General features: G+C 38.9%; 12 protein-coding genes across 17 annotated transcripts; 5 read left to right on the top strand and 7 right to left on the bottom strand.

The window, feature by feature from the left end:
• Window positions 1–2,090: 2,090 nt before the first annotated feature.
• On the top strand, window positions 2,091–2,753 carry LOC121769522. The gene has a single exon (XM_042166360.1). The coding sequence runs from the start codon at window positions 2,210–2,212 to the stop codon at window positions 2,567–2,569; it is 360 nt and encodes a 119-aa protein (XP_042022294.1). The 5' UTR covers window positions 2,091–2,209; the 3' UTR covers window positions 2,570–2,753.
• Window positions 2,754–3,573: 820 nt separating this feature from the next.
• On the bottom strand, window positions 3,574–6,632 carry LOC121782930 (chaperone protein dnaJ 49-like). Of its 2 annotated transcripts, none has more exons than XM_042180949.1 (3): window positions 6,515–6,632; window positions 5,068–6,157; window positions 3,574–3,885 (listed from the first exon to the last, which is right to left on the bottom strand). In XM_042180949.1, the coding sequence occupies exon 2, from the start codon at window positions 6,126–6,128 to the stop codon at window positions 5,070–5,072; it is 1,059 nt and encodes a 352-aa protein (XP_042036883.1). In that variant the 5' UTR covers window positions 6,129–6,157; window positions 6,515–6,632; the 3' UTR covers window positions 3,574–3,885; window positions 5,068–5,069. The 2 variants fall into 2 exon arrangements, with proteins under 2 accessions (XP_042036883.1, XP_042036874.1); XM_042180940.1 differs by having other exon boundaries at window positions 5,068–6,308; window positions 6,515–6,616.
• Window positions 6,633–6,981: 349 nt separating this feature from the next.
• Window positions 6,982–12,507, bottom strand: LOC121782921 (condensin-2 complex subunit D3-like). The gene is made up of 9 exons (XM_042180928.1): window positions 10,989–12,507; window positions 10,049–10,756; window positions 9,057–9,551; window positions 8,852–8,943; window positions 8,684–8,771; window positions 8,489–8,603; window positions 8,286–8,412; window positions 8,039–8,213; window positions 6,982–7,809 (listed from the first exon to the last, which is right to left on the bottom strand). Exons 1-9 carry the CDS (start codon window positions 12,435–12,437, stop codon window positions 7,099–7,101), a joined length of 3,960 nt encoding a protein of 1,319 aa, XP_042036862.1. The 5' UTR covers window positions 12,438–12,507; the 3' UTR covers window positions 6,982–7,098.
• Window positions 12,508–16,185: 3,678 nt separating this feature from the next.
• Window positions 16,186–17,909, top strand: LOC121761320 (translationally-controlled tumor protein homolog). Its single transcript, XM_042156975.1, has 5 exons — window positions 16,186–16,306; window positions 17,009–17,082; window positions 17,161–17,289; window positions 17,361–17,518; window positions 17,671–17,909. The coding sequence occupies exons 1-5, from the start codon at window positions 16,279–16,281 to the stop codon at window positions 17,786–17,788; spliced, it is 507 nt and encodes a 168-aa protein (XP_042012909.1). The 5' UTR covers window positions 16,186–16,278; the 3' UTR covers window positions 17,789–17,909.
• A 5,644-nt stretch (window positions 17,910–23,553) lies between these two features.
• Window positions 23,554–29,676, top strand: LOC121782897 (kinesin-like protein KIN-13A). The gene is made up of 14 exons (XM_042180892.1): window positions 23,554–23,731; window positions 23,831–23,951; window positions 24,072–24,322; window positions 24,634–24,861; window positions 24,960–25,148; window positions 25,261–25,365; window positions 25,529–25,606; window positions 25,698–25,779; window positions 27,051–27,213; window positions 27,481–27,819; window positions 28,115–28,333; window positions 28,433–29,036; window positions 29,107–29,172; window positions 29,260–29,676. The coding sequence occupies exons 3-14, from the start codon at window positions 24,116–24,118 to the stop codon at window positions 29,440–29,442; spliced, it is 2,463 nt and encodes an 820-aa protein (XP_042036826.1). The 5' UTR covers window positions 23,554–23,731; window positions 23,831–23,951; window positions 24,072–24,115; the 3' UTR covers window positions 29,443–29,676.
• A 152-nt stretch (window positions 29,677–29,828) lies between these two features.
• On the bottom strand, window positions 29,829–33,678 carry LOC121782904 (putative ubiquitin-like-specific protease 1B). 3 transcript variants are annotated; one of them, XM_042180912.1, is made up of 9 exons: window positions 32,601–33,677; window positions 32,440–32,519; window positions 32,266–32,359; window positions 32,064–32,162; window positions 31,796–31,888; window positions 31,568–31,687; window positions 31,314–31,417; window positions 30,816–30,892; window positions 29,829–30,375 (listed from the first exon to the last, which is right to left on the bottom strand). In XM_042180912.1, the coding sequence occupies exons 1-8, from the start codon at window positions 33,405–33,407 to the stop codon at window positions 30,862–30,864; spliced, it is 1,428 nt and encodes a 475-aa protein (XP_042036846.1). In that variant the 5' UTR covers window positions 33,408–33,677; the 3' UTR covers window positions 29,829–30,375; window positions 30,816–30,861. The 3 variants fall into 3 exon arrangements, with proteins under 3 accessions (XP_042036846.1, XP_042036837.1, XP_042036854.1); XM_042180903.1 differs by having other exon boundaries at window positions 30,816–30,888; XM_042180920.1 differs by lacking the exons at window positions 29,829–30,375; window positions 30,816–30,892 and having other exon boundaries at window positions 31,317–31,458; window positions 32,601–33,678.
• A 3,765-nt stretch (window positions 33,679–37,443) lies between these two features.
• LOC121782876 lies at window positions 37,444–44,712 on the bottom strand. 3 transcript variants are annotated; one of them, XM_042180864.1, is made up of 13 exons: window positions 44,177–44,711; window positions 43,863–44,046; window positions 43,177–43,245; window positions 42,997–43,095; window positions 42,785–42,864; window positions 41,912–42,686; window positions 40,861–41,558; window positions 40,432–40,516; window positions 40,266–40,317; window positions 40,121–40,170; window positions 39,587–39,634; window positions 39,310–39,497; window positions 37,444–38,244 (listed from the first exon to the last, which is right to left on the bottom strand). In XM_042180864.1, exons 1-12 carry the CDS (start codon window positions 44,509–44,511, stop codon window positions 39,321–39,323), a joined length of 2,652 nt encoding a protein of 883 aa, XP_042036798.1. In that variant the 5' UTR covers window positions 44,512–44,711; the 3' UTR covers window positions 37,444–38,244; window positions 39,310–39,320. The 3 variants fall into 3 exon arrangements, with proteins under 3 accessions (XP_042036798.1, XP_042036814.1, XP_042036806.1); XM_042180880.1 differs by having other exon boundaries at window positions 43,863–44,066; window positions 44,177–44,308; XM_042180872.1 differs by lacking the exon at window positions 37,444–38,244 and adding an exon at window positions 38,269–39,136 and having other exon boundaries at window positions 44,177–44,712.
• Window positions 44,713–45,912: 1,200 nt separating this feature from the next.
• Window positions 45,913–47,407, top strand: LOC121782870 (TOG array regulator of axonemal microtubules protein 1). Its single transcript, XM_042180853.1, has 5 exons — window positions 45,913–46,262; window positions 46,339–46,445; window positions 46,518–46,662; window positions 46,750–46,944; window positions 47,035–47,407. The coding sequence occupies exons 1-5, from the start codon at window positions 46,038–46,040 to the stop codon at window positions 47,263–47,265; spliced, it is 903 nt and encodes a 300-aa protein (XP_042036787.1). The 5' UTR covers window positions 45,913–46,037; the 3' UTR covers window positions 47,266–47,407.
• A 76-nt stretch (window positions 47,408–47,483) lies between these two features.
• Window positions 47,484–49,947, bottom strand: LOC121782862. Its single transcript, XM_042180841.1, has 4 exons — window positions 48,704–49,947; window positions 48,210–48,376; window positions 47,927–48,121; window positions 47,484–47,846 (listed from the first exon to the last, which is right to left on the bottom strand). Exons 1-4 carry the CDS (start codon window positions 49,926–49,928, stop codon window positions 47,715–47,717), a joined length of 1,719 nt encoding a protein of 572 aa, XP_042036775.1. The 5' UTR covers window positions 49,929–49,947; the 3' UTR covers window positions 47,484–47,714.
• A 941-nt stretch (window positions 49,948–50,888) lies between these two features.
• Window positions 50,889–54,823, top strand: LOC121782854 (translocase of chloroplast 159, chloroplastic-like). Its single transcript, XM_042180832.1, has one exon. The coding sequence runs from the start codon at window positions 51,128–51,130 to the stop codon at window positions 54,659–54,661; it is 3,534 nt and encodes a 1,177-aa protein (XP_042036766.1). The 5' UTR covers window positions 50,889–51,127; the 3' UTR covers window positions 54,662–54,823.
• Window positions 54,824–55,131: 308 nt separating this feature from the next.
• On the bottom strand, window positions 55,132–60,738 carry LOC121782844 (probable histone-arginine methyltransferase 1.3). Its single transcript, XM_042180819.1, has 15 exons — window positions 60,198–60,738; window positions 59,573–59,635; window positions 59,126–59,228; window positions 58,666–58,809; window positions 58,373–58,476; window positions 58,195–58,293; window positions 58,036–58,105; window positions 57,778–57,874; window positions 57,299–57,353; window positions 57,017–57,100; window positions 56,449–56,526; window positions 56,157–56,260; window positions 55,900–56,072; window positions 55,660–55,811; window positions 55,132–55,385 (listed from the first exon to the last, which is right to left on the bottom strand). The coding sequence occupies exons 1-15, from the start codon at window positions 60,369–60,371 to the stop codon at window positions 55,326–55,328; spliced, it is 1,560 nt and encodes a 519-aa protein (XP_042036753.1). The 5' UTR covers window positions 60,372–60,738; the 3' UTR covers window positions 55,132–55,325.
• Window positions 60,739–64,742: 4,004 nt separating this feature from the next.
• Window positions 64,743–66,650, bottom strand: LOC121782837 (xyloglucan 6-xylosyltransferase 2-like). The gene has a single exon (XM_042180811.1). The coding sequence runs from the start codon at window positions 66,369–66,371 to the stop codon at window positions 64,995–64,997; it is 1,377 nt and encodes a 458-aa protein (XP_042036745.1). The 5' UTR covers window positions 66,372–66,650; the 3' UTR covers window positions 64,743–64,994.
• Between the last annotated feature and the right edge of the window lie 290 nt (window positions 66,651–66,940).

Here is a 66,940-nt window from a genome sequence, read left to right as displayed (position 1 = left end):
GCGTTGCATACAAAGACAAAGATGATTATGTATGCCACTTCTCACGCCTTATTTTATATCACTACATTACCAATATTTTTTACTTAGAAAATATAAGCATTTTTATATAGTATTTCCTCCATTGACGAAGAATAATTTTTTTTTAAATTCGCATATCTCTGTCTATGGCATCTTTTTTTTTTTTTTTTTTTTTTTTTTTTTACAAATCTATATGCACACAACTTATACTTATATGGCCGGATATCTTTTAGTAATACTCCCTATTCATCCATTAAAAACACAATTCACCAAACTATTTACTTAGTACAATGTATGCCCACCACAGTTATATATTTTTTGTTGCGTTAGATTACTTTTTATTATGGGAATGTATACTAGGAGCCAAAACACATTAAAGTTGGGATATAGCCAATTTTCAGAACAAGAATATATGATTGGTAAGAGCATCTCTAATGGCGGCGAGTGGGCCAGCTAGCCGATTTCCGGTGCTCGCCGGTTCGCTTGTCGAACCATTGTAACCGGCCAGCGCCATTTTGGCGAAAAAATCGGCGAGCGCATGCCGATCCGCGAGCGCCGGTCCGCTCGCCGCCATTGCAGGCTCCGGACCGGCGAGCGGAAATTTTAATTTTTTTTATTTAATGTTTTTTTTATGAAACTCATTCTTGGTTTTTTCTCTTTTATAGAGACATCCTTGAATGTTTTATGTTCCACTTTCGATGTGGGACAAACTCATTCTTGGTTGTTTCTATTTTATAGAGACATCCTTGAATGTTTTATGTTTCACTTTCGATGTGGGACAAACTCATTCTTGATTGTTTCTCTTTTATAGAGACATCCTTGAATGTTTTATGTACCACTTTTGATGTAGACAAACTCATTCTTGGTTGTTTCTATTTTATAGAGACATCCTTGAATGTTTTATGTTCCACTTTCGATGTGGGACAAACTCATTCTTGAGGATGTTGTAATGTTATTTTAATTTTAATGAAGTGTGTTTTTTAATTAATGTACTTTTTAAATTTTTAATATTATTATTGAATTTTCCCGTATCTGTGTCGTAAATTTAATTCTATATTTTGTGTGATTGTCAATTATTATTTGTTTTATATAATTAGGAGTGATGTGGCTAGGCTATTGCTGGGCTATTTGTTTGTCCTGGTGATGTGACCGGAGGATTTTTAGTGCTGATGATGTGGCAGGAGGAGTTTGTGGCTTAGCTATTGCTGGGCGAAAGCAACTAGAGATGCCCTAAGGGTATCCACTATGGGGAGCCCGCGGCTATAGCCGCGGGTTGGGGCGGAGGGCGGGTGGGCTATAGTGGAGAAGTTGTCCGCCCGCGGGGCAGACACCGAAATGGGGGCGGACGGGCTTCAGCCGACTCCGGGGCGAGGACGCGGCGAAATGGGGGCGGACGCAGCTATAGGCGCGGCGCCTATAGTAGCGGCACCGACCGCCGCGGCCATAGCCGATTTTTTTTTTACATTTCAATTCACCTATAAATACACCCCACTCCATTCATTATTTTCACACCATTCCAACTCTACATCTATAAAAATTTCTCTCACTACAATTTGGGGTCGGAAATGAACAATTTGTGGAGAGACAGCTGGAATGCTCTGATTCAACAGGTGCAACACCAGGCCGCCCAGGAGGAAGCGACCCGATAATTTTGTTCATAATTCTAATTCTAATTCTAATTCTAATTCTACTTCTAATTCTACTTCTACTTCTACTTCTACTTCGTAATGTCGTGTTCTTCTAATTACGTATAGCCCGATAAATTTGTTCATAATTACTTGAAACATTATAAAATGAAAGTTGATTATAAAATTTGGGGGCTATTGGAGGTGTCCATTATAGTGGCGGACACAAAATTTTTAGGCTATGGACAACAAAACTGAGGCTATGGATAAAAACTGGGGCGGGGCTATTGGGTGTGTCCGCCTTATAGTGGACACTCTAACAGGGGGTGGATCCTGTGCGGTGCACAGCAGTGCACACAGCAGGGATCCAAATCCCACTCTAACATTACTAGTATTAAAATGAAAAATAAATAAATGTACATCGATTTGGTCGCTTATAAAAGCAGAGCGCAGTATAGAGTCCTTTCAAAAAGCAGCGCGTTTCGAAACTCTTCATTTTGACACTCTTTTCAAAAAGAGAAACACACACACACACACACTACCAGCAGAAGCTAATAAAATCCGATATGATAGAAGAGCGGCGCGCCGGCCCTCCGCACGCAGCTATACTGGCGGTGGTGGTGGTGCTGGTGATGGTGGTGCCGACATTGCTCGGCGACCAAGGCGAGGCGGTGACCGAGTTCATCGCGGAGATGCTGAGCCCCGTGGGGCTTCTCCTCCTCCCAATCGTCCTCCTCCTCACCATCCAATTCCTCTCCTCCGACACCGGATCCTTCGTCTCCGCCATTTTCTCCACCGGAGAGCCTAATTCCATCCACCGCGCCAGCGGATCGCCGCTCGGAGTAGCGTTCGTACTCATCCTCGTCCTCTTCCTGCTCTACAACAGAGTCTCGATCTTCGGCGGCGACGACGATGGCGGCGATTAAGCTCTCCGATCTGTAAACCGATATTTCCGTTGGTTTTGGGATCTACATTTTGTTCTTTTTTTTAATTGTTTTTTTTCTTTTCTCTTTTTTTTTGCTGAGTTTATTTTTCTGTATAATACAGTTGAGCTAGCTCGTGTATGAACATGTGCAGTGTGTGAAATGACGAGATTAGCCCTTTTATTGACCTCTTGATACTTGATTGATAGCCATTGATATAGTTTCATATTTACCTCTTAAATTATAGCGTGCTTAATAAATAACAATATTTTACTTATAATTTATTGGTATGAACAAAATGACGCGTCTTATAAAAGTGCATACAAAAGCACACATGAGTGCGAGCGAAGAGTGGAAAAAGAAAAGGAAAACAAACCTTAGATAATGAATTATACAAATGTGATGCACACGCATGTATATAAAACTCTCGTACACACATACTATTACAACTTTAGGTATAATTAGTTATGAAATTGTTATCTACAAATATTGTTATACAAGGGTATTACCGTCCTTTCAGATATGCATTTAGCAAGTCTGTCGGTTGTTGAAGCCTCACTTTCAGATATTACTACAAAGTTATTCAGGCTCTTTACAATTTCTATTTTTGTCTTTCCCCTTGCATTCTTCATTTTCTATTTTCCATGAATATACACGGACAAAATGTCATAAATAAAAAACTAAATTATATGAGTACTAAATTATGGTCTATCTCACAACTTTAAAGCAATTATCGCAAGATTGTTGATATTTTTTAACTAAATAATGTCGTTTAAGTCATCGGTCGTGACGCCCACATATAACTTCCCAACTGTCATATTCGATACAATTTCACCAAAAAACTCCATGGTTTTTCGAGTATTTTCAAAAATTGTTGAATGTATCAAATGAAGCTATTTTTCAGCACTGGTTACACACATTCATGCCAACGAATACTTTTCAATACTACCAAAGATGATGAAATAAAATACGAGATTGAATCGGGAGGAGGGCCAACTTGAAAAGCATAACAAAAAGCTCAGAAGCCTCACCTTATTATTACTTTGGCTAAAACCGGAGTTGTCATTAGATAGCTGCAATACAATGTACATAAAATGAAAGGATAACTTTCGCATGGTTCCTTTGCAAAAAAAGACCTCCCTCAGACATGAGACCATCGTTCAAGTCCCCAATGGCAACGAGCTTGTGGCTACGAGGTCGAATTAGAAACGAGAGGAAGAAAGCCTCTGTCCAGTTTTACTGCCAGCAAGGGGTTCCCATGGTGAATACGCATGTGAGGGACATGAATCTCCAACTGGGAGATCATCAACTTGGAGGATCTGCTCAAGGAAAGAGAGACGTGAGCAGAAATCACCAAAATCGCACAATGAACGTGAAAGTATATCATTAATTTGAAAACAGACTTCAGACTTCAACATAAAAGCAAGCATAGATGCAAAAACTCACTTGATGTGGCTTTCTTAGAAGAATCTGGACATCATTTAGATTTAAAGAGAAAGCTCCGATCAACTAAAAGCATGCTATATCACCTTTACAATGTTATTCTTTGCCTAAAACTAAGTTCAGGAGGAGGTGTATGCATAGTTTCATATACGAAAAGAAGAAACTTGAATGATGGTAGCAATGAAAATAATGGCGGTCCAAGACCTTACTAAAGCATTTGAAGAAAGCAAGACCTCTAAAAACATTAATAAACAGATACAGTATGAAGCATAAGACCAGAGCTGAATGCCCTTGCAGATCCCTGATACTAAATTCAATAAAAGAACAGCCTCAATTGATCTCTATGCTGGTTCAAACAAATTCTTATTTGTTAGCCAAGGGAAAAGCAAAGCTCAACGAGAAAATACTCAATTTTTTAGGCCAACTATGCATACACAGATAAAAGCCTGGAGCTTAAGGATTTTATGCAAAGCAGTAACTACATAAAAAAACGTGCTGACAGCCTACTGTTGATCCCCAACTTCTCTCTATGTTGATCAATCCACTTCATTGTAGCAGTGATTAACTATAAACAAGTTAAATCCACTAGCTATTTAGTTCATTGTGGTGCACAAGTCTTGATGTGTACAGACCCTTGTGCTACTCCCTCTTACAGCCAAGATTAATGGCTTAACTTGCATAATCTGTGCATGTTCAGACAGATCCACAATTTTGGTCGGGCACAACCTCTTCCCACGGCTCACTTTGTCATTTAAAAAGGAAAAACGAAAAGGCCTACTCAGGTATTTCTGTTTTTCCTGCTCAATTATTTTTCAGGAATGCTCAATCTACAAACAAACATCAAAATGCTCAATTTTCAAAGCGCACTTATTTTACAGAAACAACCTATAAAAAAATTAATCAGGTAATACACACTTTTCATACGATTGGTGCAGCATAAGTGAAGTTCCCATAACACTAAATTTGAATCAAACCAGTTCTCACATAGACCATTCGATTTTAAACAATCATAAAAGAAAGTGAAGTAACAGCCACATCATGCAAAAACATGAACTCACCTTCATGCGGCAAAACTTTGAAGCTTATCACAATGAGGAGTAGGGAAGTGCCTATTCCAGTGACGCCTCTGCATTTCCATGTGACAGTAGCGTCCAAGCATATGCTTGTAATCCTTTATCACATTATTCTCAATTTCATTCCGACCAGGAGTTCCAGCAGGATAGGTCCTATCAAATTCAGGTGACTTTACAAAGAACTCTACTCCATGTTTCTCTGTCATTTTTTTAAACTGGTAAGAGTAGTTCTTCTGCAACGAGTACTCAGGCTCCGAAAATGGAAGATAAGCAAGCAGAATGATTATCAAAAATGGCAGCAACTGAAGCAGCAGCATAAGACTAGGGCCCGTGTTACCCATGTCTTCCCTCTGATGTGCAGCAGCAGTGTGCGTTCTAGTCCTGTAAACCTGAGCATTCCTGAACGCATCACGTTGACCGAAAAATGCTCGGAATATCTCATCAGGATCAAATTCATCATCAAAGAAGTCGTTCCCTGTTCTCCTCCGTCTCCCCCTGGTCTGATACTGCTGGTTATGCTCAAACTCATCCACCAAACCAGTCTGATCATACTGCCTCCTCGACTCATCGTCACTCAAGCACTTGAACGCCTTGCTAACTTTCTTAAAAGCCTCCTCAGAACCCGGTGCCTTGTTCTTATCAGGATGAACTTTCAGAGACAGCTTCCTATACGCCTTCCTAATCTCCTCTACCGAACAGCTCTTCTCCACCCCAAGAATCGCGTAATAATCTGTCTTTTTCTTGATCTGTCTCACCAGAAGCATGTGCTCATCCGTGTAATTCCTCTCCCCGTTTGAAACCCCATCAGAATTACCAGCACCCTGATCTCTCTTCACCGTGGAATCCTTCTTCACGTTGCTAGATGGGCCCGCAGAAGATGAGGAATCAAGATTCTCACAAGCAGCCAATAGATCATCAACGGATAAACTCTGATTAAGACGGCGAGCAATTCCAATAAATTTCATGGCCCTTTGCTTATTACCAGCTGCAATTGCCTCTTTCGCAATGTTTATGCATCTCAACGCCTCATCTTTGTTGCTATCCATCACGATTTTCAGTTACACCCAAAAAAACCCTACTCAAACATACAAACAGCCCAGCTCAGAAAAAAAATCCCAAAATTCAACTTTGGGGGCCAAGAACTAGAAAATCCACAAAATCATAAATTCATCCACACCCCACTGCATCAAGTTCACCTTTGATCTCCCAGAATACCACAATTTCCGCTAATCGAAACACAAACACAAAAAAGCCCAAATCAGGATCTTAATCAAATTAATCAATGAAGCACCCTAACAAGTGTAAACCAACATGAACAAAGCAGGGTTTCGTCAGAATGAAAAAACCAGTCAACACACCGAAATTTACTAAGAATTTAACATCAGCCAGACAAAATGTCATGAAAAGAATTCGAAGAAAGCCATATATTTACCTATAATTATTAGATCCGTAATCCAATGACCAAATCGTAGATAGAAAGAGAGGCATAGAGAGGAAGAGTGAGATTATTTGTACAAGTGCATATATATATAGTGCCCTAATTATCAGCCAATTGAATTGCGCCATGTCAATTTGCACCCAATTTATTTTCTATTTGTCTTACTTTTCTGCAGATATTTTCATATCACCAAACTATAAAATGACCCAAGGAATAATCAACTTCAGATTCATCAATTCTATGGTAAGATTCTTCATATTTTCTCCAAGATACCATAGTTATCTAAAACGGTTGCTCTTTCTCCACATATCCAGATATCCTATAATTAAATGCAATGTTTTTCCATTCAAAACTATCGCCAAATAGTAAAGATTTAATCTTTGGTTCACTTTTAGATAACTACCTTTTTGTGATCATTTTAAATTAAGATCTGGCATTTTCAGGATATTGACAAATAAAAATATTGTAACAATGCAGATGTTAAAATTAGATTAATGATACAATCATTCATACAAAGGTTGAACTAATAACTTCACTACTACAATGGTTAACTCAATCATTCTTTACAAAATGGAGTACTACTTCTCATCATCAGAGTCAAAGCATTGTCTTCTCCTCAGAGACTCAATCACCTCAGCCGGCTTCTCTCCTCCATGACTAGCCACCCCCAACCGTGACTTCAGCTTGGGCACGTTGATCGAGCCGAGAGGCGTGGAGGCGCCCGTGTTCACCTCCCTGAGCACGGACCGCGCTGTGGCAGCAGCTGCAGCATCAGCCACGGCCGAAGCAACCTTGGAGTTGCTCTGCAGGTTTCGTGGCAGCTTGCTTCGTATCGTGTTGGGATTCCTCTCCATTGCCACCCCCTTGGGAGAGTGGTATGCCTCGGACCTCCTCAACGTGGCAAATGCATCAGCCGCTGTGCTCTTGGCCTTCATGGATTCGTACCTCTGCATGTCGTAGATGAGCTCCTTCTGCAGCTGCCGGTCAGCAACCAACATGTCATCGATCTCGTTCTTGTAGTCCTTGAGCAGGATCCGGAGGCAGTCCATGAGGTGGCCGATGAGGGGGCTGTTCTTGCTCTCAAGGAGGCGTTTGAGCTCGATAAAGATGGGGATTGCGTTCTGGATTAGGCCTTTCCTCACTGCTTGAGTGATGGCTCTTCCCTTTAAGGCGGATGTGGATGCTCCTCCTCCGTCTCCACCTTCTTCTTCCATCTCTGCTGCCTCCGATGATGCCCCGTGGCTTGCCTGGATTCGGATCTCCTTGCCCGAGAGGACTAGGAACGCATCCTACAGCCGTGCCAATTTGTTAGTATCAAGAAAATCCATCACAACACCAGTCAGTTAAGTTCTTGCTGTCAGTAGGGTGACCATTCGATCAATAATAATGCATTCTCAATTTAAAATCAAAACTTATTATCCAAAAATAGCTAAAAAAGTCATTATAGAATAAATCAAATTTAACATAAATCAAAAAAATATTTTGGATATATCAGAATTTAGGAATAGTGAATGCTACCTGTATAACAGATTGCCCTGTTGTATCCTCTAGAGAAAGCATGCCATCAGATGCAGCAGCAAGAATCTCAGCACACACTTTAGCAAAGGTGGCCAAGAGGTGCTCCGGTGCCATCTGCTTCAGCAGAGTCGCGTAGATGTGCATCCGTTGAGACCTTGAATGCTCGGCGTTTCCCCTGTGATAGAAGCAGTGGTATCGTATTAGCACCTGAAACCATCGATGCCAGCACAAGTTCAGCCAGAACTACCGTATAGTAAAGATATGGTTCTCATTGCGCGAACTGTTGGAGTTGCTACGCCCCGTGTGAGCGTTGCAGTCATTCAACACGAAGATGGATTCCACAAAGCTGTTGTAGGCTAAAAGAGGGGCCTTTGCTGTAAAACAAAGGAAAGATCAGCACACAAAGGTAACGAAACAAGATGCAGTGTGCGATAGTAGTAAACCAGTAACCTTTCAAGATGTTCCCAAAGAGGAAATCGGCTAGTTGTCGGATTTTATCTGAATCATCAACTAAACATAACAGAAATCTAAGGAAGAGAAGCCCCCTCCACTTTACATAGTCGCGCTGTATAGAAGAGAGAACGTCTTAAGAGACAATACTCGAAAACTGATCCTCTTAAACTTGTTCTAACAATCAACATGTACCTGTAATAGTCTTCCTAGTAGGATAAATGTCTGCCTTCTTACTACCTCACAGGGATCGCGTAGGCACTTTGTGATCTTTGACATATAACTGTAAGGTTTCGACTCAGATATAAAGACTCTCGAATAAGTTGAAGTTTCACCAAGTTTTGAAGGTAGAGTGGAACTCACCAGTCCACCATAGCAGTGTATCGCACGCAGAAATCTGCCATCATCACCACTATGTTGTTGCGAACAGTAGCGGAATCGCTCTTTTCAAGCTCCTGATGCATACAGAAGATCATGCATACATTTTACTTCATAAATCAACAGACAATCCAATCTATAAGCTGATTTTGGTATTGCTTTTTTAAGGAGCCCAAGCATGAGAATGTACCTGCACGAAAAGAGGAATATAGCGCTTTGCAAGTTTCCCATCGGCTAGACAGATCTTGCCCATAGCCAGCCATGCATGCACGTATAAGGAGGGGGCGAGCTGCTTAACAGAAACTGCAGGAGTGGGAAGTTTGCTAGATTTTGGATCAGAACTCCCCGAAGTTATGATGGTGTGTATGGTTGGAACTAGATCTTTCAAACTGGCTGAGGGACAAACGATAACTAGTGATCCAATTGTGTAAATAGCAACTATGGCTTGTGCTAATGACTTCGACTCAGCTGTTTTTGTTCCTTTTCGTCTTACAGAGGTCGGTGGAGGAGTAAGAAAACTACTTTCTTTATTTGGAATGGAGATTTGCGACATGTACGATTCTAGGACTAGGGAGGCTTTGTGTTTGAGTTGGTCCACCCATCTCATTACGAGGGTATCAGCCTCTTCCTGATTTAAGGCCTTCCTTCTGCACAAGGTTCTGAGTGCTTTTATATGAGCATCAACCTGTTAAAAGACATTTGAAAAAAAATCAAAATTCAAGAACCATAAAAGCACATAAATAGAACAGAATGATATAAGATTCTCATTCTAAAAGATGCAATGCAAGGAACAGCCTCTATTTTGTACTCCCTATGTCCCAAGGAAGATGACCCCTTCCTTGGACAGCACCGGAATTAATACATTTTTGTTTTGTGTGTGAAGATGAGAGAGTAAAGTAAGAGAGAGAAAGAGTAAAGTAGACAGAAAAGTGTTTCAATTGTTAGTAATGGGTCATCTTGGTTTGGACAAACTAAAAAGGAAAGTGGGTCATCTTCAATGGGATAGAGGGAGTAGAAAGTTTATCTCTTATAGTTTACTCATTAAGTATGAAAAGAAAACCCTCATCTTTCTGTCTCAATTATGTACATGTACCATATATAGCAAGATACGTTGAACATTATTGTTAAGAAAACCGATTTTTAGTTGGAATGACACGAAAACCAGCATCTAGCTCTATATACCTCAGTTGGATGCATGTTGAACCCTTCGAGTCTTTTGAGAAAGTTCTGTGCTAGGTCCGCAGCAGGTTCGGGAGGTAGGTCCATGGAGACATTAGAAATTGTCTGCAAAAGAAATACTCGATCTCCCATCCAAGTAATCGAATGAGATTCCATATCTACCATTTCTTCATCCATAAATCCACTACGAATAGGGCTTTGGAATTCATTAGCTGCCTTATTATTGTCGAGAAGCTGCCAATGATGATGAAGGAACTCCCAGTCGACTGCTTTTGGAACGAATGCAGATACCTCGGACAACAAAAACCAGGCACCCTGGGGTGCTATCCAATTCCCCATCGGCATGGAATTGTGCACCCACTGGGCTTCAGAAGCCCTAATGATATTTTGAAGTGATATAGCTGTTTGCCGTTGAAGCTTCTTCTTTTTCCCTAGGCTCGAGCAGATCTTTTTCACCCAAGGCAAAACCTCTCCATCACAAAGCTCCTTTAGCAGGCCAAGCGCTCCTTCTGTATACAATGACTCAGCTTCGACATTGAAGCTAACGTTCTTTCCTTTTTTGTCACAAGCCCTTGATACACGATCAAGAACCAGTTCCGAGAAAAGGCTCTCACATTCCTCCTGGATGCTGGTTTCATTATCACCAATCAAACGTGTGACAGAATGCATCCACTCTTTGGTCACAAGACGAGTTGAGTATTTCCTGAAGGCCTAAAATCAAGAAAGCATAGTAATATAAGAACGAGATTGCGAGAGAACTACTCACAAAAAACACAAACAAGAAAAGGAAATGGACAATAACCAGCAGCAAAAACTAAACAATGTTAGTGAGTTTCAATAGAATTGAAGGGACTAAGCAAAGCAAGGACAAAGATCAACCACAATTATCATTCAAAATAGTGAAGAACATATAAAAAATCGACACATAAACAATGAAATTCACCTCAGATAGAGCAGAGATTGCCACTTTTCTAATGCTAACAAGTGGATCAGAGCAAGCTATGCCTACTGTCTTCAGCAGCTCCTCATCAAGTTCATCTCCTAACAACGACAGTGATTTTGATATCAACAAAAGTGCTGCTTTTCGAACAGCAGCCTTCTCATCCACAGAACGTAGTTTCAGAATCTTGCTCATCCCCTCACCCCCGTGTCGTATAACCTCCTTCAGCATTGCCCTACTTCCATCATTTCCAGACAAGGACACCACAACTTGAGCCAGATTTGTCAAAGCTCTAGCTCTAACCACAGCTGCAGAATCAGAGCAGCGCTGAATCAACGCTTTCAACAGCTTCAAACCCCAAGAATCCTCAACCACATCAAATTCTGAAGCACCCTTCAAAGACACCAACAAAACAGGTATGATATCCACTGCCAAAACACGAAACTGTGTCTTCCCTCGGCTCATCTTCAACACATAATCCGCAAACTCAACTTGATGACCACTATCCAAAGCCTTCACGATCTCCATTATGGACTCAACTGCTGACGCCCTTGGCTCAGCCTTCTCCGGTGCCCTCTGCAGCAAAAACTTAGGCATGTTCGCAACCGCCTTCTTGATCTCATCCGAATGCTCACCCATCTCCACCATCCTATTAACCACAAACCCCAAGCCAAAGCTCCTCACCTGCGACTTTGACAGCAAAATCAACGGCCTCAACGCCTTCAACACCTCAGCCGCAGTGTCCCCCGAATCCCCATGCTCCGCCTTCAGTGCTTCACTCAAAATCCTCGAACACTGCTCCGACAGCCTCCTAAAACTCCCGGAGTCCCACGAATCAACAGCCGTCATCGGAATTTCACACATTGTCTGAACCAAAGCCTTCAAACAATCAGGAAATCGGTCTAAATGAACCAAACCCATTACCATTTCCAGTTTCTCCATCAGCAGAAACAAGTCTTTCACATCATAACCCGTCTCTTCCCCACCATTCTCCGCAAAATCCCTATTTTCAACCCTAGCCTGATTCCCCCCATTTTTCCTCTTCCCCCTTTTCTTCCCACCCAAGCTTCGAGACGCAGAGCCTTCATTCCGGGCGGAAGATGGTTTCTTGACGGCAAATCGTATAACGCGGAGAAGAGAGAGAAAAGCCATGGGAGTAAACAGAGTGAAAACCGGGGAATTTGGGGATAGCAGCAGCGAGAGATATACCTTTGATGCAAGAACTGAAGTGCTGGAGCTAATACCGGAATCCATGGCTGTGGAAATGGCATTTGTGAGTGAAGTGAGGGAGCGGTTTCTTGAAGAAAGTTCATTGTAGAAATTGTCGATGTCAATTGTGTCGTTGGTCTTGAGAGTGAAATCCAATAGGGTGTCTAAATCTCTGAGAAAGGACTGTGAAATTGGTGAATGAGCTTCGAGATATGCAACAATTCGAGATATCACTTCATCCATGGCAAAATGTTGAACGGATCTTCAGCGCCGTGGGGCGTAAATACAGGTGCCTTTGAATTTTCGCATTCCCGCTTTCGAATTGAACGATTAGTTGAAGGTGACTTCTTTCTAAAAAAAATTGAATTTTTAGGACCCGTTAGAGCACGGACATCGGTGACGGGCGACCGGACGTCCGCCATTGTGGCAAAAGGGGTCGGATACGCCCATCAAGGTAGGACGTCTCGGATATCCGAGGGACGTCCGAGTGGACGGGCGCCATTGTGGGGTGGGGGTAGGACGTCCGGTCGGTCGTCCGGTATTTTTGATTTTTGAATTTTTTTTTAACTCTATATATACGGCTTGTTGAACTTCATTTCATTCGCACCACTTGTGTTAACAAGTTTCTCTCTCTACATCTCTATTTTCAAGTATATCTAGAATGGCTAGTGACAGTGATAGCGATGATGAAATCGAGGTCGCTGTGGAAGGTGCGATAGATAGGCTGCTACAGCAGAGGGAGCAGCGGGGACAGCAGGCGGCGGTACCTCGTCCGATCTATCGTCGAACTACAGTACCCCCGTGACCGCATTGCTGCACATATTGCCCTGCAGCCGCGTTTTGGGGATGCCTTATTCCGGCGGCGTTTTAAGATGCATCGTCCGCTGTTTGTGCATATCGTGGGTGCTTTAGAGAGAAGATACTTGTATTTTAGGATCAGGGAGGATGCAGCGGACAAACCCGGACTCACGCCCTTACAGAAGTGCACTGTCGCAATCAGACAACTGGCGTACGGAGGCGCGGCCGACATGTTCGACGAGTACCTCCACATTGGCGAGTCGACAGCCATCGAGTGTCTGTATAATTTTTGCGCGGCCGTGAGAGCGATATTCGGGGAGCGGTATCTTCGTAGTCCGAGCCCTGAAGATTGCCAGAGCCTGATAGATATGCATGGGTCGGTGCACGGGTTCCCTGGGATGTTGGGCAGCATAGATTGTATGCATTGGGAGTGGAAGAACTGCCCCGCCGCCTGGAAGGGGATATACACTACCGGCTTCAAAGCCAAGCATCCCACGATGATCCTTGAAGCTGTAGCTGACTACCGGCTGTGGACATGGCATGCTTATTTCGGAGTCACCGGGTCGAACAACGACATCAACGTCCTCTAGTCGTCGCCCCTGTTCAACGATCAGTGCAATGACGTTGGTCCCGCCATCAGTTTCGTCGCCAACGGCAACCAGCACAATATGGGATACTATTTGGCGGATGGGATATACCCAAACTGGCCCGTCGTTGTGAAGTCAATCAAGCATCCGTTCGGAGAAAAGAAGACATACTTTGCGAGCCGTCAGGAAGCAGCGCGCAAGGATGTGGAGCGGGCATTTGGTGTGCTCCAGAGTCGATGGGCGGTAGTGAAGGGTCCTGCACGACAGTGGTATATTCCCAATATCGGCGATGTCATGTACGCATGTATCTTCGTAGTCCGAGCCCCGAAGATTGCCAGAGCCTGATAGATATGCATGGGTCGGTGTACGGGTTCCCTGGGATGTTGGGCAGCATAGATTGTATGCATTGGGAGTGGAAGAACTGCCCCGCCGCCTGGAAGGGGATATACACTACCGGCTTCAAAGCCAAGCATCCCACGATGATCCTTGAAGCTGTAGCTGACTACCGGCTGTGGACATGGCATGCTTATTTCGGAGTCGCCGGGTCGAACAACGACATCAACGTCCTCCAGTCGTCGCCCCTGTTCAACGATTAGTGCAATGACGTTGGTCCCGCCATCAGTTTCGTCATGTACGCATGTATCATAATGCACAACATGATTGTCGAAAACGAAGCTGAGGAACTGACTCAGTGGACCAATGAAGATAATACGGGTACAGGTCCAAGTCACGGCGTGGCCACCGCGAATGTGAATATGGGGGTACCTCATGGAGAGGTTCAGCGGTTGCGTGCATTTGCCGACATGCGGCAAATAGATGCCCATGTTCGACTTCAGCACGATATTATCGAAGAGGTTTGGGCGCGGAGGGGTTGACGTTGATGTATGTTTTCTTTAAATCATGTATGTTTTTTTAATGAAGTTGTTAAAGTGTTTTTTTAATGAAGTTGTTAAATTTTCCCATTCGTATTCGTGTTGAAATTTTTATTTCCGTAAACGTAAATTGCATAATAATTTGTGAATTTGTGATTTATTTTATTGCGGGAAGTTCTAGTGGGAAGGGCGATGGGAAGGGCGAATAGTGCAGGGGAAGTCCTACTGACGTGGCAGTGGGATGGGAAGTCCTAGTGACGTGGCAGGAGGTATTTTTGGGAAGTTCTAGTGGATGTCCGAGTGGGACGGGCAACCACTGGAGATGCTCTTAGGTAAGTATTTACAATACAAATTTTGGGGTAAATACATAACTTACCGTATATATATCGAATAATAAATTAGACACCCTATTAGAAATACGATATATATCGATATTGGTTTATATACACTATCAAAAATTTGTATTTACATATTAGTTTAAAATTTTGAAATTGACATAAATCATATAAAAAGTTTCATTCGTGTTTCAATTTAGTACATTCCGTTATATGTATTTAAACGGTGTTAAACATTTTACTTATATGACGTACAAACCATAAAACAATGATAAAAAAAATTGTACCAATATGAAACAATCATAGAACTTTTTTGTGTCAACATGAAATAATGATGAAACATCTTGTACTTCGCATAAACAAAGAGTTTTAACACCGTTTAAACACATATAACGGAATGTACTAAACTGAAACACAAATAAAACTTTTTGTATGATTTATGTCAACTTCAAACTTTTTGTACTAATATGAAACAAAGGTGATACATTTTGTATGAGTTATGTATTTACCCCACAAATTTTCGATAGTGTATATAAACCAATATCGAATAATAAATTATATACCAACTAATGCTTTAGATCACGATATAACAATATTCTTGTATTTAAATAAATACAATGCATATTGTTATTTTTCTATAACAAATAAACTTTCATTTATGGTGTAACGAAAGTTGATAATATATAGTATAGTATAGTAGTAGTACTAGATATCAGACTATCGGTATGGTACACCGAAAAGCCGGCATGGTAATAATTTAGGAAATGCTTCATATTTAAAATTTGTTATACTGTGATTCGGTATTAAAAATTTTAATACGATAATGATATGATGTTTTTTATGCCTACATTTTCATTATGTTATATGGCATGACACTTTCAATATTGTATATACACTGTAACTTTCTGTCCATACATTCAATTGTATTGAAATTAAATTGTAATTTGGTGAAAACATCCACACAAAAACATGAGGATAACTCAAGGAAATTGAAGTAATTTGATATTTGTTATTTAGGTAGGAATTTTTATGCAAAACATAGGAAACTATTCTTACAACTCTGCCCTCCGGAACTAAGTACGCCGTGTCTGAGAGCTAAACCATGGATATATATGTAGGGGTTGAGGATATAGCAAGATTTATCAGTACATTCTAACGAAATATTACTAAATTTAATAGCATTAGACCATTGAATATTTTTAACCAAAATAACTTTTCGTACTTTGTTTACTAATTTATATTTTCGGACCTCGAGATTATTGAGATCCACTGATGCCCATTGATAGAGAGGCCCAGCCCAATATTATATTTAGAAAACGGGTAAATTTGTAAATAAAGGAGAATTCATGTCTTCGATTGTAATTTTAGATTGCCATAAACCCTCGCTCTCTATTATCTATAAATATTAACTCCCCCTCCTCTTGTAACTCTCTCTCTCTCTCTCTCTCTCTCTCGCAGACGTGATTGATTGAGAGCTCAAAATCTTGAAATCATGTTGGTCTATCAAGATTTGCTCACAGGTAATTTTGTTATATTGTTTTTATTTTGAACTTGAATTTGCTAATAGTGTTACGGTTTTCCGTGGTCATGTCTAGATCTGTTTTTCAGCTGTTATTTCTTTTAATAATGAGTTTATTGTTGGGCGATGGATGTGTTTCTAATTAATCGAATATCGCCGCTCGATGTCCTCTTTTTCGCTGGTTTTTGGGTATGGGATTAAGGTTTAAACTAAATATTAGACCTTTCTGTTACGGTAGGTTTGAGCTTGATTGTGCTTTGTAAATCAATTATTTCGGCTAATGCTATAATTCAGATTTAGGATTCGATGATTCAAGAGTTTTAAAGATTGAGTTTTGCTATTGTTACTGATTTTTAAGATTTATTTTACTAACATAAGGCTAACTTGTTTGGGTGTTTGAAGAATTTGCCTTCCATATCTTGGTCTATTTATTAGTTTTGGTGATATTGATTGTGCTTTGTAACTGAAATATTTGGGTTAATGCTACAATTCAGATTTAGGAATAGATAATTCAAGAGTTTCGGTGATTGAGGTTTGCTATTGTTACGGCTATCATTCTGTTTTTAAGTTTTATTTTACTTAACCATGTATTTTACTTAGGCTAATTGCTAAACTTATGCTTGTTTGAGTGTTAAATGAATTTGCCTTGCATATCTTGTTGCTTTAGGGTATTTGGTTGTTAAATGAGCTATGTTATTTGTAGGTGACGAACTCCTCTCTGACTCGTTTACATACAAGGAAATTGAGAATGGTTGTCTGTGGGAAGTCGAGGGAAAGGTTTGACTTATTGCATGCTCTTCTTGTTTGATCTATACGTTTAAATTTTCATTCTGATGTGTATTTTCTTATACACAGTGGGTAGTTACTGGAGCAGTTGACGTCGACATCGGCGCCAACCCTTCTGCTGAAGGTGCCGGTGAGGACGAAGGAGTTGATGACCAAGCTGTCAAAGTTGTTGACATTGTTGATACCTTCAGGCTGCAGGTGTGTTTTGTTCTCCGTACTCATTATGTTGACCTATCGGATTTCGTGGTCTGACCCTATTTTTTGTACAGGAGCAACCTCCATTTGACAAGAAGCAATTTATTGGGTATATCAAGAAGTACATCAAGACATTGACCCCTAAGCTCGATGCAGAGAAGCAAGAGGAGTTCAAAAAGTCGATCGAGGGTGCAACCAAGTATCTGGTCTCTAAACTCAAAGACCTTCAATTGTATGAATTCTCTCTCATTTCCTTAAATAATTGCAATTGTTGGAACATACCTACACACTCATCATATGTCTACATTTATGCTTAAGGTTACAATGTTTTTGCATATTTTTTCTTGCTAGAATGATGTATATACTATTTTTCTGTGGTCTTAGCTTCGTCGGAGAGAGCATGCATGACGATAGCTCTTTGGTGTTTGCATACTACAAGGAAGGTGCTACCGATCCAACATTTTTGTACTTCGCCCATGGTTTGAAGGAAATCAAGTGTTGAGTGTTTCTTATTACCACATATTTATATGTTGTCCATTATTATTTGTTGAGACATCTGAACTCGTGTGATTTTCAACTTAAAAACAATAGTAAGGTATTGCAGTTTTGGTCTTGAGACAACATGACATACGTGTTTATTTTGGGCTTATTGTTAATTTCTTATCAGCTGCAATTTGTCTATATATATTTTATATCCATTAGATTTGAATTATTTTGTTCTAGAGTGAATGGAAACTAATAACAGGGTTAACCAAGTTCATGAATGCTAGCTAGGTATAACTGTATTATTTAATTTTCAAATACTTATATTTAATGGTTAAATTAGATAATTTGGTCAAACCAAGTATTCTTTATTTAAGAAATAAGTGTACTGCAACGTCTGCAAGGCTTGACTTGTTAGGCTGCATCTGACGTGGGCATAACAACTAATTACTCCATCTCTCCCATTAGAAATGAAACATTTTCCTTTTTGGTCTGTCTCATAAAAATGAAACGTTTCTAAAAACGGAAACAATACTCTCTTTACTTTTTCTTCTCTCTTACTTTACTCTCTCTTCGTTAACTCACAAAACAACATTACATAAAATCTCGTGCCGAAAAGCGAATGTTGCATATTTAATGGGACGGAGGGAGTATTTGTCAATAATTCAAAATCTACAAATTACTTAGGCCACTTGCAACGCGTCACACGGTGGCATGTATTCTGTCACTAAGGGACGAGACGGCGGCATGACGCGTTGCAACGCCCTGTCTCCCCCCCAGCCCGCTCCGCGTTCCGTCTCGCCGTGACGAATGGCGAGACGTCTAGCCACGCGCCGAGGCGATGTGGCGCTCTCCGGCGCCATGCGTGACGCCCACTCGCCGGCACACGAGTGGGCATCGTCACGCCGACGTAATAAATCATTTTTTTTAAATCGAATTTTGAAAAAACGAACCTTTTTTATTATTTTTTTACTCTATAAATACTCATAATTCAGCCTCATTTCACACACAAATACACATCTATTCTTCCCAAATCATCTTCATTTCCTCTCCAATTTTCATCTAACCTCTCATCACAAAATGTCCAGCGACGGAAACTCTGGCGGTGGCGGCTTCGGCGGGTTCGACATCAACGCTTTCGGCGACTTGGGGGCATGTACAATGTCCTTGGTGGTGGATCCGGTTCGTCGACGCCGGGCACCCAGGGATCGTCGACGCCAGGGGTACCAACCACCCCATTTTGATCGTCGACGCCAGGGGTACCAACCACCCCATTTTGATCGTCGACGCCAGGGGTATTCGTAGGGATTATTCCAGATTCGGGAGGATTATTCCGTTGAACCCACTCCGAAAGAAGGTCGAGGCGGAGGAGGAAGTCGAGACGGTGGAGGAGGCCGAGGCAGAGGAGGAGTCCCAGGCGGTGGAAGCTCCAGGGCGGAGGAGGAGGATCTAGGCCGGCATCCGTACAGCCCCAAAGAAACGCTGGCGGTGTACAATGCCTGGATCAGCGTCTCGCACGATCTCATCGTCGGGAATCAACAACCTCGGAAGTGCTTCTAGGAAAAGGTCACCGAGGCCTACCACGAGATTAAGCCGAAGGGGTCCTGCCGCCACACATATAGGATGCTCCGCGCTCACTTTGACCGAGTCGACAGAGAGGTCAAAAAATTTTGCGCCATCTACAAGAGTGAAGCGTCTCATTACCAAAGCGGAGCCACATGAGTCGACATTCTGAGGTCGGCTTTGCAAGTCTACTACGACAACACCGCCAAACAATTCAAATATGTCGATGCTTGGGAGGTCGTCAAAGATGAGGAAACCGGCGGTGTCCGGTCCAGCTCGGGCTCGACCTCGAAGCGCACGAAGCACACGACGGGTGGTCAATACTCGTCTAGTGAGGGCGGTTCGGGCAGCGCCGCACAAGAGTTTGCCTCGCAGGAGGTTGAGGGCACGACAGACGATGCCGGGGGGTCTTCCTGTGGGCGCCGTCGGCCGCAAGGGAAAAATGCGGCGAAGGTGGCTAGAGGGAGGAGGGGCCGAGCCTAATCAAGCCAGGCGGGTTAGGGCTCGGGGGCACCCTTGAACTCCCTAATGTCCATGTACATGACCGCCACAATGGCAGACACTTCCCGTATGACGTCTCCCCAATACCAAGCCTACCTTGCCGGAATTGAGTTTATGGCAAGACAACTTGATATTCTGCCTCCAGGTGGCTTCAGTGCACCTCCACCGCCTTCGGGGGATGATTCGCCGGCAGAGTAGTTTTTTTATTTTCTATAAAATTGTATTTTAAATTATGTAATTTTTATTTTTTTATTTTTTTGAATTCTAAGTTGTATTTTTATTTTATGTTGTAATTTTATTTTATTTTTAATGAAGTGTGTTTTTATTAATTGAATTTGTTGGAAATAAAAATAAAAAATGAAATTAAATGAATAGTAATTTAAGGGACAGATAAGGGACGAAGGGTTGCAGGTTCTGGCCTTCAAATAAGAAATAGAGTAATAAAGTACAATAGGGCCCGTAAATAGTAATTTAAGGGACGTATAAGTAACAACGTTGTGGATGGTTCTGAAGATAAATGATGCAAAATGCAACTCATATATATATATATATAGTTGAAGAAATCAGAGAAATAATTTAGTTGGGTGTAAAAAGTCGTACAAAATATTGATGATTGAAAAAACAAATAAATCACATCACAATCAGCAGCAGGATCCAATGTGAAAATTTGTTGGGGGTAATTATCCCATGCAACTTGGAAAAGCGAGTGTTGTCTCCAAATTCTTGGACTCTGTGCTGGAATTATCGTTGAATACAGGGACCCAACATCAAATATGTACGTAATTAATTCGAATAGGGGTAAATTTGTAATATTCACTCCGATGGAATTAAATATTTGTCCTTTTATTTATCCCATATAATTACCTTAGTTGCCGCCTAGCACTATGCAGAAGAGGCATCTTCAATAATTTATTTACATGTGTCTACATATTTTATTACGGAGTATATTTGTAATTTTATGAGTAAAATAACAAACAACAACGGGGAGGCTTATCGCGTGCGCGTACACACACAAAATAGAAACTTTGTATATGTGATATGTTTTAATGCGAAATTGATAAAATAGAAGAGATGGAAATAAATTTGGATTGGAGTATTGTTAGTAAAGAATGAAGTCGACCTCATCAGATAGAAATTTGCTAAATATAAAAGTGGACTAATTTTATGGGACAGATCAAATGGTAAAAATGAGAGAATTGTTAGGGGATGGGGAGAATATTTTGAAGAGAGTAATGGATTATATTTTATTGGCGCATACTTAGGGCCCGTTTGATTTCCATGTTAGGCATAGATACACCTCTCTATCTACCCTATTTTTTGTGTTTGGTTTCCATGTTAGCTATCTTCACAACCCGGTTGTTGCATCTCATTACCCGATTCAGGAGGAGTTATGTAGTTCGAAAATGGCGATAACTCCATCCCTCGTTCACCATGCGATAGGGAGCTGCAATTACAGGTGAAGAATTCAAATTTCACCCAATTGTCTTGATTACCCCTCTATTTTGAAATAGAGGGGGACCTTCAGTACAGTAAGGCCATATACGGCTAACCCGACGAATAATACCTGGTATCCTTCTGCGGATGGAACTCTAGGCGAGCGAAGAAGCTTCAAGACGCCGGTCACCACCACGAGTGTTGATTTGCTCTGAAATTGGGGATCGGGCATTAAGGTTAGAGATGAAATCGGTTTTCAGCGCCAAAACTTTGACTAAGGGCAATATTGGAATTTTGAAATTTGTCTGAGGATAAATCCGAGAATGAACATTTGTATCTCTATTTCCGAATAGGTTACCAAACGGCCATATCAAAGGGGTGAGGATACGTATCTGTACAACCAAACACCTGCCCGAGATTATTAACACAATCTCCAATCCAGCTATTGGAGGTTACAATCTCCTAACATATGTTGGCCCAACATGGAAACCAAACGGGCCCTTAATATAGAACTAACACCGTTAAACATCCACAAAGCAACTACGTACAAGTTATTTTTCAACTTTGTATTTTAATTGGTAAGAACGAGATAACTTGTTTTAAAGATGTCATTATGAATATTTTTGAAATAGTTTATTATCCTTGTGTCTGAAGTGATTTGTTTTGTCTAAATTGAATTTCTGAATTTTATATATCAATTGTTCAATTTTGAAAACACAAGATAACTTGTTTAGAGATGCAATTAATGGGTCTTTCTAAAATAGTTTATAATTTAAATTTCTGAACTTTATAAATATAACCAAATTTATTCAGGTGCAGACCCTTTAATAATGGTTTTCAAACTACTATTTACTTGAGGTAAAATAAGAAGATAAAAAAAAATGGCCTCGTCAAACGATTTACAAAGGGAAAGTGAAGTTTGGTGGTAACAATTATGAAAAAAATGTTAATGCAGAGTTGCTATTCATTATGATTAGTAGGGATGTATCCATTGTAAACTGCATCTTTACTACAAACCGCAAAGTAAATCTCGTCCATTAAATTTTCAGATTTAATGTCAAAAGATGACAAATAATGTCAGCACAATCTCAACCGAGATTAAAATATTGTTTTGACATTTTTATGAAGCTAGTTGACATTAATATGCTTTAATCCAGGATGACATTGTGTTGACATTATTTGTAACATGTTGATATCGAAATCTGGAAATCTAAATGGAAGGTATTAACTTTGCGGTTTATAGTAAAAATGCAGTTTGCAGTATAGTAGAATCATAATATTATTAATATTAGTATTTCTAAAGTTGTGACCCTGCCCATTAGAATCATAATATTACAATTAGTATCTACATGCCTAAATGTAGCATATTCAATGTTACATGTGATATCATGATACATCTTAATATATAATGAGAATTATTAATATTATTAGTACTAAGAGGAGGCTATCTATAAGCATGTTGGCCTACTTAGACCTACAAAAGTTAAACCTCATACCCTAAAAACATAATCTACACACATTTCTTATTTTAAAATTTAATAGTCCATATACTATATACACTGTAAATATAAATCTTAGGGGCTTTTCGGAAAGATTGTATCTAAAATTAAATTTGTAGTGTGTTTGGTTCATGAGATTCAATTTCACAACTCAATTCTAGATGGATAATCATGAGATAATTAGTCATAGCTAACCACCTATGATTAAAATAATCTCACAACTCAATCCTAGATTATATATTGGTATTATTTTATTTTAACAACCGAACACCACCTTAGTAAATATGTCCATATATTAGAAGTCTAAGCCTAATATTGGTTGTGGATGACATGAATTTTAATGCAAAATTGATAAAATAAGAAAGAGATAGAGAGAAAAGGTGATTAAAATGTTACTAGTGAGACATGAGACAACCACTAGATCTTCTAATCTAATGGCTAAGATTTATCTTAATTTGAGATTCCTAATTAGTTAGCAATGGATTACAATCCAAACTAATAATATATAAATATAGACCATATATAATAGGAGTATTAATTTTATCACACCCATTCCTTTACAATTTTTTAAAATTCATGTCTAAAATACCTATAATCAAACGGCATAAATGTCCAATAATTAACTTCCAAAATGAGCCGTTTATTAATATTACTACTTTATTTCGAAAAAAGTCACCACACATTTTTGTGAGATACACTTTTTTTGCAGGTAAATGTACACATACAAACTCATATACGTATATCTGTGTATTATTAATATCCATAAAATGCAATGATGAATAATTTACTCGCCAAATGTAGCTATACATATATATATAATCATCATATATCTGTCGCTCCGTTCCACTCTCTCAAGCAATCTCAGAAATCTGCAGAAGATTTCGACCGAAATTACTCGTGTTTTTGTTTTTTTAATAGAACTCTCAGATCTGTCTGCATTTGATGTTCTATTGATTTTGTTTCAGGTAGGATGCTATGGATTTGTTTTTTGCCATAGCATTGCTTGAATTTGATGTAATTCTGATTGAAATGCGATATTTTTGTTTCGGCGATGATCTATATAGGGTATACGTAGGGAATTCGGGATTTTTGTGAGCGAAATAAAGGGAATTGGAATTGGATTGCTGATTTTGGTGGCGGAGCGCGTTGCTGTGTGTTGCCTTTTATTCCGATTTTCCCCTCTTCGTACGATTTCTGAAATTTGAGCTATTTTGTTGTTGAATTCGATTTATCAATGATGATTTAGTGGTTAGACAATCGATTGTTATTGATTTCTGGAATTTTGTTGTGTTTGTTTGCTTGAAGTGTGAAAAACTAGATCTTGAAAATTGGCTCCCCAGAAGAGATCGATGCGCCACGGTGCTGGCCAGATGCAGCAGAGCAGCGCGGCTGCGGCCACCACTCTCTATGACAATGCAGGACCAGGGGTGTCCAGCGGAGATGCGGGGGATGCTGTGATGGCTCGCTGGCTGCAATCTGCTGGATTGCAGCATCTGGCCTCTCCAATGTCGTCCAATGCAGTCGATAACCGCCTGCTCCCTAACCTCCTGATGCAGGTGAAGATTGGTTCTTTGAAAATGTTTGCTTATTGATGATTTAGCTATGGTTTTTATCCCATAAGTGCGTGGATGTGGAACTGAGAAGCTTCGGCATCCGTTGCTTTTGTTGGGATTAGTGGCACCGTTTGCTTTAGTTAGTTTATAGAATTTTGAATGAATTTCATTTTTCTCACTGTGTGTGGACTAAAACCATATAGTACCACCACCACTCCGTATCCTGTTAAGGATGCCTCTGGGATTGTGTTATATAGCACTCTGTCTGTATTGGGTGTGTTTATATTAACTGGGAGGCCTGTTGGTGTATGAAGGGCTATGGACCGCAATCTGCAGAAGAGAAACAGAGGCTCTTCAAATTAATGAGGAATCTCAATTTCAATGGTGAAAATGTGTCAGAGCCTCATATCCCGACCCCAACTGCCCAGAGTTCAGGTGCATTTACTCCAACAGAGGGCTATTACTCTCCTGAGTTCAGAGGGGATTTTGGAGCTGGACTTTTGGACTTACATTCTATGGATGACACTGAGCTCTTATCTGATGTATGCTACACTTACTATTGACATTGGAAATTCTATTCTTCCAGTTGTAACTAGATATATCTACTTAATAGTGAACACTTCCATTTGTTTATTTTCAGCATGTTATCTCAGATACATTTGAGTCATCTCCTTTCATGCCTGCTGTGACCAAAGCCTTTGATACTGATATTGTTGGGGTAGCCAACAGGCAGCAAAGGGGACAGATGGATGCAGAAGCTCCAGTCGGGTCTTTTAATGAAAAAGAATTGAGCACAAGAGAAAATAATGTGGCTAAGATTAAAGTTGTGGTACGATGAGTTTCCCTGGTTGATGTAAATTACCTTCAATTGAACTATATGGTGCAATAACTTTACTGATAATCAAGTACAAAGTAAATGTGATTCTTTCTTTTGATTTTAGGTTCGTAAGAGGCCATTAAACAAGAAGGAACTTGCACGCAAAGAGGATGATGTTGTGGCTGTGTATGATGATGCCTATTTAACAGTCCATGAACCCAAGTTAAAGGTTTGGACATGTTTTTGGCATCTAAAAACATTATTATACTTGTTTGTGTTGTGTTGATGCTGGTTAGTTAGTATCCTGGGTTTATTGTTTTTATTTTTTATTTTTTTTTATTTATTTTTTCATTTCTGAGATTGGGGACTCACTTTTGAGAGTTGCGATGAAGGTTGACCTGACTGCATATGTAGAGAAGCACGAGTTTTGTTTTGATGCTGTCCTGGATGAGCAAGTGTCAAATGATGAGGTAATAATACATTCTTGGATGAAAACTCTTGGTCAAAATTGGGATGAAAATTGGTTACATCCACTAAGGTTCTTCTTACATGTGTAAGCAGGTATACCGCAAGACTGTCGAGCCAATAATTCCTATCATTTTTCAACGTACCAAAGCAACATGTTTTGCATATGGTCAAACAGGTGTGTATATTCTCACTGACCTAGGAATGCACCTATTCAACTTGTTGAACCTTTTGTGAGATTGACTAGTATAATACCATCATTTTATCCATTTGCACAGTATTTAGACATTCATCACGATGCAATCTAGCTTAGTTATATGTTTTCATGCCAGGCATCCTATATTATTGTACTGCTGTATGTAAGACCATATCAAATCATATTAAACTATATCATCTTTACTCCTAGGAGATAATGTAATGGATGCTTTTCGTAATATTGCATCATTAATGATGCATCTGAAAGATTTGTTTGATTGAGTTAGGAAAGAATGTTGTGATGTATAATCATAAGAACTATGTTTGGACGAACCAATTCCAGACTATTATATTATCCTTAGATTTCGTATTCACTGGCCGACCATTTGGTGACAAGCTCCTGTTGCAATTTTATACACTCTAAGACATTAAGATAATTATTAGTGAAGGTCTCTATGTGTGTGTATTAAGATAACGAATGGAATATTAACTACTCCGTATATTATTTATGCTTATAATAATTAAACTATATCATCTTTACTCCTAGGAGATAATGTAATGGATGCTTTTCGTAATATTGCATCATTAATGATGCATCTGAAAGATTTGTTTGATTGAGTTAGGAAAGAATGTTGTGATGTATAATCATAAGAACTATGTTTGGACGAACCAATTCCAGACTATTATATTATCCTTAGATTTCGTATTCACTGGCCGGCCATTTGGTGACAAGCTCCTGTTGCAATTTTATACACTCTAAGACATTAAGATAATTATTAGTGAAGGTCTCTATGTGTGTGTATTAAGATAACGAATGGAATATTAACTACTCCGTATATTATTTATGCTTATAATAATTGGTGTATGCAATCATTTGTATATATTTGAATCCTCTATGATGATTAGAATGTAAGGTAGAGTAAGATAACAGAAGGGATTTGAGAACATGCACACCAGATGAAAGTTGAAACCAAGCACAACATGTTTAAAATCTATAGTGCTGAAATAATTTCATGATAGAAAGAGACACTAAGAGTATTTGTTATTGCAGAGCTAATCTGAGGAGCACTTTGCAACATCTTTTTCGACAAGCCATTTTACTTTAGCTTGCTTTCCAATTATAGAAACACTGAACTCTCTGAATCTATTTATGGCTGATTTATTGAATATGTTTATGTCTGCTTTATTGTATCTGTTTCTGTAAGAGCTCTTATAAATGCTGGTAGATAAAAATTATGTCCCCCATTTTACCAGGAAGTGGCAAGACATTCACTATGCAGCCATTACCTCTTCGAGCTGCAGAAGACCTTGTGAGATTGCTACACCAGCCAGTTTATCGCAATCAAAGATTCAAGCTGTGGCTGAGTTATTTTGAAATATATGGAGGAAAACTTTATGACCTTCTGAGCGATAGGAAGTTAATACTCTTACTTGGTAACCCTTGTATTGAAGTAGTGAATGTTTTTACATTATGTGTGAGAACCTCATTCCTAAATTAACTGTATTTGAAAAATGCTTCTGTTATAAATTAGTATTACAAAATGACCCTTGATGAAGTTAGCTTAGGCTCCCTTATATCCAAAAAATAAGTTTTAAATATTGTCATCAAGAATGCAAAATCTATCCTCATTAGTTGCCTTTCTTAAAATAAAATGTTGATTGATTGTGGATTCTTCTTATGTAGGAAACTATGCATGAGAGAAGATGGCAGACAACAAGTCTGCATTGTAGGACTGCAGGAGTTTGAAGTCTCTGATGTGGCTATTGTAAAAGAATATATTGAGAGGGGAAATTCCTCTAGAAGCACGGGTTCGACTGGTGTTAATGAGGAGTCTTCGAGATCCCATGCTATTTTGCAACTGGTTGTGAAGAAGCACCCTGAGGTGAAAGAATCTAGGAGGAATAATTACAATAATGATGGAAACGAATCCAGGGTTGGGAAGGTTGTTGGAAAAATTTCTTTTATTGATCTTGCTGGTAGCGAGAGGGGCGCTGACACTACAGATAACGATCGACAAACACGGTATTAATTTCTTCTGTTACTGGAGGTGCTTCTTTGTACTATTTTACATGCACTTGTTTATGCCTGCCAACATGAGTATTTATCCACTTTTACCATTAGACTCATTTTACATTATTTCTGATGTTTGTCTGATGAGTATCTTTGACCTGTTGCAAGTATAGTTAATTGATAATCCTAAGTTTTCACTGACATGTTTGTTTTGTGCAAAATTTATCTTCCAAGATCATCTTGTAGTTACGGAATTCAGAATTTGGTGATACGATTTTATTCAGATTGTGTCTTTGTTTCTGTGCAGGATTGAAGGTGCAGAAATCAACAAAAGTTTACTGGCACTCAAGGAATGCATTCGTGCTCTTGACAATGACCAGATTCACATCCCATTTCGAGGAAGCAAGCTTACCGAGGTTCTTCGTGACTCCTTTGTGGGCAACTCAAGGACTGTTATGATCTCTTGCATTTCTCCAAATGCTGGTTCATGCGAGCATACTCTCAACACTTTGAGATATGCTGATAGGTTAGCTCCTCCTCTTGCTGGCTGTCATTTATCCTTTTATCAGTGTGGCCCAGGTGTCCTTTTCACTTGGTAAGCTAACAAATTGCCATCGACTAACAGGGTTAAAAGTCTTTCAAAAAGTGGGAACCCGAGGAAGGATCAGTCTAGTTCATTGCCGTCAAGTGTCAAGGAACCTTCATCAGCTACAACTTCATCTGCTGCTGCTGAGGCAGAGGATTATTATGAGCAACTTCAAGAATCTAAAGTGATGGATACGAGTAGAAGAGTTTCTGAGAAGGAAACTTCATCCTTCAATAATTCTATTGAGGAAGATAAACCGCCTTCTAGTTTCTCTTCCAATTTTAACTTAAATGGCCGTGATGAGAGCGGGATGGCTGCTGTTGGTATGGAAAAGGAACGGTTTGATGTTAAAAATTCTTTGAGGGGCTCTACCAGTCAGAAGACATTTTCTGCTGGATACCCTCAGAGTTCGACTAATGCAGAAGAGAAGGTGCAGAAAGTATCTTCACCTCGGCTAAAAGCTTACAGGGAGGATAGGCTCGAAAAGCAGGGGCTTGGAATGAGAAGGGACTATGACAATATGGATGTAATGTCGCCCACCAGTTACAAGCAACAAAATATGAACACCTCTAATGCAAGTACCCCTGTTGCTAAGCAGGGCGAACCCGAGCCTCGTGATGGAAGTATCAATGAGATACTGGAGGTCGGCTCTAAACCCTTCTAAACACATGACAGGGGCCTTACCTCAAAATGCTAATTATTTTTTAATACAGGAAGAAGCCGCCCTCATTGCAGCCCACCGTAAGGAGATTGAAGATACTATGGAGATAGTTCGCGAAGTAATAGCCGTTCTCTCTACTTTCTTGTTTACTTTCATCTGTAAGCATTGACGTCAAGATACTGAATTTGTTTGCTTTGCGTGGCAGGAAATGAAATTATTAGCCGAAGTGGATCAACCAGGCTCCCATATCGACAACTATGTGACACAGTTGAGTTTTGTGCTATCACGCAAAGCAGCTAGTCTCGTCAGCCTTCAAGCTCGCCTTGCCAGGTTCCAGCACCGGCTAAGGGAGCAGGAAATACTCAGTCGGAAAAGGGTGCCCCGCTGAAGCAACACCATGAATCTTACATTTGTTCTTGTTTATTGTACCGACTATAGCCTACCTTTACTGTCAATTATACATACGAATCGCCTGGTTGAGGTTTGTATTTGTGAAGCAGAAGAAAAGCGACTTAGATAAATGCTAAGAACTGTTGAAAGAAAATATTGTGAAACTAACAAAACTTCGGAATTTTAGGTATTGTACATTTTCTGATTTCTTGAGGTTTCCCTATCTCTTGTATATCTCAATGTTGTTATGATTTTGAGCTTCAGCAGATAAGAGTGTCTTGCCTTGCTTTGTGACATACGCTTGGCTTAGACTTTTTATGAATTAAATGTGTATTATTATGAAATAGAATTCGACATTCAAAACTCAAAGAGAAGCCATACAAATAGTAGATGAAAAATCTCCATTAACAGCATCAATTTTTTCTTCAAATATGTAGTCAAACTTCCTGAGCAAAAGGGGGAAAACCCGACTAAGATTTCATACACTTTATACCCCTAAAAAAGAATTCTAACAAAATTCTGATAGCTAAGCTGCAAACTTACTATGAACACATTTACAGGATGTAAAGTGTCAAATCATAATTGATTCATACTCAACCAGGTGGCCATCAAGCTGTGTCGCTCAGCACTCCAGTTTCGGTGCTTTTGCTGATTCTTACAAGCAAGCTTGACGAACGAGGCTGGGAACTCCAGCAACTACAGTGCAGAGTCAAACTTGCAATAAATTACGGCAATGTGAAACCCATCTTTGTACTTTAAGGAAAGAGCATCTTATAATATGATAATTCGACATTTTCGATGATCTTCTGCGTTGGAGCCAGCAAAAGTATAGTATAGGCAAAATGAAAGAGAGTCAGATCTCTGTTCATCAGTCTGCTCTCAATTTCAAAAGCTCCTTCGCAGTCCTCTCTCTAAAATAAGGCATATTTTCCTATTGCCAAAAAATAAATCAATTAAGGTTATACTTAGAAACGGTTTAATAATTGTTCAGTTTTAGAGGACACCATGCTTTAATAAACCAAGTAAACGTCCACGTAAAAATCAAAGTGAACTACACAATGGCCAAGCAAAGGAAGGAAATGTGATGAATTTTACATTGTATATCTATAATGGTTGATGAAGAATACTTTTTAAAACAAAGGTAAACCATAATAAGCTTACTTCTTAAAGGTGTTATCTCATGGAAAGTCCAATTTGATGCGCATGAACATGGCACAGAGGACTAGAGGATTAATGATAAATTGTGTCATATTAATCTGCCAAACGGCAAACAATTCTACTACGTATACCACTAGGCAGTTTTGAGACACAAACAAGATGAATAGCAAACAAATGCAGAGCCTTTTTTACAAGCTACACTGGAATGTTTACCTGGCTAAAGCAGAGTCCAATATCCCTGCTATAGAAGTCGGCATATTTAATCATGAACATGCCACAATCGAACCTGTCTAGGGAGCAATTTATCATAGTTACAAACAAAATTAAGTTTTACATGATTCATCAACTAAGAAAGGAATAAATTTTTTTGTTATCATAAAGTTCCAGAATTTTGTACAGCAAAGCTTTTACCCCATTTCTACAGCAAATTGACCAATAGCATATCATAGCAGTCTCACTACACCATGCAAAATATAGTAAAACCATTTATAATGGAAAAACAGAATAATAGAAATCCAAGCATATTAATAGGTATGGGGTCAAGGAAGGACTATATTTTTGACGGATTAACTCAACAGCTAGTTCAGTTCACATTAACTCAGCACAGCAGATTAACAGAATCAACTTGTTCCTTTATATATCAATATAACATTCAAGTTTCCACATTCACAAGCACAAAAACTAAGATACTTGTAATGTTTTGCAAGTTACCCATTTAACTGCTCTGGAAGTTCTGTGACAAATTCTTTCTCCCATGTGTTAAGGTTGATATCCTTTCCACACTTGTCCTTCACCTCATCCTCAAAATACTTGGCCTACATTTAGAACTTCCAAAGGGTCATGCCATAGCAAAACACTACAGGAACCAACAAAAGTTCTACGAATTGGTACAATTGATACATAATGTAGCTCAAAATTTAAAGAAACTAAGAAGTCCAATCAGCTTAACAAGGAATTAAGCATACCAGTGCATTCAGAACTTGACTGTCACGACCTCCGAGTGGATCAAGATACTGAAACTTTTCATCCTTTTTGTTGACAACTGCCAAACACCAATGGATTTCTTGGTGGATAGGCACAAAAATCTAAAGAAAAAAGTAAGTAACATCATCAGGAATGGACAAATTCAAAGGGATAGGTGGAAACATTCACAAAGAAAAGCTTATGATGAAATCTAAATCCCAGAAACATACTTTTTCACACTCTAAAAGACTATATCCGAGCTTTTTCTGTGTGGTCCATCTCCGAACTGATTGAAAATTGTAGCCACCATGACCGCTCATAAGCTGAGAAAGCACCAAGTGACTATTAGACTTAGAAGTGCACTTCTGAATGTTAGAGGCAGTAAGTGTTTTCGTATCGTACTGAAGTGTAAATATATCGTTTATCGGACATGTCAAGCTAATAATTCAACAAATGGGACATGGTGCTAAAGAATGGATCTCTGAGCAATAAGCATACCTTCTTGTAAAAGAAGGTATTAAAGAAATGGCAATTGAGAAACTTCTCTGGTACCCTCTTTTCCCTTTCTTTCAACAACTCAAAATACACGTTAATAACCTGCAATACAATAATATTTTCAATCACAACCTCCCAATGGAAGATACAGCATCTCCAACCAAACTTTACGAAATTCATGCAAAACAAATACAGAAAAAATCACCTCATCATTAAGCCATGCTCGGGGCCTCAAACACTGTAATATTTCTCCAGAAATATCAATGCCAGAATTCGCATGAGAGACCAAAATCTTTTTCCTGCAAATGTTGAGCATAGATAAGATGCTGATAAAAGAGTGGATCACAGATATCCAGTTCAAATGAAGCGGAATAACAACCTGTGGGAATTAGACAAAGCGCGAGAAACCACAGCCTTTTCCTCACGGGTAAGAGGCACGAAGCACTCCTCTGCCACATCCTACAAATAAATGCAACCCAATAAAACATACGACTGAAAATGCAACTGCAAAAAGGATAGAACAGAGAAACCAAAGGCCACCTTCTCAATAGGCTCTTCTTTCTTTGTAGTCCGCAATGACCGCAGCCCTTGAATCTGCTTTTCGTGTGAATCTATACGTAAACTAATGTTGATGAGCCCATGATCCATTTTGTTTGCCTGATTGTGCAATTTCTTATAAAATGGCTGCTCCGAATCGTCAGCCGCAGGGTCCATCAACGACAACCCATTCGTCTCCATATTTTCAACCTTTGCAACTGCATTGCTAACATCTGTTATCACATAAGAATCTAAAGACCTCACTTCTTTCTCGGCAGCCCCTTCTTCCCCCTTCCACCTTCTCCGTTGGAAATCCACAATCTCCACCTTTCCTATGCTAGAATCCTTGGAGACATGATCACAATCCAGTTCATCGCTGCTATCAATCTTAATCACCTCCTTTTCCTTCTGCTTCCCCGAACCCACGTACCTTAGTGATCTCAATGCTGAATCCTTAATTTTTTCGTAGTTTCGATAGAAAAAACCAAATCTCCCCATTTTATCAGCTGGGGAATCCCTAGAACCAGCAGCTAATACAGAAGATAAACTTCCAAATCTATGACTAACCGGGGCGTGAACTGTTCTCGGAAACCCCAATTTCCTCTCCGGATACTGGGCAATTCTGGCAGCAACCGAATTCACCACTGACGCCGCGGCCGCACGATTATTCTGCGGCGTATTTGGACTCATGCAAGCTGAAAGCTTGGGTTTTTTGGAAATGTGGCCGTACGATTTGTCAAACGGGGTGGGAGATGAAATGTTTATGAAGTAATCGCCTACTCCCTTCCTGTTGCTGGTTAGAGCCCCCATTATCCAAGCAACTAGTCAGGTGAAAACCCCAAATGTTGAATCATCGAAACGTTCAGAAATGTGCAGTAACACTAGCCTTTTGAATTTGGGCGGAAGGGTACGCAGGAGATGAAATTGATCAGGAAATTATCGCGGATTTGAGGCGAATTAGGGTTTGCAAGAATTAGAGCGTATAGAGATTTGGAATTGCAAACGTGATGATTAATTTCGTTTAGAGACAAGTCTTTTGTGTATTGTTTTGTTTAGAACATAAAATTGTTGACATAAAACATAAATTTGTATGCTCAAAGGCCACACAGTTTATATCTAGGCTAATGACTTTAAACGATTTTTAAAATTTTAGATTATATTTAAATTGAGAAATGAATCAGACATAGCATTGAGCCCCGACATGGAACGAATACTCAATATCTAATTTAACGAGTATTTAAATAATAATATTAATAATAATGTTTTTGAAGGATTATAATCCTTAACGTGGTGAATTAATCAGATTGAGCCTGATTATCTCTAAATCCTATGTGAGTGAACGCGAAGTATAGACCTTGTCCATAAAGTAAATCATCATAACTACGGTCCAATGGATTGAAAGAGAATCAATTGATTTCTTTTTTTGGAGCAAATGAATACTTATGACACAACGAGTCGAACTCGATATTTCTTTTATATTTCTTTTCTTTTTTTTTGGGTAGAAAAAAGCGGGTAAAACCCGAGAAAAAACTAACGAATATAAGAAACACATAACTTATCGTGTAGAAGCCAAATATTAAGTTCTGTGGGTGGAGACTCTAGCACATGGACACCATTGTTCACCGAATAAGCATAATGTGATAAGTAATCAACAGCAAAGTTTCCTTCCCTGTGCACGTGTCGCAACATGACCGAGTTAAAATCTTGAAGCATTTTACGGATTCTCAACACTATGGCTCGACAATTAGTAGAAATTTCAATTTTTCCCAAGATCATAGCAACAACCACATAACTATCGCTCTCTACTTCCAAAACTTGCACGCCCAAACTTATAGCCAATTCTACTCCGTGAAAAATACACCAAATCTCAGCAAGCAAAATAGAACAAACCCCGATATTAGTCACAAATCCATGTCTCCAGTTACCTGCGTCATCTCTAATCAATCCTCCGCCATAGGCACGACCAGATATCTGCTCTAGGGAAGCATCCGTGTTCAACTTTAGAACCCCTTGTGAAGGTGGCATCCAACCAACTAAAGTTACACTTCGTGTCACCCCTTCACCAACAGAAGCCGCCAACTCAACATCATGAATATTTCTAGCCATAGTAACGGTATGTGGAATAACAGCCTCTGAACTCAACTGCACCCCCTGCATAACAAAACCACCCCTTTTTTCCAAATGAGCCAACATCCAGCACCAAAGATAGTGCGCCACCTAATCCCACTCCCCATAGTTAAAATAGAGCCAGTGACGGATCCAGAAAATTCAAATTGGGGTACGATAAAGAATTACTTTGAAACTTTTCATTATTTAAAATGGAGATTCTTAGATATATATAATAATAGAGAATTTATTTTAGTTTAGAAAGAGTTTTTAATATATTAAAATAAATAAAATGCATATAATTTCAAATTTATGCATAATTATAAGAGTGAACTACATAAATGGTACCTGATCTTTCACTTTCGCACATAAATAATACCTGATCTTTATTTTATAGCGTTTTTGGTACCTATTAATCACATTTTTTGTACCTAATGCAATTTTTACCCAAAAATGCCCTCTATACAAAATACAAATACATTTTCCCATTTGTGTCATTAAGGATATTTTGGGCATACACAGAATTAGTACCAAAACTGATATTATAATATCTTCTCTCATTCTCTTCACTCTTTATACTATTATTATTAATCAATATTAATATTATAATTGTGATATTATAAATTAATAATTTATTTATTTTTTTAATATCATTCAAATATACTTAATTTAAATTATAGTCATAATTATATTTAATTATTATAATAATATTATTATTATAATACTTAAAAACTAGTATTAATTAATAAATAATTACAGTATAATTATTTAAATATTGAATAATATAATATTATATCAATAATAACTATTACTGGTATTATTATTATTATTTTACATTAAATTAATAACTAATCAATATAGTTTTAATAAAAATTTAAAATTGTGAATTGTGTTCATAATGATATAAACAATTGAATATTTTTAGTTAGGTGTTTCAATCCTAAAATAGTATAAAATAATTTAATTAAAAATATTCAATTGATTAGCTAGTTTAAATAATTAATTTAATTAAGTGTTTTGTGCTTGTTTTATATTGTGAATGCAATTAGATGTATGTATAAAATACTAAAAAGAAAGAAGAAAGGAAGATAAAATACTAAAAAGAAAGAAGAAAATGAAGAAAAAACAAATCACATGTTTGGTACTATTTAATTGAAATTTCCAAAAATGTCCTCCATAACAAAAAAATTACATGTTTGGTACCTAGGGTTATTTTTGTCACTGAGTACCTAAAACGATATAAAATAAAGATCAGGTACTACTTATGTACGAAAGTGAAAAATCAAGTCCATTTATGTAGTTAAACAATTATGGACATATGCAAATAGAATAGAAAAAACAACATTGTAAAGGGAACACCAAAATTGTAAATGGAACAGCAGAAATGCAGTTAGGGGGAATCGGCCTGGGCATTAGGCTTTCAGTGTTGAGTGTAATACCACTAGGCGAGTTGAGTGTAATACAACTAGGCTACTCACAATTTTGGGAATTTTGGGGTACAACCGTACCCCCCTTGTATTTAATTGAATCCGCCACTAAATAGAGCTCACATTACTAAGCACCCAATCATCAAAGCTTAGCGTATAGTCAAAGAACCACCCAACCCCAACCACCCGCAGAGGTCCAATCCATGTGCGTTGCGCATCAACACAGTCACGGAGCATATGCATTCGAGTTTCTAAATGACGACCACACAATTCACAGCCCCCGTCCAAAGATATGCATCGCTTTACCCTCTCATCATTAACCAAATTTCCATTATTTAGTAACAACTAGAAAAAAGTTTTAATTCGTTGGGGCCCATACCAGTTCCAAACTCGCTTCTACGACATGGATGTAGAACTTCTCTTACCACCCACCAGACCCTCATACGCCGTTTTAACAGAGAACTTGCCTGTTGATGATGGCCCCCAGAAAGCCTCATCCTCTCCCCTTCTGTTGAGTTTGGTGGGATGATTGTTGCGATTAGTTCAACTATCTCAGGAGGTAAGAGATGTTTAAACTTAGACCATGCCTATTCTAAATTTTCAACAAAATAATTCACCGTCTTATAAAGAAGATAATCTGGGATTGGTTGCATTCCCACTACAGATAGGGGCGACTCCAAATTTGGAACCCATCGGTGGTTCCAAAATTATACTGTATCACCCTTCCCCAAAGTAAAGTAATAAACGAAAGTACTGTACCTGAGCGAAAAGTAATTATTATAAGATTAAATGTAGTTCTAGACTAAATTTGTAAGTGATTATTATCTGACAATGAGGGAGGAATATTAATTTGAACTCATAATCCAATATATGCCTTTTTAAGAATGTCAACTAGTAAGTAAATTGACCTTGATTGTTCTGACCAGTAACGATTATGGCTGAATGGGTAAAACTTAAAACACTCAACTTTTAATTGGGACTAGTAGTATTTCTTTATTTTAAGCTTAATATCAGCATGATATGATAAAAAAAATTAGGAGTATAAATTTTGTAGATACGCGTAATGTTGATTCATTAATGGTGCAGAATTATAGAGTTATATAATTATCCTAGGTGGGATTTCTTATTCTTTAACAAAAAATATCAACAAAAAAACATTATAGTTTATACTAATATATTGTTAACAAATGAATTTGGATTCGTTTGGTTTTAATATGTAATTGATCCGAAAATTCAAAAGTTGCCAAAAGTTTAATCTAATTGAAATAGAAATCCGAAAAAAATCCCTATGAAAAGTTTAAACACAATGAAAATTTTAAAATTCAACTTGATTAAGAATTAATATCGAATATTCGAATACTTTGCTAATCCCTAATTGTACTCTTTCTTCAAGAAAATGAATGAATCTGGTGAGTTAGCCACTCAAATCAAGCAACGAAGTCTTCATCAACACTAGTGCTAGTGATCCCAGTTGATCCATTGATGGAAACTACAAACAAGAGAGTGTTAAAAGGGAAGGTGACCAAGAAGAATATGTCATCCACTTGCATATCTTGATCATCACTCAACACTAGACGAACAAGAGCTGTTGCAGAAGACAAGCATACGAGGAAGAAACTCGAGCTCCAGTACACTCGGACAGGGGATGGGTACGATGGCGCACCCACAGATCTTATTTCCATGATCATAAACAGAATCACTGCATTGGTCATTGCTTGAAAGAGACTGGATAGAAGATCCAGTCCATTCCACTCCGATCCCACTCCTCGACTCAGTGCCAATAGGCTGAGAGCAGTGTAGCCTAGAGCCAAGAGGGCTGTTACAGAAACTGTGGCTTTGTACCAAATAGTGGTTACTGAATGAGTACGAGGGCAGATAAGAGGCTCTTCGAGAGGGGTGGTGGGGGCGGAGACGAGGAATGTTTTGAGCCATGGAGCGAGGAGGGATAGCAGGAAAATAAGATCAATGGCCATGAAACGGATCCTCAGCAGACATGGTGCTAGGAAAATGAATTCGAGCCATTGTAGTATCGTTGAGACGAAGCTTGAGCTGTCGGAGGATTGGAGGGTGGAGATGGAACATGAAAGAGATGTAATCCATCCCATGATTTATATCTACATGTACAATTGAACTGTTACTATGATAGGAGTTGAACAACAAACTGACGGAAAAGAGAACAGACGAATACAGAAAATAATACTGTAGTAGAACTGAAAATACGATTACGAGATAACGCCTTCGAAAAGGCCATACTTCAAAGAAGGGAAACACACAGTTGGCAAGACTCTACTAAAGTTCTGCAGGACTCAAACCAAGAAACTTGAAATGAAACTATAACCATGGGAAGCCTCCTAAACATACTCGAACTAGGAAGCTATGGAGATTTCGAAACTAAAATCCTTAAAATTATCATGCTCATAGAGTAATAGCCAATGCAAAAAGAGTAATGAATCCACGAGTTTACTAGTTTACAATCTATTTTGACTGCAAATTAATTACCTTTTTTCTGTCACCTTTTCTTCATGAAGATAACTTACAGCCTACACTAACATTTCTTGATCAGGAGAAGTTGAAATCTTGATTATGTAACAAGTTTGGGGTATGATAATTATATGCTCCCATGTTCGTAGATAATTACTATGGCATTTAAATGTTATATAGTGCAGCTTCCTACATTTGTTGACAGCTCAGCATCAAAATAAACGACACACAAAATAAAACAATGAAGCATTAATTCGTGTTTTTTTAATTAATCGAGGTCAAACATGCATGTGGTATTTTAAATTTTTAATTCTCTCGCTGAGCACAATTTATATAAATATGTCATTAATTAATATACACTAATCTTGCAGGATCTTTCACAACATAAACGAATGAAATTTTATTTAGATATTCTAATTCCACTATTTCATTCTATTTCCCTCCCACCACGTTCTCTCTCACCATATGTCATGATCTCTCCCTTGATCTCTGATAGCTACACCATGGCCAGAGATGCAGCAGACCCTAAAAGAATATTCCAAACCTATATTATATGTTTCTATATAATTTAATTTTGAGTTTACTACTAAGTCAAGTCAACTAGGAAATTCTAGGCCAACTCAACTTAATTATTCAAGATTATGATGCCACTTAAGTGGTTTAAAGTTCAAGCAATGCCATGAGAAGCTAGTAATAACCTTAAGAAGAATCAGATAAGCTGCACTACAGCTGCAACTCGTAGGGTTCCATTTTGGAGTAGATCGCCGAGCTCATCAAATAACAATGCTGTACGCCAGCCCCATCCCTTTGGAGCTTTTGGCAGAAGCGTGCCCGTTTGTTTATAGCTCCCAAAAACCAACACCTCTCTCTTCGACGGGCATATCAACTGAAAGTCCAAAAGAGAGAAACAGCTAGTGAACACCGCGAGCCAGTTAACTAATGGACAATATCGTTGAAACCACCTTGTTACTTCACCTGATATCTAGCAGTAACCTTTTCCCTAGAATCAACGTACATATGGACCTGAGATCACAAGGCGGAAAATATGGTATGAATTGTGTTGTAAAACATAGCATCATTTTACATTACTTAATGAAAAGAAAAAGGAAATCGTGATTGTGATCAGCAGTGGCAATTAATATATTTATCACGAAATACGTACGATACTGAGAACATATTGTTCAGACCTCAAATGAATGCAGGCAACAAAGTGTTTTAGTCAATCTTTTCTAAACAGCACATAAGGGAAGGGTGGTATGAAAAATCTGAACAATAAGACGCCATTATCCATGCGTATCATTGTTAATTTTTGTTATGGGCATTTCGGAGAATTTAAGGGGATTACATTTTAGATATGAGGCTGCCTAAGTTCTTATCAGCACAAGGTTCTCCAAAATAATTAAAATCACATTTCAGCCTATGATATGGTCCCGGTAACGGAGCACCAAAATGTGTTTTAGGGTTGTTCTTGCAGCCCAAAATGCATCATACAAACATGACTATGAGTACCTTTCTGTGTGGATCATTGATTTCTGCCTTGCGCCGATGAAGAAACAAGCCTGAGTAACATACAATTAAAAAAAAGAGAACAGCATTGAAAAAGGCATTCCTTCAAAGTACAGTTTAGTCTGATACAAAAGGCTTAAGCATATACCAAGTGTACGACGTCCTTGTGGATCTTCATCACTAAAAGCCTGGACACTTACCTTTGAGATCAAAATGATAAAAATTAATAGATAATTAAATAACCAAACATTACCGATTGATTAATAATTATAAAGCAATTTAAACAGAATTAAGAGAAAATGTCGTTGTCAAACCTTCCAGAGGGAACCAGCATAAAATGCTTCAGGGGAGTGCTTGACTTGGCCATCACAGAGTCTATGCACATCCTGGAATTCGACCCTGAAAAACCAGCAGGCAACGGTCAGAAACATACAATAACTCTATCTCATAAACTACGAGCTATCGGACATTAAGATATTACGAAGTTATACATTAATTAGATAAATCAGACACGGAACACATTTATTCTACTGTAATGCATAGGTTCATCTTCACCCAGAAGAAACTTTGAAGAGAAATATAAGGCTTCAATTTCCAGAAAGTATATGAACTGACACAAAGTTGATAGGACCAGTTTGACAACCATCATCGACTTTTGTAGCATCAGTTAGACTGTATAACCATGATGATAAGGAAATTCTTTACGAAGCAGAATGGATATGACAGAACAAGGTACAACTTACGCAAAACGAAGCGGCGGAAAGTGATTCAAAGGCGTTTTTGGGTCCAATGATATAGAACTATTTGCATTCTCCCACTCAACCCCCATAGCATGCCCCGATGAGTCTATCATTGGCATGGGAATGCCATTGGTAGTTAGCCCAGTTGGCCCAAAAGATCCCACCTGCCTGCTCTGCTGATCTGTCTCAAATTCTCTTCCTAGTTGCACCTCATGCACGTTAGTGGCATCATTCGATCCCATACTGAGCCCAACCAAAACAGTTAACCCATCCCCAGCAAGGTCCGCATTGATGTCAGGCCTATTATCTGGTCCATCGTTGGCAGGAGCTTGGTGACTGTTTCGGTTGCCAATACCAAATGGAACACGGGAAAAGACATAACGAGTTGGTGGCCAAGTAGCTACAGGCGCAAATGTAGTTCCTCGGCCAATGCCTGCCAGTCCATCAATCGGGCCCCTGTCATGTACACGAACCGGCCTAAAGAGGCCGTTTCTTTCCCCTTGAGCAGAACTATTGACATAGGCATGTCCAATTTCATTTGGGGGTAGATTATTGTGCTCGTGATCTTGCATGTAGTATCCAGGTGCAGTAACTCCAGTCGAGTATCCAAATGGCTGTCTGCACATACATGCAATACTCACGCGGCAGCAATTTTTGCATGTATCAGCACCAACTTCTTGCACTCTTTGGCTTAAGAGCATCTATAAAATGCGGATGATCATAAGAGTAGTTCCAGAGGAAATGAAACAATGTCTAAACAATAATTAAAAATCAGTGATTCAAAAAATTTAAAGTTAAAAAATTCACTACCCTGGAAACATAAATAAAATTACCAAAAGTGGGATAAAAAATGCATCTTCGAAAGAGGGATAAAAAATGAAATAAATGTAGTTGAACGTTACATAGCTTAAAGAGATCAAATAACCAAACCAAATAAGCTGAAATGAGCTTAGGCAATAAGCAAGTAAGTGCACCAGAAAGTATGGGCAGTTCACATTGACAACTGAGTATCCACTTTATTTAACGACAGTGTATGCAAGAAACAGTAATATACCTGTAGCCATAAACCATCATTCACAGCTTTGCAAGGGAAGCCCATTTCTTCAAGATGTTTTCTTGCATTTAAGAGGGTCTCAAAGGACATGTTACAGTATAAAAGAGAGCCACCTTCAAACATGTTGACAAAAGAATCATAATCTTCTCTGCTCATCCCACAATTCCGTTTTAGGCAACGTTTTACCTCTCTTCTGCCCACAGTCCTACCACCCCAAGTCAAAGGTGACATGTTACATCGTTCCCATTCATTAGACATTGAAATGCAGTGTATTTGATTTCCTGGTGCCCAGCTCCTGTTTAATTGGTAACACGGATCTCCATCTGAAGGCCCTTCTGAAGCCAAATCACTGCTTGCCGATTTACTCTGTCCAACAGTTGAATAAGAACATGAAGCACTAATGTCATCTGGATAAAGTGTATTACTTGATGAAGGTTGTTGACTGCTACAATCATAAGCTAACTCCAAATTAGATTCACCATATGTTGTTCGGGCTTCACCAAAGTTGTCGACAGTAAAATGAGAATCCACTATGGAGTCAGCAAGCTCCACCAAAATTTTACGAGCAGTGTACAGGCCTTCAACTTCAGCTTTTGATTTTCTGCGCCCCTTTTCAGTTTCCAGCAAATCATTAGTGCTTTCATCGCCCACATATTTTCTGTTTACTCTTGAAGAATCAGTACTGTCTATGACCTCACAACCTACACTGTCCTGCTCATTATGTTCTTCGCAAAGTGTGCCTTTTGCAAGAAGAGTGTATAGTGCCAGTTCGAATCTTCCAGAATTTAGGGAGGAAAAAAAGAAAGATTGAGAAAATTAGAAAATATTCAGCTTTCCTAATAACTTTTAAAATACTTCTGCAGTTCTTCTCACCGTTTCTCTTCATTGGGCACCCATAACTCATCTGAGGTAAGTAAAGCAAGCAATGTTTGAGAGGAAAGTTTTGGGAGGACCTGACACAGATAGGAGAATCTTAGAAAATAAAAGGCAGGCAAACTATTATATTCTGCCACCATTCTGAAGGTAAAAGAAAACAAATCTCTAAAGCTAACAGCATTGTAAGAAGATTGGTACATACTACATACCTCTTTCAATTCCTGAGCACCACTTTGACAAAGGTAGCCCCAACAAGCGTTTCTAACACGTTCCCCATGAAAGCCATAATCTTGGCTCTCGGCAAAGACCTACATAACAAAGAATGTGATTCCATTCTAAATGCTTACATCCAAGTGACTGAATGCTTTCATAACCAGAAGGATTCAGACCTGATAAGTTAAGAAGTTGGTAGACCACAATTCAGCAATAATGAAGTCTGTGCAAATGGCGCATAAATCCTGCACATAAATGTTTTATAGAAAAGGGTAAATGCAGTGAACAAAGCCAGCAACCGATTGTCAATATAGGTCTAGGAAACAAGCATAAACAATGCTTGCATAGCAGATAGTTAATAGATAGCCAGCATTTGCCAGCAAAATGTCTGCAAAAATAAGATTGACTGTAAATCTGTACAATGAGAAGGCAGAACAATCACATAGCTATTTCCAGCGATAACAGCTTCAAGTTCACCTATTCGACCCAAATCAGCCTGACCAACATATTTACAAAAATATGACATGGTCAATACATTCAAGTGAGCAAGTAGATGCTTGCATTCCTATCTGCTGACCTGAATTTCACAGTATGACAGCCTGTAATAAGTGACATCAGTGGCTGAAAAATTATTTTTATGTATGATGTTTAATAGATAAAGTTACACATTTCACCCAGCTACACTTCTACACAAAAGGATTTTTGGAGAATTAAGCACAAAATTTACCAGGGCAAATTTTGGTTGTAAAAAAAAGAGGTAGATACCGAAAGGGGCAACTATAAATGCCCATCACTCTTTATCAGCAAGAGCAATTGGTATTGATTAAAGATGAGATTTACAAATTTAGTTGCCATTAGTTACCTGAAGGTCAAGAAAAGAAGCAGCAGCTAGAACACGAAACGCGTTATTGTCATTAAGCTTGGGATAATGACCATAGAGGTAGGTCAAAGCTATCTTCATCGCTTCACCGTTTACATTGCTATCATCCACATTCAGAGTCAAAACTGGAGCGTTGGCTTCTTTCCAAGGCCCCTGGAGCATATTCCTAAACGATCAAGTGCCGAACTAAACATTAAGTGATTGCAACTTCATTTCAGACCTCAATCAAATACTTAATTCAGCTCCGGAACGAAGCATACTTGAAAAGATTACACAATTCTGGAACGAAGACGTACCGAAAGTAAGAACTCCGGGAGAGTATGAGGCGATGGAGGTGATAGGTGGATCCCATGGCTTTCAAAACGACGTCGGAGAAAACGCCGTTGTTAAACCCTTCCAATTGGATGTGATCACAAAGCGACGCCAGGTTGCAATCCAACGCAGCGCGGCGCATCTCGCCTCCGCCGCGCCTCTCCCCTGAGCTGCTGCTCTCGCTATTCTCCGAGTGGGAATGCTCCTTCGTCATCTCCATCGGCCCACCGCCCTCACCGCGGTGGCTGCGGTGGTTGTATCGCCTGACGGAGAAATGCTGCGGTTGCGGTGGCAATAATTGAGGTGGCGGGGGCTCCATAGCATATGCACACGATGGATTGTGATTTGTGTATGCACGGATGCAAATTCAGAGGATGATTTGGAACAACGAGGATGCATGCGATTCCGAATTGATTTGCAGATTTTTGCAGAGTAGATGAAAGAGAAAGCTATGGGGGAAAGGAAAATTTGGAATTTGCAGGAAAAGGCTCTAACTTTTGGCGTCTTCATGAATTAGTCCATAATTCTTGCTCTATGACTCATTCACCTCTGGACTAGCATGAAACAATAGAATTTCGAAGGAGCTAACAATTATTAGCCTTAATAAATCAAAATAGTTATTGAAAGCTTATATGGGAATTCATGAATGAGAAAGCAAAGCTAAAGGATGCTAGAAGTAGCCTAGTGAAATTTCACTTTTTAATTCATTAAATAACAAATTGCCTAACATCAAGAATTTATAGTACTCAGTTAAAGTACTCAGTTAAAGGATCTAGAATCCATTGCTAATATATGTACCAGATTAAGTAAGCAAGCTTGATTACAGAACTTAATAACAATAAAAAGGGCTAAACAATCTTCTTCACTATCTCATTCATCAACACGTCCCTCCACGTACCTTTGTGGTCCTGCTCTTTGTCTGTTGAATCACCAACAAATTTCTCATCATTGCAAGCTGGTGCACGTACTATCTTGGCAATCTCTCATGCTCCAATCGACTTCACGTGGTCTCCAGCCTCCACCAGTTCATGCACTCTCACATTACATGCGACCTTAGCTCGATCCTCATTATGATCTTCGCAAGGTCCTCTAACACTTACTACTTTTAACATGTAGTCATTAATAAGCATTTTATTTCGAAGAACTAGCTTGGAATCAATTGAAGATTTATACTACTTATCAACCATTTATACTATTTAAAATGAAGAAAATTAATGTGGTTTATATATATTTTATGTGCTAAGCATGTAATTCATAAATATACTTATGTCTAATACTTCTATTTTAGTAAACAAGGTGATTAGACACAAATGCCCTCTATAGCATGGGGTATTTTATTTGAAAATAGTTCAAAAAAATTAAGAAGATTTTAAAGTCTAGGGACATAAAGATGCAAACAATAAAGCCATGAACCATTTTAATAGTTCACTAAATCCCACCCTAAAATTTTACTACTACTATTTTATCCAATTTATAGTTTCCAATATTACTACAATTGATGACATCCAAATTTGAATTTGCCAAAATATAGCTAACATGCAATCTTATTTTGATAGTGCGACTTCAGTGTTAAAATACTCAACTGGAGCAAACGGCACCGCAGAGAAGCGCGCATTCTAGAAATGACCGTTTCGAAAGCCAAAAATTCAAATTCACAAATGACCGTTGCTCGAATCATTTCACTCCCCTTTATATTCATCAAAGCATTTTCACCTCCAATTTCATCCATCTTCTATCAGTATTCATCCAATCCCTATTCCTTCAAAATCTCTTTCTAAATCTCCCCTCTCTCTCTCTCTCTCTCTAATTTCAAAATCTCTTCTCGAAGAATTCTTTTCAGAAACAATGGCACTGAGGTCTCTTGATAATGCGCTGCCAATCGCTGCCGAGAGGCCTAGAAAGGCAGCGAAGATCGCAATCTCAGACCAGAAGGGCAAGCAGCAGCCCGATCATGTCGTCAACGATGAAAATCAAGTACCCGTGCCGGTGCCCCTGTCGACGGATTTATCCATCGATTACATTTCCTCTGAAAATCTCAAGCCCTTTGAAGACCCTAATTCCAAAATTCAGGTAATTTCCTGCAAAATCAGAATCTTCATTTCGATGAATCCTGGCTGTGATTGAATTTTTGAAACTCTCTTGTTAGGGTTTGGTTGGAGGGTTGGAGTCAAAGGATTGGTTGAAGGTGTGTGAATCACTGAATGATGTTAGGCGATTCGCGCTCTATCACTCTGCTCTTTTGCAGCCAATTCTGTATGTCCCTCTCTCTCCCCTCTCTGTCTCTTTCTAGATTGTGTGGTTTGATGAATTGTGTGGTGAAATCAGTGAAAAAGTGGTGCTAGTGATGGTGAAAGCAATCAAGAATCCAAGAAGTGCACTGTGCAAGACTTCAATCATGGCTGCTTCTGATGTCTTCAATGCTTTTGGTGAAACCCTACTTGAATCTGCTTCTGATGCTTTTAGCCAATTGGTACAAAATCGTCCCTTGAATTTAATTCCTTTAACCTTAAAATCCTATGACTAAACTATCTCCCTCTCTCTTTCTCTCCTTCCCCAGTTGTTGCAGCTACTGCTAAAAGCTTCACAGGACAAGAAATTTGTGTGTGAAGAAGCAGACAAGGCACTATTGGCAATGACAAAGTCCATGGCTCCTCTCTCTCTCCTCCATAAGCTCAGTTCATACGTCAGGCACATGAACCTCCGAGTCAGAGCAAAGGCTGCGATTTCAATCTCCAACTGCATCTCAAACATGGTACATGACAGAGCAACAACTTTACCATTCTTGAATGCACTTTATAACTTGGCATTTTGTATAGCTAACTTTGTATGAAATACTCCTTAGGATCTGAAAAGCATGGAGGAGTATGGCTTAGCTGCTTTGATTCAGGTGGCGTCGAAGCTGTTAAATGACAAGCTCCCTGAGGCAAGAGAAGCAGCTAGAGGAATTGTGGTCTCACTCTATGGAGCAATGACAGAAGGTGAAGAAGAGAAGCAGGAGTTTTGGCAAAGCTTTTGCCAGTCTAATCTGCCAGCTATTCATGCACAAGCTATGATCAAACTTGTTTCTTCTTAATTGTTTGATGAGGATCAAATAGAGTCTGGTTTTTAGCAGTTTCAAGTTTTTGTTTCGCTGTTATGTGATGCTTTGATTGCTTTCATTTCATGTAAAGATCACATTTACATGAATGTATAATAATGCTATTATTTGATTCCAATTAGTTTCCAACTTTATTTGTCTTCTGTCCACAAGAAATTCAAAGAGTTTGTTTACATTCAAATGAACTCCCAAAATACTGGAGAAATATACTACAATAGTGGAGAAATGGAAATAAGCTTACAACAGTGGAGAAATGCTATCAAAATCCAAAACTTCAACTACTATAAAAGAAAACATAAATAGTCCCAATGTTTTATCAACAACACTCTTCAAAATCCAAAAACACCTTTAACTCCGAAAACTTCGAAAGGAGGTTTCAAAATATAATCAGATACTCAGATGAATGGCAAGTTGCAGTTATCTTGTCAGCCTTGCTCAATGATAGCTCGTAATGCCATCTCAGCATCGGTAAGTGGCTGGCCTGCATAGAGCTGAAGTTGCCCTCTCTTCACGACAAATGCCCTCAAGGAATATGATTTTACTGCCTCTTTTAGTTCCTAGAAATTGAGCTATATCTCAGTAATGTGTGCCTCATCAAGAAAGTTGAACTAATACAGTGAGATCCAAGTTCACTTACCTTGACAGTTAATGGAACAACATCAGCTTTGAAGTCTCCCAAATCCTCAAAGAATGATTCCAGAAGATAACAGAAGTTGGCTGCATCAACGCGATCTTCAAAAGCTACAGTGTAAGATGTCTGCTCGTCTGTGCTTGAAAAGCTTTTCAACGTATAAAGCCCTTCACCACCAGTGCCTCTTTGCATAAAAATAGCCTGAATCGCAAGAGTGGCACTATATAACAGTGACGCCAAGCCAGTAAAAATACAAGAAACGGGCACAGGAAGGAGTCTCAGGACATACTAGAACGAATGGAAGATTGAACCACCAGTGGCCAGTATCATTTTTGCTTTTCATTGCTGATTTAGCATTTCCAAATCCTTTGCCACTGAAAGTACCATTTCCAGTAGACAGCTTATCACTAGCTTTTCCTGATTTTGTAGCTTGACTAGCTTCAACATTTATTTTTCCTGTACATGTGATGATTCCATGAGAACACTTTGGCATTTATACATGCATATTTTGACTACTCACATATCCAGCAAATAGTAATCACTTATGCAGTAGATTGGGTGTTGAAATAGCATATTCAAATGATTTTTGGGTCCCGATTAGAATAGGTATTCAACACAATCTTTTAAAGAACTCAAAACTTCCAATGGCTACAATATAATCACATATGAGCTTCTTAACTTGGAAAAGCAATATAGTATCCGAAACAAAACAACATAATTCAAAGATCTGACTATAAAAGACCATCAAAACTCAGATAAAACAAGAGTTGCTAGGAGCACTACCATCTATCACCTTGGGTTTTGCCACGCCCTTTGTCTTTCCTTGCCTGCTCGTCCCCCTTTCTTTCGTCACCTTACTCCTTGTATTCCTAGTGGACTTGGTTATTGAAGACACCCCTTTCTTGTTATCCTCTTCCACTACTCGAACTGCATCAGAAACCTTTGAATCATCATTAGACACTTCAGTCTGTCTCTCTCCATTATGATCACCATACCCACTTCTAAATAACTCACTCCCTTCCTCTACATCATCTCCACTAACTCTACTATCATCTAAACCTACAAAACCTTTGGGTTTCTCTACCGTATCACTAGAAAAATCTTTGAATTTATACTTCTTTTTATATAATAAAGCACCCTTTGCAACCTCATCTCCTCCTCCCTTCGTCTCCCCACTTGAATGCCCAACCAATGGTGTTTTTAAGCGCGAACTCCCTAGCTTCTTCCTCAACTTCACCATTGCACCATCAAGCTCTTCCTCTATCTGACTTTTGACAATTTTGCCCCCATCAGTCCCCTCATCATCCTCATCATCCTCACCATCACCACCATTCCTCTTTGACTGCAATCTTTCCTTTTCCCTGGCCTCCCTCGCCATTACCCGAATCTCTTCAATTTTCCTTTCCATCTCCAACTTCTCCACATCAACATTTCCATCTCCAGTAACAACACCTCCCAACCCCTTTTTCAAATTCCCCTTTTCATCCAAAACAGCCCCCAGTTGACTACTCCCATTCACAATTTCCCTTTTATTTTCGGTATCATCCAGACCATAGAAAAGAACAGCTAGAACAGTCTGGAACACGAAAGCTCCAACAAACCACCACCCATATTTCAAGATTGAGACTTTACCGGCAACACCAATTCCTCCATCAATCTCAACGCCGGCAGGCGTTGAAACCTTAACCTCCTCCAGTTCTTGCAAGTCTCCAGCTTCTTCAAATTCAGCTGATTCTGAGTATTCATGCTTCTCAAATTCCTGCTGCTTAGTCTCTTGAGGTGGGTATTCAATTGGGATTATTGCGTTTGTAGGTGATTTGGGGATAATGGGGTTTTGAAGGGTTTTGAGGATTTTTGGGCGAAGGTAGTTTCTTCTTTGGGCGCGTTTAGCTGGGAATGAAGCGGAAGAGCTGGAAACGAAGAAAACTGGTTTAACGAGACTGATATAGTCGGAAGTAAATCGACGGCGGTGGAGGCCGGCGGCGGCGTCATGGTGCAGAGCAGCCATTTTGCCATGGGACGGACGATAAACGTGGGATAAATTGTTTTTTATAACCTTTTACTATTATTTTATAAATTTAATGTAAATCCAATTAGAAAGGTGAAAATTGAAATTAAGAGAGTTTAATGAAATGTTTTCTATTTATAAACGGTTTTAATATTTCAATTTCTTATATTTATACAAAAAAATATTTATCATTTTAATTAATTTTCATAATATTTTATTTTTAAAAAAATACCAACTTAAATGAATTTTAAACGAAATTATTTGTATTTCTCTTTCTATATTTAAAAATCAATATATTTACTGATATTTTTTTAGTAATAAAAAGTTGTGCTGTTCAGTTTGTACCAATAAATTTGAATTTGAATGAGTATTTATTACATCACCTAAAATTCGATTGGATTAGTCTAGTTATATAGCATTATCTTTTCGAATTTGAATGCATTGGAATCATATCCAATTTAATGATCGAAATTTAAAACATATAATCACTAATTTATTTGTTGACTCAATTCGGTACCACCACTTCTTATATCTCCACAATGATGACACTTAAATTTTGAACAATTTAATTTTCCTTTATATTTTTGGAACTAGGTTTAGATTTACACTTTTGTGTAACATTTGATTGTTTTTTCCTTTTTGTTCACATTTGATTTTGAATAAAGTACAAAACTAAAATATCAAATAGACATATACTAAAGACAAAGCAGATTTGTAAATTATATTTCATCTAATACTAAAGCACATAGCAGATTTATTCATTCAATGTTCCGCTATAAGTATTCTTCATTATCAATAAATTACATCATATTTCAAGAACATGACTAATTAAACAATTGCTAAATTCATTCTATCCAATTCCAAAAGCCCCAACACAAATGATTGAATTTAAATGCCGCAGATAAAAACAAGGCGAAAATGCAACCACGACCACTCCCAACCTCCAAGAAAAAAGCATGAATCCATGCCATAAAGTCCAACCTATGATGTCTCTTCACAACCACAACCTAAATCAAAACAAAATTCAAATTCTACAAAAACCCTCCAAACAAAAGACAAAAACTCAATCTTGAAACCCAAACTCAAAGCACTCTGCACCATTGACCTACCTAGTTCTTTATCAGCATTATTTCAAACAAGCCCACAAACAAAACAGCTGCATAACAAACACCAATAGCCTAAAGTTTGCGGCTTTCGTCATGGGCTCAAGCATCCAGGGCGTCCCTCTTTCAGGTATTAGAGCACCTCTAACTTTGGATGATTCCGACTTTGAATCTTCTTTTTCGTCGAAGAGTGGTAGTTATTACAGTGATAGTGAGCTTGAGAATGTTGAGGGTGATGAGGATATGTTAGAAGTTGGTGGTGTTGTTGAGGAAGATGAGGGGATTGTTAAAGAAACTGAAGTCGTTAGTGAGTTTGCGGCTTCTGGTGATGCTGTGGTTGGATTGAGTGGAGAAGTAGACAGTAGTAGCAGCAAGGAGCGTAGATTTGTTCAAGAAAGTGGTGGTTTTGATGATTCAGGGTCGTTGTTGAGTGAGTCGAATAATGATGAGCTAGTCGAAAAGTCGAAGAATGGTGCGAATTCGAGCAGTTTTAGGCCTATTGTGGCTGTAGTGGATGAAGTAGTTGAGGAGGTTGAGGTTACACCAGTTATGGGACCTAGAGTTTTATCAGCAAGAAAGTTGGCTGTTCCTGTTGCCAAGATATCCGGGGACAGTGATGATGACTCTTATGGCAGCGTGGTATCGGATGAAGAAGGTTCCTATGCTGGCGTTGCAAGGGTTCCTGGCATTGAAGTGCTGCATAGGATTGGTAGTGCACCGATAGTTAGAATATTAGAGGATGATGATGATGAAGGGAATGAGAATGAGTCACAAGGTGAGAATGTTGTGGATATGGAGCTAGATGAGAACTTGCTAGATAGTGATGCCCTTGATTTCAATGAAGAAACTATGGCTCACTCGTTGGATGTGGACGAAGAGTTTAATCCCACATCCGAATCAAGGCATGATGGAGAGCTTATTCATTTGGATGAGGATATTAAAGAGGTTGATGTTGTTGAAGAGAGGAAGGAGTGTTTGGAATTGGTTGGTTCCAGAGAGGATGCTGATTTTGCTGAGAGCATAGTTTTGCATGATGTATCTTGTGTTGCTTCGGTTGAAGAAGCTGCAGGAAGTAATACTGGTTTAGAGGTTAATTATATTATCAATCAGGAGAGTTTGGAATTGGTTGGTTCTAGAGAGCTTGCTGATTTTGCTGAGAGCATAGTTTTGCACGATATATCTTGTGTTACTTCCGTGGAAGAAGCTGCAGGAAGTAATATTGGTCCAGAATTAGAGGATAATTATATCTTCAATCAGAATTATGAGAGTGAGAATGTGGAAGGAATGAAGCAAGGGATTGAGCAGACAGTTGAGTCCTCTTGTTTTGATGCTGACCATGAAATTAGTTCCACTCATCGTTGTGTTGACATCAACGAAGATGCTAGCTTGATATGTGCAGTTGCTGCAAGTCAATCTGTGTTTGAAGGTTCAAAATTAGATGAAGAAGAAACTGGGAAAGAAGTTGAAGCCGGTGAACTATTGCCTAGTGACGTAGAAGAATCGAGCTTTTACTCGGACATTAATAAGGCTGAGATGGATGTGATACAAGACTCTACTAATTCTCACACAGGAGGGGTTTTACTTGATCATTCAGAAGAGATTGATAGTGAGGTTCTTGTAGATTTTCATGACGAGGTGGATGTAGGTGGCGGGATGAGTAATGAGATACATACAATTGATACTGCTGCTCTTTTTGAGGACATAAATAGTGCTGCCTCGGGTGATGATGATCTTATCAAAGTTGCGTCAGTATATGGTGTGGAGAATTCGTCGCTGGGTACATTCGACTCTGCAAGAATGAGCATCGCAGCTGAAACTCATGGGATGAGTAATGAGATACATACAATTGATCCTGCTGCTCTTTTTGAGGATGTAAAAAGTGCTGCCTCGGGTTATGATGGTGTGGAGAATTCGTCACTGGGTACATTCGACTCTGCAAGAACGAGCATTGCAGCTGAAACTCATGGAGTGAATCCTTCCTCTACCACTGGAGAAGCTTTAAGTGAAAAGGAGAAGATGAGTATCAAGAAAATACAAAAGATACGAGCAAAATATCTGTGCCTTCTAGAGAGATTCGGCCGTTCCCCTGAGGATTCTGTAGCTTCGAAGGTTTTACACCAGCTGACACTTGCTTCTGGAAGTTCGCGTCTAGATTCCAGCAAGAATGCAGCCATGGAGTTCGAAGCACAAACAAAGGACAGTCCAGAATTTGCGTTGAGTGTCTTGATTATAGGAAGGACAGGAGTTGGCAAGAGTGCTACTGTGAATTCCATTATGGGAGAAAGCACTGCTGCAGTTGATGCATTTAAGCCTGCAACGGCTCGTGTGAGAGAAATCGCTGGCTTGATCAACGGAGTGAAGCTAAAGATCTTCGACACCCCTGGTCTTAGTAGTTGTTTGACAGACCAATCCAGCAACAGGAAGATTTTGTCATCCATCAAGAAAGTGATGAGGAAATGTCCACCTGATGTTGTCCTATACGTGGACCGCCTGGACACCCGAAGAGGCGGCCTTGATGATTTGCCTCTTCTGAGGCTGGTCACTTCATCTCTTGGTTCATCAATATGGACAAAATCCATTGTTGCCTTCACACATGGAGCTGCAGCGCCTCCAGATTGGCCTGATGGATGTCCTATAAGCTATGAGGCGTTCGTATCTGAGCAGTCTCAGGTCGTTCAACGCCTCATTTGTCGTTCAGCTGGGGAGCCAGAGCCACTGGTGATGACTCCAGTTTGTGTCATTGAAAATGCAGAAAAGAATGGAGATGGAGAAAAAGTGTTGCACAGTGGGTGGAGATCTCAGCTCCTGCTGTTGTGTTGCTCAATGAAGATTCTATCAGAAGTGGGGGCTCGGAGCCCTCTTGGATTACCGAGCCATTCGCCTCCTCAATCTCACGACTTGTCTTCATTCTTGAAATCCAATGTTCATCCAGGATTATCAAGTGGTCAAAGTGGTGAGATTGTTGGATCAGATGCTGAGCTGTGTGATCCACCCGGATCCAACCAAGACGTAAACGTTGAGCACGAGAATCCATTCCCGTTCAAGTCACTCGACTCCTCACAGACTACTACTGAGCTCAGCCGGGACCAAAGGGAGGCTTATGGGGATGGAGAAGATCAAGACTCAATGGCCTGCCTTTTCACAAGGCCGGTTCTCACCCCCCATGGATGGGATCACGGATGCAGCTACGAATGCCTGCTCGTTGAAGACAGAATCAAGACTGCCAATGCAATGATCTCAGCTTTACTCTCAGAAGACAGAAAAGAACTCAAAATCCAGTTGCATTCATCAGTTGGGAAACGAGCAACAGTGGTGGGAAACACCGGCATCATTCAATCTGAAGATGATGCAGCATATGGTGCAAGCTTGTTTTTCAATCAAGACGAAGGCACTGTCGGGATATCGGCAATGAGATGGGGAGATGAACTTATATATGGCTGCAACCTGCATTCTTGCATCAGTATCAACATGGAATCCAAGCTAGACATCACAGCTGCTCTGAACAGCAGGCTGAGGGGCAAGATTTGTATGAAGACGAGCTGCTCGAATCAGCTTCAGATCGTGGCTCTGGCTCTCATCCCAATTGCCAGAGCTGCAGTCAAGAAGCTTTTTCGACAGATTGATGGATGATGTGAAGGTAGTTGAAAATAGAGAATGAACTGGTGGTGTATATACTGAAAAGAGTAATGAAGCAGCTTATATTTGTGAATTAGTAAAGACTTGAACTTGCTTCATTTTTTTTCTTTTATAAATGAAAAAAGATTTAGCCATTTATATATTTCCTTATGTTTAGCTTTCCTTCGTTCAGAACTTTCCTTTTAGTACCGGAATTTCGAAGTTGCTTGAAGTCTTCCCTATCTTTATCAATAATTTTTAGAATTTATCTACATTTATCTTTTCTCTTTTTAGAAATAAAATTGGAATTATGAAGCTCTGATTAGAATAGTATGATAACACTATTTATTAAGAATTATATAAAAAGTACATTATAAAAAATTCAATAATGTATACACATGACATGCATTGGCTAAATTGCAAGCAAATTAAAAGACTGGTTCCAAATTAAACCCTTGCTAAAGTGATATAAAAAAAAACATAGATGCCCAAAATTTGTTACTAGATAAAAGTAATAATTTCTCAATTTGGTGGAGGATACAAATTAGTAATCCATGTCAAACTATTAAATAGAACAGCAAGCTGAAACAATTACAAGAGACATGATCGGGTTCTCTCTCGTACGAGCTTACAATAATATGAATACAATCTTTTGTCGGATTAATTATGGATGCAGAGATCACATAGATTGTTGCAACAGATCTGAGGCCTCTTCATCATGTGATTGTATTTGTAAATCCTGCAACAAGCAAATCCAAATGTTACTATACTTTTAAAACTACAAGTTGGTTAATGGAGGTGGATTTTAGGCATAATAAGAAAAGTGCAATATATGGTGGAACATTATGCAGTGGGGATTACATGTTTTCCTCGAACAATGTTACAGCTGTTGTTATGTAGTACAAAAAACTAGGAAGAAACCGAACTTATGAAAAGCATTTCTGGAGTTATACATTACTACTCAGCATGTATATATTAAAAAACTAAAGCAGCATGTGTCATAAGTTGCAAACCTGCGTTTGCAGTAATTGATTTGGTTGTTGGTCTTGGGACATTGGATAGGCCTGTGGTTGAGACATCCTATAATAAGGCTCTTTAAGGTCAAGCTTTCCTGATGATGTCTGGAGTATTCCTCCTTGTTCAGCGCCAGGGCCCCACATTTTAGCTATTGAAACAAGAACTAGATAGTTAGTGAAGGAAACTAAACATGTACTGAAACTATGGTAACACTGAGAATGAAGTTTAGGACCCACCAGACAATGTTAGGTTAAGGGTATAGCTCTGAGCTTTATGGGCCACCATATGAAGTCGGCCCGTTATCTCTTGGCCAGGCATCACATATATAGGTTGGGCCAGAACACAACGGAGCTGGTACCAGTGTGTTGTAGGGGCACCTGGAGCAGTGGTTAGCCACCTTTGTACAGTGCTGCCAATGAGGTAACATGATTAAGTAAGAACATGAGCAAGACTCAAGACACTGATGTGCACTGCTGTGGTGGTGAAGTATTACCTCCCGTCAAACAATACATCGAACCAACAGGCCAGTCCATGCACTCTGGTGCCAGTTGAAGATACAAATCTCAATGGAATGTCAAATTCATATAAGTCTTCCTCCTGTTAAATGTCATTACAAACATCAGCTTAGAATTTTATCAGGCCACATAAGTATTTTTGTGTGTGTGTGTGTGAGAGAGAGAGTGAAGGAAGGGAGGGGGGGGGGGGGGGTAGAGAAGATTGCTGGAATGCAGGATTATGTATGCAAATACAATATAAAAACAGGTAGAGGAGCCAAGAGCATTTACCTTGGCAGAAGTGAAATCTATGACATGTGAGATAGCAGGAGCCACCAATAACCTAGGATCAAATGCATCCACAACTGGCTGCAATGCTCGGAGGAGGCAAAGTAGAATACAGTCAGGCATATTATATGGATAGCTGATGCCCAACCCTTGCAAAACCAAATAGGTGAAAGATCGAAAGATATAATAAAGAAGATACTTTAGCTGTATCACTTGGGAAAAAGTATGGTTGGTTTTGATAAATAAGTTCGAAAGCTTTAAGGAAACAGTTGCCTCTCTAGCATAGCCCTTTGTTTTTAGTACTTATATTCTCTGTAATTAGAAACAGATTTTATTGATATATCTCATATAGGGAATAATTCTCGAGAAGAATGGCATACTAAAAATTACTACTATGAAGAAATGATATAGAAGGAAAACAATTTCATACTTGAAACATCACATCTATAGGAGAGAATGAAATAAAGAGCAAGTAAATGGATTTTGATAGTGTCAAGTGATAGAATTTGTATACCATCAAAAGATACATGGTTGAACAGACATTAGAGTGAGAAATGGAATGAGAATGAACCTGTGAGAAGTATCCTTGAAAGGCAGTTCCATGTAAAGGGGTCAAGTTAACACCATAATAATTTTGTTGCTGCCAAAACAAGGCCTGGATCGAGAAACAAATAAATGTTTATCTTATATGAATAGTAAAAAACAATATTGATACAGAAATAATAAAATTGAAGATTTACAACATATTCAACCTTTGCATATAATAAAAATTATTCAGGATATTTTCTGTTGATCATTGTAAACACATGTCAATAAACATTTATGCATAACCATGGCAGTAAGAGATGCATACCTTATTTGCAATTTCTATGTATAAGTACTCATCACTAAATGGCGCCATATGTATTCTACAAGAGCAGATAGTAACAAGTATCAGCACAAGAAGGTATAGAAATATAAATTCGATGGATTTAAAATCCACCCAAATAAATGGTGATTTATTGTTAAAATAGATCCAAAACATGACTAAGTTGTAGTACTGTATAAGAGATGAAAATGCAGGCAGGAAGAAGAATATATAATAGCCAGTCAAACACATCTGAGAACTCTGGAAAGCGTATCTAGGATTCTAAACCGGAGGTAATATCCAGAGGAAAGAAGTACATAAGGATAGTTTAATTATAAACTACATACATGCATAATGGGGAAAAAGATGGGTAACTTCTGCAGTACAAACTCTCTTTCTTTTGAGAAAAAATGCTTATTTCTTGAAAACAAAACCCCTAACAAAAGCAATTAGCACAAGAAGGTCGGATCTTGGGCAACCCCTACCTTCCTATTGTTGGAAACATTTTCCCTTTTGGCACAAGGAATCTATCCCTTGCAATTATGTATGATTCTAGCATCCTCTCATTTATTAGCAATGTGCCTGCAGAACAAAATCAGTTTTCAGTAAATGTGTTTGAATCACATGCTGGATAAAGAGAGTGTTCCACTAGTGTTTCTTCTTTATCTTATCTAGTTAGCAGCATCTCCAATCATCAAGGCCTCATCATAAGATGGAAACAGAAGAACATGAATTAAGCATACCCATTGGTTCAGATATCAAAATATCTGCTTTCTCAGGTAGTTCAACATCTTCAACTTTACCCTTAATTACCTATCAGCAAAAATATGTAACAGGAAATTGATAAGAGAAGAGAAAAATTGGTTCACAAACAGGTGAAAGTAAGAAAAGACAACACTTACTGTTATTCTTTCACTCAGTGAAGGGTTTCCAGATATGAGTTTGTTCGCATAATCTGCCATGTCTGATGCTTCTACAGCATAAACATGCTTTGCACCAGCCTGAGAAAAGCATATTAGAAACTATAAATTTCTGATATTTATGATGCTAAGGTATTTAAAAGCATCACATGTATCACACCTGAGCAGCAAATAAAGACAAGATGCCACTACCGGCCCCAACATCAACTACTACACGCCCAGTGAAATCAATGCGATTTTCAAGGACTGCAGCATAATAAGATCCTGGAATAGAAATTTCAATCATGTCACCAGAGATAGGGTTCCCAATTCACTACAGCTACAATAAAATGCAACAAGCACTTATCTGCAAAATTTCTTAACAAGAAATGAGAAGGCCACAGTTTTTAAGATCTTGGAAGTATGATGACAAATTAAAGGAGTACTGCAGAACAGGTTGAATGAGTGTGTAACCTGTTCTCACATAGTCCTGCAACATATTTTGTTGATGAAGAAGCTGCCCATAGTAATGGAAGTACATTTTGGCAGAAGATGCCTCTATTTTGTCATCAAACTTGCTTGCAGATGATGACACAATTCCATTTGGCAAAGATGACCCTGGAACAAAGGAAGTGACATATGAGTCAGAGCATTGTTTCTTAATGTACGACTTCTTCTACCCCAATAATTTCTAACATACATTTAGAATTTTCTAAATATTCAGGGAAACAAGTTGTTCGACTAAACTTTCCATAAGAAATAGCTTTAATCACATCTTTATATGAAAAAAAATAACCCAGTACTTGCCAACAGTAGCATAGTACCAAACATAGTGATGATATTCATCTCAAGCAAACAAGGTAACAAATAAGTAGAAAATAAATTAAGAGGTCAAATCTGCCATGGCAAACCAACAAAGATATCATATACCAACCTTGAACAGCCACTTCCTTCTTCCATTGCTCAAATGCACGATGGAAGGCCGTACTTTCCTCCTCATTTCTAAACTCTATAGTGATTACTCTGGAATAGCTTTTCTGATTCACAAGATAAAAGCCAACAGAAAATGCATCAGTTATATATGATGCATAAACAGGAAGAAATAGTCCATACATTAGCATGTAGAAGCAAGGACACTGTGATATATGGCTATTCACTCTGAGGCAAATATTAGAGCAAGCTACATGCCATCACATTACAATTCCATCATCTCAGATAATACTTTATAGTTATTTACATTACTGAAAAACAAAAGAGATGGAAGTCCCACGCAAACATTAGTTTTGAACCTCCAAAGATAAGAAAACTAGTTCCTTCTCCATTTGTATATGATCCAGAGGCTATAAATATAATCAATAGGCAATGATGATATATCTCATACCTCCTTATTTGTATCGGAAGCTTCAGACATACACAAGGATCTAGCCGAACCAAGCTTGTAAAGCTGGAAGGAAAACAAAATATCATAAAACAGACCATCAGAACACATAAAAAAAGAAGAATGGACATAGCTCAATAACTACAAGCCTGCAATATTGATCAAAAGAAAGGGTTTTCCACTATATAACACCCCCCCCCCCCCCACCCAAAAAAAGGCTCAATAGTAGAGAGAGTCCACTCACCATTTTAGATAGAAAACTGCCAACATTTCAAAAGCCGTGCAAATATTATTCTATTCATAGTTTTCTAATTACTAAACACAACCTAGACAACGAAAGAAACAAGCTTTCTTCCATTTTCCCTACATTTTAAAGTCTTAAAACTCAACTCTATCTAATTACCGAAAATTCTATCATTTCATTAAAATCCTTTAAAATATAAGGTTGGAATAGAAAACGAAAATAAATTCACCGTAATCGTCGACGAAACACATTCCAACTACACACATAAAAAACCATCCTTTATTACAACAGACTTAATTTCCACCACCTAGAAATCAAACCAACCAGAAACCAAAACCCTCCGGACACAAAATTCAATCACCGCGATACAGAAAACAAACGAACCTGGCAGTTGCTGAGATCGAACTGAACCGCGCCTTCCGAATCAGACTCGGAGCCGAATAAAAGCGAGTCGGAGCGGAACCGCGCCACCACCGGAGGCGAGGCGCTTCCGGAAATCGACAGCTGCGAGATTGAGGCCACCAAAAAGTCTTGCTCCTTCAGCTTATTGTTCTCCATTCTAAGAATAATTAAGTTGATTCTACCTAAAAATGAATAAAAATCGGAAAAAAAGAGAAGCTAGGGTTTTCAGTGAGAGAGTGAGAGTGAAGGTTTTAGTGCGCAGTGGCTTTTGCTGCACTGGTTTTTGTTTGGAGGCGTTGTTGATGAAGGGTTCCGTGATCCACTGCTTCAGTGGTGAATGCGCCGCGGTGCAACCGGCGACGTGTCTTCCTCTGATTGGACTGGGCTGTTGTACTTCGTTTGGTTGCGATATTTTCTGGATTCGAGAGAGTTTCATGAAACAAGTGCGAAAAAGCACACTCGTGAATTAGTAAGATTTTTGTGTTTTTAGAAAAAATCAAGAAAAGATATTCTTTTCTTGAGGTAGGTTGTTTACCCAATCGGAAAATGAAATTAGTGAAGTCGGATAGCTCGGTGCCGGCATCGGTAGATAAGGGCATTAGCAATGGGGCGCCGCCCTATGCACCGCCATATCATCATTTTATCCTTCTACCCTTCCACCTGCAGTGGAGCGCCCTAAAGGCCGCCCTAAGCATTTTCTTTATTTGAATATTTAAATAACTACAAAAATTAGAAAAAAAAAACTTCATTTCATTTAAAATTAATACATTACAATACGAATTAAAAAAATATGCATTCTCAACGACAGCGGTTACGGTCCCAAACTTTTTCAATCATGTCGTGCATGAGCTAAGCATGGTCTTGTTGGTTGCACATTGAGGTCTGTCTAGATAGAACCTCATTGAAGCCCGTCGGTAGTTTATTTTTGCTTGTGAGCGATGATCGAAATATTCGTATGAAAAGTGAGAGATGAGAGAAATGTTCGTATGAAAAATAGAATGAGAAACGAGGTTTAAATAGACAAAAATTCAAAAAAAAAAGAAACGCGTTGCCTCGTCCGCGGACGATCTATAGGGCGCGCCCGAGGCATCGGGCGGCCTATCGTCCGCCCCATTGTGGATGCCCTAAAGGCGGTGCAACGGCCATCACCCATAATGTAGGGTGAAAGCTATAAAAATCGAATTTAATAGAGTTTTTCAGTGACGGCGACGGGGTAGACGTGAAAAATGAATAGAATATTCTATAAAAAGTTTGATTCCAGAAGTGAATATTAAAATGACAAATATAAAGTAGAAGAAAAAAGTCAAAACATTTCTCAAATAAACATAATTTTAAATTATATTAATGTATTGTACAATATGTTAGTTATATCCACAGTTGGGTTTAGGGCTGACAAAATATACTGAAATATCGAAATACCGTACTTACCGTACCAAAAAATATTGAATTTTCGGTATGCCGCACTTTTCGGTACGGTATGATACCTTACCGACAGATTTAGATACGACAAATATATGAATTTTGTATATATCGTTGTATACCGCAATTACGGTATATACCGCAAAATTAACTATATATACCGCAAAGTTACGGTATATACCGTTAATAATTATATATATTTAACATACTTATTATTTATAATATTATATTTAAGATAAAATGTTATTTTCAATATTTTATATTTTTATATATCAAATAGGTATGATTTGTGGTATACCGCGGTATATCGTATTACCACGGTATACCGCAGCACGGTACGGTAACGGTTTTCATATTTTCATATACCGAATTTTCGGTACACCGAAATGCGGTATACCGAAAAAATCGGCACAGTACGGTATCGTGTTTTCTCATACCGTACTTTTCGGTACGGTATGAGGTATGCCATTTCGGTACGGTATACCGTACCGATTCAACCCTAGTTGGGTTTACTGTACTTATTCAAGTAAACTAACAAATCAATTTAATGGTATTTAATTTGAAAATGTTCACAAAAACTTAATTGTTGTATTGACAATATATAGTTGGTCTTAAATCTTAATCATTAAAAGAGTATTAAGACGGTACACAAAAAAGTTATTGATGTGGTGTAAGGAATAAATTGACATAATGTAATCGTTTTGTATTTATATAGGAAAATAAATCACAATTTATATATAGTGTAAAAAAAGGCACTCCCTATGTACTATGATAATTATTTTTGTATAGATACTGTAGGACTACATCAACCGTAATGCGAAAGCTACAAACAACCTTTTTGATTATTCAATAAATAAGTCACAATATAGATTTGTAAATTTATAATTGTACTCAGATTATATTTTCTTCGTCTTATTCGAAGTGTTTCACTTTTCTTTTTAAATTATCATTTAAAATTGTTGCAAGTTTACTGAAGTACTGCCATACATTTGCCTTTTTTAATTCAAGCCTCTAAAAGTTGAGACTGAAACATTTTATGTGGTATTCTACAATGATTGAAAACTTACTCATTTTAGGGTTTTCACTCTTTATGGCTCATGATTTGGTCGGATAAGATTCGGTCTCTCATATTTTATCTCACCCAAAATCAATTATTTTAACAATATTTAATTTATTTATAAAATAAAAATATTACTGATCTAATGTACTACTCATATCATATTTGCTTTAAAAAAATTAAATCTTAAACATTTAAACTGTAATAATAAACTTTTCATCTAATAACAGTGATGATATAGCAATTTGACATTATTTGACATTTCCATACTTATGTGGTTCAATGTTAGGAACCAATGGACAAAATAACATGATGCCAAAAGCAGCAACTTATGATTCCAATCTGAAATATCAAGTTTAGCCAAGAATATAGCTATGCAAAAGCAAAAGCATGTGCTTCCCATCTTTTGCTTTTTCACTAAAGTGCCAAAAATAAGATGCTTCATTCAAACTTTCCTCATTGCCAACTCAATACTCAACATTTGTTTGAGAGAGAGTTTTATAGCGGTGCAAAATTTACAGAAAGTGGTATAGTTAGGTGGTATTCAGTTTGATGGATTAGATAAAACCGAGTCTTACGGATGTTATTCGATTGAGTAATTTAGACATGATACTTAATCTCTAACAATGCTACATAGAAGTAGTCTTCGCGTGCGAGGAAAATCCCACAAGTAATAATTGAGCAACTTAGTTTCATATAATGCCACAAAGATTCACAAACTTTGATCCATTCCATTTTCTCAGCAATCAATCATATCTTAAACAATACTCTCTTTGTTCGGTTAAAATCTCTTTGCTTTCTGCACGAGTTTGAATAAATTAGTTGAGTGTATTATGAATGAAATAAGTGAGCATCATGCGAGACTCACTTTTATAGTAGTCTTATTTTGGAAAACGAGAGAATGAGTAAGTGAAATGTGAGTTATACTTATCAAGATCTATTGTAAAACACCCAAAATTTGTTTCAAAATGAGACTTTTAATCATGGAAGAAGTATATCTTATAAGCTTAAGAGGCTTACACCTTATTCCAATTTTAATCATGGTAAGTAGTACTACATCTTATAAGCTTAAGAGGCTACACCTATTCCAATGTTCATGGTTCAGTCGATCGGACTGATTTCACCACTGGTTGGGCCGAAATTTTGTAGCAAATCATTTTAGTGTGTGAGTCGTACGTAACAGACCAAGCACCGATTTGCAAAAGAAACGGCCAGTCGGTCTGGCTTTTAGAAGTGCCTTATTCCCTCGGGGCGATGTTGAGCATCTGAATCCGAATCTGAACTTTCAGACACCCATGTTTGGCATCATCTTTAGCACACATGGAATATATCGCACCTTATTCCCTCGGGGCATCTGAATCTGAATCTTGCAGCCACCCATGTTGCTTTCCTGTGCAGGCGTCAATCATCATCTTTAGCGCACACATGGAATCTATAACAGCCTTGTCTCTCGCTCCTCGCCCCAAAAGCCCGTATTCCCCCCTTTTCGCGCAAGTAGTAAATGACACAGAATGCAACTCCGTCATTGCAGACATAGACAGGGGAGATCAACAGCTAGATGCAAGAACACAAGCTCCCAATACAGTATAGGCTGAAAATTCTAAGACAAACAATCATCTCACAACCATGCTAACCGTCGACTAAGTTGTCTTTTCAAATCAATCAACACAGTACCTAATTCATTGCATCAGAACTCCACACTCCACAGAGCAAATAAGAGAAGCTAAGCATCATAGATTAACAACTGGGATATACAAAGCTTTTCTAGTTTTACCTGCAGTGTGAAAAATGGCTCCAAAAAGCAAGCTGCAAAACAAAGAAGATCAAACACTCAGCAACTGTTAAGTGTTCTTGCACATAATTTTACCAACTGGCTTCACTGACCTACCAATTTAAAAGTTCAAGCAACCTTCCGGAAAACTAATGGAGACGACACTCAAAGCCAACATCAGCAAGTGATATTACAACAGAAAAGGCATAACCAAAGATCCATACTAGAGTCAAATGTTCAAATCTCGACATATGTGGTAAAATTGGATAGCATGGTAGAATTAAAGCTCAAGGTAAACTTCCATGGCTAGTAAAGAATTTGATTTGGTGCCTGACCTTTTAAGGCAGTGTGGAGAAGAACAATCACCACAAACGTAAAATTACACTATGTCACAGAAGATATTGCCATAATTAAAGGAATACATCAACATCAACGGTAACTCTAAGATCATGGGATACAAGTAAAAATGACATGTATTATAACTTAAAAATACAAACCCCAGCTCAAAACCCCCTTTTTTTTCTATGTGCACTCAAGAAGAACCCGTCTTCACAGCCTTAAATGAGGGGTGAAGCAAGCCGAGCTCATCCTTCACTTCAAGAGGCTTGCTCGTCTCGTTCCTAATCCTCACAACCTTCCTACTAGCAAGCGACTTATGCGTGAAGCCATACATCTGCAGTATCTGATTATCCCCAAAGTTGAATGCACGGTCCATCTGCTTGAAGCACCTCTCAACGGGGTAATCCCCAAATTTCCCACAAGGCTTGCAACCAACAAAATGAGTAACAAGAGGCCACCTATGATCACCAAATCCCGGATGGTAGCTCTCAATCATCTGCTCATATTTATCCACCAAAATTCCCCAATAACCGTGCAGATAATAGTGATTCTCGAGATAAACCTTCTCACCCCACTTCTCCTTCTCCGTTGCCAAGATATACACCATTGCAGACTGATCATCAGCCTCAAACACCGGCCTGCCCGTCAGCTCCCTCGTCAGAATCTTCCCCGCATCCTCCCTAACTTTCCCCTTCGGCCCCATTGGCGCCCACGTATCAAGAATGTCCAATGACCACTGGCAATTCCTCAACAAGAAACTACCAGTATTCAATCCAATCCAATTCTTTTCATCATAAATCATCTCATCCCACCCGTGCATCACAAAGTTGTAATCTTTATACCTCTCCCACGGCACCTCATAAGCCATATCTGTAAACATAGCATCACTATCCATCCACCATAGAAACTCCACCTCAGGGTGAGACAGCAAAAGCTTCCTAATCAAAGGTAATTTCGCCCAAAACCCAGCCATTTCAGTATCAAGCAATGCCATATTATAGAAGATCTCAATCCCATGAAGCCTAGTGTAATCAATCTTATTCTTGATCGATTTCAACAAATAATGATCCCCCACCGGATTCTCACACGGCGTCGGCGAAGAACCCGTCACCAGCAAAACCCTAGGCTTATTCTCAGCGAGGAAATTGGGGTAATCCGGATTGTTCTTCAGCCACTCCGATCTCTGCTCATCCCAATCCGAAATTTTCGGGCCGAGAGAGTAAGGCTGCGACGGATCTCGCTTGAATTCGGGGAAGCCATCGTCCTCATCCTTCAAGATCTTCTTTATATCGAAATCGGCGTAGTTTTTGCTACCGGAGTCCGCATTCCCGGTCGATTTGAGCTCGGAAACCTCCTCCAAGACGCGGCGCGGCTCGGCCCGCTTGCGGATGTGAGAGAAGGTCTCGCGGATCTCGTCGAGGTCCTTCTCCGGAGTGCCGAACTTCCCGGCGCCGATGTTGGCGCGCAGCACGATCAGCGTGAGGAAGAGGCAGAGCACCGTCAGCTTCGCCTTGCGGAAAGCGCGCTGGAGGCGGCGCGAGTTGAGCGGGCCGAGAACCCGATCCAGCATCGCAATTCGGGCCCTCTTCGAGCTGGAGCGTTGATGGCTCGAACAGTAGAATGCGGGATTCGCAAAATCCAGAAATCCTCAAAACTTTAGATGAAGAGTGGAGATCGTAATACGGGATCTTCGATGGAGGAAAATGGGGATCTGGGGATGAATTTAATCGGAATTTTTGAAGGGGAGAAGTGTCGGTGGAGAGTGATGAAGTGGTGGAAGGCGAGATGGATGAGACGAGAAGGTGCTTTCAGACAGGAAGTTTTTTTATTACAGTGATTAGAGTTGTTAATTGTGTGTTTAATCGTTTTGTTAAGATGCAATTGCGCGTGGAGCCCACTTTCCAGTCAAGGGTTGGACAATATTTGCAGGATTTTATTTGCGAAAAATGGTACTGCTACAATTGGATAGTTTTAGGGATATTCTTAAAATTTTATGGATATTGTGTGTACATATAATTTTGTATATTATTTTATTAATATTTTCTGAAAATAAATGGATTATTTATGAGATCAAGAGGGGTGAAAGAGAAGTTTGTATTTTATTGCACCATTGACCATTAAGTAGTGGAAGCTTAAACA

The sequence above is a fragment of the Salvia splendens genome, chromosome 2, assembly GCF_004379255.2.
Source record: "Salvia splendens isolate huo1 chromosome 2, SspV2, whole genome shotgun sequence".
In the NCBI taxonomy this organism is placed as follows: Eukaryota; Viridiplantae; Streptophyta; class Magnoliopsida; order Lamiales; family Lamiaceae; genus Salvia; species Salvia splendens.
Note: the sequence above shows the minus strand (reverse complement) of the source record. Positions and strands in the feature narration are given on the sequence as shown.

What these genes read in the sequence shown, in the direction of transcription:
- LOC121782844 (XM_042180819.1), bottom strand. Translation starts at nt 60,371, where the DNA reads ATGGAGAACAATAAGCTGAAGGAGCAAGACTTTTTGGTGGCCTCAATC. An exon ending in CTTCCGATACAAATAAGGAG is followed by an intron (nt 59,229 to 59,572) that starts GTATGAGATATA and finishes CTTGTGAATCAG; the next exon opens with AAAAGCTATTCCAGAGTAAT. An exon ending in CACTGAGTGAAAGAATAACA is followed by an intron (nt 58,106 to 58,194) that starts GTAAGTGTTGTC and finishes TTTTGCTGATAG; the next exon opens with GTAATTAAGGGTAAAGTTGA.
- LOC121761320 (XM_042156975.1), top strand. Translation starts at nt 16,279, where the DNA reads ATGTTGGTCTATCAAGATTTGCTCACAG. An exon ending in CTATCAAGATTTGCTCACAG is followed by an intron (nt 16,307 to 17,008) that starts GTAATTTTGTTA and finishes TGTTATTTGTAG; the next exon opens with GTGACGAACTCCTCTCTGAC. An exon ending in TTGATACCTTCAGGCTGCAG is followed by an intron (nt 17,290 to 17,360) that starts GTGTGTTTTGTT and finishes TTTTTTGTACAG; the next exon opens with GAGCAACCTCCATTTGACAA.
- LOC121782921 (XM_042180928.1), bottom strand. Translation starts at nt 12,437, where the DNA reads ATGGATGAAGTGATATCTCGAATTGTTGCATATCTCGAAGCTCATTCA. An exon ending in TACTAGGAAGACTATTACAG is followed by an intron (nt 8,604 to 8,683) that starts GTACATGTTGAT and finishes TCTTCTATACAG; the next exon opens with CGCGACTATGTAAAGTGGAG. An exon ending in AACCATATCTTTACTATACG is followed by an intron (nt 8,214 to 8,285) that starts GTAGTTCTGGCT and finishes CTTCTATCACAG; the next exon opens with GGGAAACGCCGAGCATTCAA.
- LOC121782904 (XM_042180903.1), bottom strand. Translation starts at nt 33,407, where the DNA reads ATGGGGGCTCTAACCAGCAACAGGAAGGGAGTAGGCGATTACTTCATA. An exon ending in GAGCATGGCTTAATGATGAG is followed by an intron (nt 32,163 to 32,265) that starts GTGATTTTTTCT and finishes ATTGTATTGCAG; the next exon opens with GTTATTAACGTGTATTTTGA. An exon ending in GTCAAGTTCTGAATGCACTG is followed by an intron (nt 31,418 to 31,567) that starts GTATGCTTAATT and finishes TTCTAAATGTAG; the next exon opens with GCCAAGTATTTTGAGGATGA.
- LOC121782837 (XM_042180811.1), bottom strand. Translation starts at nt 66,371, where the DNA reads ATGCTGGATCGGGTTCTCGGCCCGCTCAACTCGCGCCGCCTCCAGCGC.
- LOC121782870 (XM_042180853.1), top strand. Translation starts at nt 46,038, where the DNA reads ATGGCACTGAGGTCTCTTGATAATGCGCTGCCAATCGCTGCCGAGAGG. An exon ending in GCTCTTTTGCAGCCAATTCT is followed by an intron (nt 46,446 to 46,517) that starts GTATGTCCCTCT and finishes TGGTGAAATCAG; the next exon opens with TGAAAAAGTGGTGCTAGTGA. An exon ending in CTGATGCTTTTAGCCAATTG is followed by an intron (nt 46,663 to 46,749) that starts GTACAAAATCGT and finishes CTCCTTCCCCAG; the next exon opens with TTGTTGCAGCTACTGCTAAA.
- LOC121782854 (XM_042180832.1), top strand. Translation starts at nt 51,128, where the DNA reads ATGGGCTCAAGCATCCAGGGCGTCCCTCTTTCAGGTATTAGAGCACCT.
- LOC121782930 (XM_042180949.1), bottom strand. Translation starts at nt 6,128, where the DNA reads ATGGATAGCAACAAAGATGAGGCGTTGAGATGCATAAACATTGCGAAA.
- LOC121782897 (XM_042180892.1), top strand. Translation starts at nt 24,116, where the DNA reads ATGCGCCACGGTGCTGGCCAGATGCAGCAGAGCAGCGCGGCTGCGGCC. An exon ending in TTTTGCATATGGTCAAACAG is followed by an intron (nt 25,780 to 27,050) that starts GTGTGTATATTC and finishes CCATTTTACCAG; the next exon opens with GAAGTGGCAAGACATTCACT. An exon ending in ACTTTGAGATATGCTGATAG is followed by an intron (nt 28,334 to 28,432) that starts GTTAGCTCCTCC and finishes ATCGACTAACAG; the next exon opens with GGTTAAAAGTCTTTCAAAAA.
- LOC121782862 (XM_042180841.1), bottom strand. Translation starts at nt 49,928, where the DNA reads ATGGCTGCTCTGCACCATGACGCCGCCGCCGGCCTCCACCGCCGTCGA. An exon ending in TCAATCTTCCATTCGTTCTA is followed by an intron (nt 48,122 to 48,209) that starts GTATGTCCTGAG and finishes CTTGCGATTCAG; the next exon opens with GCTATTTTTATGCAAAGAGG. An exon ending in TTGTTCCATTAACTGTCAAG is followed by an intron (nt 47,847 to 47,926) that starts GTAAGTGAACTT and finishes CTCAATTTCTAG; the next exon opens with GAACTAAAAGAGGCAGTAAA.
- LOC121769522 (XM_042166360.1), top strand. Translation starts at nt 2,210, where the DNA reads ATGATAGAAGAGCGGCGCGCCGGCCCTCCGCACGCAGCTATACTGGCG.
- LOC121782876 (XM_042180872.1), bottom strand. Translation starts at nt 44,511, where the DNA reads ATGGAGCCCCCGCCACCTCAATTATTGCCACCGCAACCGCAGCATTTC. An exon ending in CCAACTTCTTAACTTATCAG is followed by an intron (nt 43,096 to 43,176) that starts GTCTGAATCCTT and finishes TTTGTTATGTAG; the next exon opens with GTCTTTGCCGAGAGCCAAGA. An exon ending in TTTCCGCCGCTTCGTTTTGC is followed by an intron (nt 40,517 to 40,860) that starts GTAAGTTGTACC and finishes CTGGTTTTTCAG; the next exon opens with GGTCGAATTCCAGGATGTGC.